This window comes from Ornithorhynchus anatinus, chromosome 8 (genome assembly GCF_004115215.2).
Source record: "Ornithorhynchus anatinus isolate Pmale09 chromosome 8, mOrnAna1.pri.v4, whole genome shotgun sequence".
Classification (NCBI taxonomy): Eukaryota; Metazoa; Chordata; class Mammalia; order Monotremata; family Ornithorhynchidae; genus Ornithorhynchus; species Ornithorhynchus anatinus.
The window spans coordinates 46,825,671-46,897,759 of NC_041735.1; the positions used below are offsets into that span (position 1 = coordinate 46,825,671).

A 72,089-nucleotide genomic window follows, 5' to 3' on the forward strand; every position below is an offset into this window, starting at 1 on the left:
TACAACAGTAAACAGTGATATTCACTATCCACAACGAGCTTACAGTCTAGAGTCGGGGGAGACAGACATGAATACAAGTAACATAAGTGTTGTGGGGCTGGGGGGAGGGGAAGAGCAACAGGAGCAAGTCAGGACTATGCAGAAGGGAGGAAGAGATGTGAAAAAATGGGGCTTAGTCTGGGAAGGCCTTTTGGAGGAGATATGCCTTCAATAAGGCTTTGAAGAGAGGGAAAGTGGTGGTCTGTCAGATTAGAAGGGGGAGGGCGTTCCAGGCCAGAGGCAGGGTGTGAGCTAGGGGTCGGTGGCAAGACAGGTGAGTCCGAGGCACAGTGAGAAGGTTAGCACAAGAGGAATGAAGTATGTGAGCTGGGTTGTAGGAGAGAAGCGAGGTGAGGTAGGAGTGGGCAAGGTGATGGAGTGCTTTAAAACCAATGGTGAGGAGTTTTTGTTTGATATGGAGTTGGATGGGCAACCACTGGAGTTTTTTGAGGAGTGGGGTGACGTGTCCTGGGTGTTGTTTGTAGAAAAATGATCCGGGCAGCAAAGAATGGGCTGGAGTTGGGAGAGACAGGAGGCTGGGAGATCAGCAAGGAGCCTGAGCCAGTAATCCAGGAGGGATAGGATAAGTGATTGTAGTAACGCCGTAGTAAATATGGATAGAGAGGAAAGGGTGGATTTTCGCAATGTTGTGAAGGTGGGACCGACGGGATTTGGTGATGGATTGAAAATGTGGGTGGAATGAGAGAGAGGAGAGAAGGAAAATGCCAACGATACGGGTTTGTGAGACAGGAAGGATGGTGGTGCCATCCACAGTGATGGGAAAGTCAGAAGGAGGACAATCCTTGCTCTTCCCATAAAGTCCTCCTGAAATCCCACCTCTTCCAAGTCCCCCAGTTGATTTTCCAGTACTCTATTCTGTATAAACCCATTCAACTATAGCACTTCTCTTGTATATTACATATGTTAATTCAATTGTATTTTACATTTAATTTCTTCAAATTGTAAATATTTTAAGCTCTCTCTCCCATTAGAGTGTAACCAGGGATTATGTTTCAACATCACCTTGTATCTACCCCAGTGCTTAGTACAGTGGTTGGCATAATGTAAATGCCACAATTATTATTTTTATTATTTTGTACTTCCCAAGTGCCTACTCTATTACCACCACCACCAAGTTGTGGGGGCTTCTCTCATGGCAACTTCCCCTCGAGGGCCTGTCCCCCATGTGATCCATCCAAGGGACACCAGAGAGGGTCATTTTCAACCGAGATCTCCCTTTCCCAAGTCTGCCCCTGGGCCGGGGAGGTGGGAGGGGAGGTGGAGAGAGGAGTGGGGTAGGAAGCCTCATAAGAAATTGCTTGCTACAGCTTCTATTCCCCTGCCAGGCTCTGGCCCTCTAGGAGACTCAGAGCCTTCTCCTCCCCAAAGGAAAGAGAGAATAGAGAAGAGGGAAGACATGAAATATGCACAGGCACTAGATGTGCACATGCCCCTATCCACACGTAACTGTCTTCACGGCTCCTTTGGGGAGAGTTGCCAAAATGGCCTTCATACTTACTGAATGCTTATTGTGTGCAGAGCGCTGTATTAAGAGCTTGGGAAAGTACAATATAACAGAGTTGGTAGACATGTTCCCTGTCCACAAGGAGCCAGAGTTTTTTTTTTAATGCTTATTAGTAATACTAGGAAGAATTGTGATATTGGTTAAGCATTTAAATGTGTCAAGTACTGTACTAAGCTGTCTCAATTTGTAGAATCCAGGAAAAAAAAGACATCTGCCTGAGGAACAGAGTGCCTCAGGTGGAAGACAAGGGAGACACGGCTCTTGCTAGAGGACACACTAGACAGATGGGAATCGGAGAGAAGGAGCACGCCCTCCCCAGGAGCTATCTGGGAACCTAAGTTTCCCACAAGTAGGCCCCCTTCTTTGGTTTTAAAAGAACAAGGAAGGGCCACCTCCTTCTAAGCCACTCTGATTATCATACTCAACTGTGGCTTGTGAAATGGGTAGGAGGAGCTCAGGGTGTGGTTTTAGTTGCGGTTTCAGAGCCAGGACTGCAAACTGCAACCATCTTCCCTCCCAACCATTTCTCAATGGACGCTATTAGGCACAGGAGAGGGTGAGTGAGCGTGGATGCCAGAGCAACAAACCATCATCATTACTGCAAAAGCAACTCATAGGCATGACTATTGCAAATAGGACTTACCTTCTCTTTCTGAACCACTGGAGTCAGAGCAATACTCCCACAGAAGAGCAAGGGGTCAGAAAAGGCACACCACTATGTTTTTATGGCCAGAACGTGCAAAGGATTCTCTCTCAGTGACACAATCAGCGATAAATCTCACCTTGGCAGTGTTGTCTTCAAATCAAAAGAGAGCTGTAAGATGATGCCTCAGAAGCTGCAGCTTCTTCCTGTAGCAAAGAGAACTCCTTTTTCCATCCAAATTCTGTCCTCCCCGTTTTTCTAAATACAGATAACACCATCATCTTCCCTGTCTCACAAGCCTGTAACCTTGGCATGATCCTAGACCCATCGCTCTCTTACTACCCACATATTCAGTCTGTCACCAAATTCTGTCCATTCACTACATCTGTGGAATCCATCCCTTTCTCTCCATCCAAAGTGCTACCATGCTGATCCAAACAGCTATCATATCCTGTCTCCTCTGTCGCTGCCTCCTCACTGACCTTCCTGTCCCCAGTCCACAACTCAATCTGCTCCCTGAATAATTTTTCTAAAAAAATTGTTCTGTACATATCTCCCCACTCTTCAGAAATCTTCAAGAGTTGACCATCCCTCTCCACATCAAACGGAAACTTTTTACTATTGGCTGTAACACTCAATCTGGTCTCCCTGAACTGATTTTGCCAATCTCCTGCTGCAACCCTGTCCAGCCCTCTTTGGTCATCTAATCCTACCTTCTTCCTCATTGTACCTCTTTATCTCACCGCCGGCCACTTTCCCATGTCCACCCTCAACCTGGAACTCCCTCTCCCTGAATATACACCAGATCACCACTCTACCCCCTTCAAAGCTTATCTTCTGTAAGAGGCCTTCCTAGATCAAGCCCTCTTTCCCCCGGCTTCTTGTCTCTTCTGGATCATCTATGCACTTGGATCTGTGACCTATGGGAATTTGATATTCACCCTACTCTCTGTTCCATAGTACTTATGTACATACCTATAAAATATATATTATAAACTATTTATATTAATGTCCACCTTGTAGACTGTCAGCTCGTTGTAAGCAGAGAACATACCTTCCAACTCTGTTGTACTGTACTCTCCCAAGAACTTAGTACAGTGTTCTGCATACAGTAAGTGCTTAAATATCTAAAATTCTATTTATATTGATGCTATTGATGCCTGTTTACTTGTTTTGATGTCTGTCTTCCCCCTTCTAGACTATAAGCCTGTTGTGGGCAGGGATTGTCTCTATTGCTGAATTGTACTCTCCAAGTGCTTATTAATATAGTGTTCTGCACACAGTAAGTGCTCAATAATGAATGAATTATTGATTGAATAATAATAATGATTGAATGAATGAAATTGATGATGAAAATCACATCTCCTCCAAGAGGCCTTCTTTACTTTACTCACCTTTGCCTCTCCATCACCTGTGTACTCAGGTCTGAGCCCCTTAAACATGCAGACCCATGGCACTTATGTACATCCTTACTGTCACTTCTCCTCTCTGTAATTTATTTTAATCTCTGTCTCCCTTCCTACATTGTAAATTCCTTGAGGAAAGGAATCATGCCTTCAAACCCTATTGTACTATACTCTCCAAAGTGCTTAGGGTAATGCTCTGTACAGAGTAAATGCTCAATAAATAACTAAAAACCAGGAAAAGCCCACCCATTCAGACAGGCCTACAGTCCTGGAGGCAATCAGACCTCAAGTAATACTGAGATGGCCTAATTGATGGGCTATACAGGCCCTACCACATCTGTATTATAATAATAGTAATAATAATTAGGACATTTGTTAAGCACTTACTATTTGCCAGGCACTGTACTAAGCCCTGGAGGTCTGTATTGTACCCCCGTGAATATATTCACATTTGTATGAACAGAGAGGGTCTCCTAGAGATTGCATGACATCTTACATACATTGGTGAAACACCAGGGCCTTCCAGAGCCATTTCTGGATTCAACCAGGCCTCTTGGGCTACTCCAAGTTTGATTCAAACTCCTGGCCGCTTGACATCTTTTTTTAGTGCTTAAAACCTTTAGACCCACAGTGAAAGCTGTGCTATCCGGGCCTTTATCGGCTGGAAAATATTCACTACTGGCATTTCTGGTAATTCCACTACATGAGTAATTCTGGCAGATTGCTCTGCAATTTACCGATACAAATTAAGGGCAGATAGTTAAAAAAATTTGCAGTTCTCCTGGCTTTAACAATGACTTTGGAGTTTTGATCACCTCATTAACCAACAGTCTCATCTGTAACAAGTTTCAGCATGTTGGGGAGGGATTTCCAAGGGACACTGCATCCTTGCCAAATATCTAGACTTAAGCATAGTGAGATTTCAACAAATTAGTCCTTGCACACAGTAATAGGTTTCTCATTAGCCTCTTCCCTCCAGACTGTAAGCTCCTTGTGATCAGGGAACATTCCTTTCGTCCCTCTTGTATTGTACTCTCCCAAGTGCTTAGTATAGTGCTCTGCACACAGTAAGCACTCACTAAATACCATGATTGATTGATTAGCCCTGTGCATGATGTGGGGAAGTGGTTTTCTGAAGTCAGCATTGACACCGAGTAACCAGAATTTTTTCCCTGATGAGCATCCCCCATTCATCCAGCATGCTGGACACAAAGTGTTTTTCTTGGATTTGATAGTCATAGACCCTAAATTATTATTTCAGTGTTTTAAATATATCCACATTTGGGTTCTTTCCTGAGGCACCAAACTTGGCCGACTCACTACGTGGCTTCCATGTGCAAATACTTTCTGTTGTTGCAATTTTGAATCCAATTTAAAATTTAGTTCTCGTTTCTAGGAATATGAATTTTGGAACCAAACCGCTTTGGGGAAAATGGTTCGCTTAGTTCCCCTTCTCCTTCCATGTCTCCAAAGCAGTTGTCTTTCAAGGTTAAATTTATAAGAAATGGAAGAGATTTAATTGCTTAACATTCCACCACTGTTCAGAGCTCCACAAAAAGCTAAGGAAATAGAAAAATCAAATCAACTAGAACATCCTTTAGGAGATTGTCAAGCAGCAATGTTGCAACAATCAATCAATTAATGCTGTCACTTATTGAGGGCATACTGTATATACACATCGCTGTAATACGCACTTGGGAGAGTACAATATGAGAATTGGTAGGCACGGTTCCTGCCCACAGGGAATTTTTAGAGTAGAAGCAACAGCCCAGTATGAAGGCTTCAAACCAAAGCAAAGATCTACAGAGCGGTAGTGCTGACCCATTCTATAGCTGTGAAACCTGGATCTTCCTCAGACACCAGGCCCAATTCCGTCAGAAAATCCATCGGCGTCACACAGGAGTTATACTCAACATCTAATGACAAGATCCTAAAAACAAAAGTTAGCTCCCTAGCTTTGAAACTCTGCTCATCTCTAAACACCTGTGAGGAAGGACATGTGAGAATGGCTCAATCAACAGTATTTATGTGCTCTTCTTGCAAAACGCTATACTAGGCACCAGGGAGAGTACAATATAGTAGGATAGACAAAAGTAGGCTGCCCAACCGGCTGCTATATGGAGAGCTAAAATAGGGAAATTAATAGCTTGGAGAGAAGAAATGTTTTGAGGACTAATTAAAAAACAAAGTCTTAGAAAATGCTGCCCCTCAGCTGAAAAGTAGGAATTAATTGCCATAGTCAGAGACCAGAATGGTGCATGGCAATCAAGAAGACAAAAATGAAAACAAGTCTAAGCACTTCAAACAGACACAGCAGCACAACAAAGGACAGTTTGTGTGCAGAGTAGTTGGGACTGTGGTTCTCTCTCTCTCTGTCACACACACACACACACACAAACACACAATCTCCCCCAACATACCCACAGGTTGAATTTCACCATCAGTAACATCTTCTTCAAGCAGGAAACACAGACACAAACCAGGAAGCAAGTTCTCTTCTCTGTCTCCTCTCCGGTAAAGATGTGATTTCAAAACATGAAAAATGTCACTGCCTATTCAAGAATCGTTAGCTCAATAATGGCAGAAATCTTGAATTGTTGGTCACACTTTTCCTCCCACCCAGAACACAAGCTAGAAGCATAGTTTATTTATCACCTCTGCCACTTTACAGGTAATAAGGCAAGGACACTAATTATGATTTTATATGCAATTTTACGAGCTTATTGTTTTCAAGTATCACTTGACACTGCCTTGCCCTATCAATCAATCCATAGCATTTACTGAGTGCTTATTGTGTGCAGAGCACTGTACTTTGCTTGGGAGGGTACAATACAAGAGAGTTGGTAGAAATGATCCCTACTTTTCTTTCAACTTTTCTCCACCTGTTTTTCATATTCTCTCTTAGAAAAACCAGCATCAATATTATATGAAAGAAGAAACTGTCAAACATTTCTCTGAGAGAAGATTCTTCTTCTTGGATGATTTCAGAGAAGAAGGATTATTTTAAGTAGCAAAATGAAACAGTCAAAACATTGCAATTTAAAAATCATTCCATGTTTGCAGCAGAAGAGAGCTATAATGAAAATTCATTCTTACATTTTCAGGGGCTAGCCAAATGAAAGTGCTCCTAAATCATATTCCTGGAATCATTTCCTTTAGGAGAATGAGCTTTTTGAGGCACACTTCTAAATTCTAACTATAGAGAGGCTACATTCTATGGTCTTCTGATTCTGAAAAAAGGTGTATGTGTATGTGTGTGTGAGTACAGAGCATTCTTCAAGCAAAGATTATTGTGACTGATTTCATTCAGCACACAGCGTATGAGCCTAGGGGTCAGAAGGTCATGGGTTCTAATCCTGGTTCCACCACTTGTCTGCTGTGTGACTTTGGGCAAGTCACTTCACTTCACTGTAACTCAAATTACCTCATCTGTAAAGTGGGGATTGAGACTGTGAGCCCCACATAAGGCAGGGACTGTGCCCAACCCAATTTGCTTGTATCCACCCCTGTGGGAGTACAGTGCCTGGCACATAGTAAGCGCTAAAAAATACCATAATAATCATTATTATTATTAAATATAGAAGTTATAATCAGAGGGGAATTAAAGAAGTAAAAGTTACAAACAGGCAAGCAACATTACTACACAAAGCATGTATTTTTCTGAAAAGGAGAGGATCCTATTAAATTTGAGATATGGGAATAGATTCTTTCCATACTCAGGGAGGAAACAAAAACATTTTAGATCTATTCCTTAATTTAAAATGACATTTCTAAACAAAATTTTGTAGGATACATAAAGCCTTTGACTCGTCTGTGGCCCTATGAAAACATCACAGCCTTTTGATAGGTATTTTTGTAATAGGCACTTTTTTAAGCAATCTGCTAATCCATTTGAGAGCAAGTGCATACAGTACTTACTGGCTAAGTGATTTAATATTCCAAGATGCACATGCAACAACCCAGAAAAAAAAAAAAGCAGCATGGCCTAGTGGATATGTCATGGCCTGGTAAATCAGGAGGACTTGGGTTCTAATCCTGGCTACACCACTTATGGTATTTGTTAAGGACTTATGTGCCAGGCACTGTATTTAGTGTTGGGGTAGGTACAAGATAATCAGATGTCCCTGTCCAATGGGGCTCATATTCTTAATTCCCATTTTACAGATTAGGTAATTTAGGCATAGAGAATTTAAGTGCCTTGCCCAAGGTCACACAGCAGACAAGTCGTGGAACTGGAATTACAACCCAGGTCCTCTGACTCCTGGGCCCATGCTCTTTACACTAGGCCATACTGTTTTTGCCTTATCAACTTGACTATAAGATGCTCCTATCTTTCTATTTTTGAAATTACATTATCTTCCCAGATAATTCTTCCAAATTGTTTGTTCCTCCAGTTTTTTAGGAATTAGTGCTGAATTTTTCTGAATAAGTCATTATGATCCTGACTAGGATGTTAAGTCCTTACCGAACATGGAAAAACACCAATGTCCCATCAGACTATCTGCCATTTATCTTACAGGTTGGGCTTTTCATTTTTGGTTTGTATTCTTTTTATCTCCTAGGAACTTTATATGTACAGTAAAAACAAGTTTACAATGGTAAAAAAAAAGGCTAACATTTCTAGGTAGATATCCAGATAATTTATTTTGGTTCATAAAAAGGTTGTACTGATTTTAAAAATAAATGTCATTCAGGTAATTTGCTCTTCAGCAACACTAAAACAATTGTGGTGTTGCTGAAAACAAAAGAAAAAATTTCACTTGTCAGTTAATTGTTTGAGACCTAGAATGATTAGTCCAAATGTACACAGAACTAAGAAACCAAATTTTAATTTACAGACTCACTGGCTTATGTCTGACCTTGTCAGACAACCTTGTCTGAGGTAACAAACCTGAAGTAGTCTTTTTAAATGTTTTCCATTTTCTTGCCATTTCATCCTTTATATTTTTAAAAGCTATATGCTCATCATAATGTTGACATGGCAGAAATAGGATTCAGCAGTAGATTTAGATGTGTTAGAACTCTAGGATGTTACTGTAAGTCTGTCTGTTTACCTTGAGGGCTGTTCCTCCACCAACCATTACAGACCTTTGCATATACACGGGTAACTTTGCATAAACCCAAATTAAATGCATCATTGTAATCTAATAATGTAGTCAATTTCCTTAATAGACCATTTGCAATATAAAGTAAAATGTCTGAACAAAAATCTGGAATGACTTTTTTTTAACAAAAAAACCCCAAAGCCCTCCATAAATCATAGAATGTCTCCCTTGGCCATTTGGAACACAAAATCATTTATGCCTTTGATTTTTGTATTTATATATATTTATATAAATCATGGTATTTGTTAAGTACTTACTATGTGCAGGGATACATACAAGAAAACCAGGTTGGACACAGTCCACGTCCCACCTGGGGCTCACAGTATTAGTCTCCACTTTACAGTTGAGGTAACTGAGGCACAGAGAAGTTAAGTAACTTGCCCATGGTCACACAGCAGGGATGAGCTGGGATTAGAATCCAGGTCCTTCTGACTCCCACGCTCGTGCTATATTAGGTCACGCTGCTTCTCTTCTCTATGTTATATGTCTATTGCATATATCATATACGATATATCTATCGTAAATATCTTTGTTTTCCTTAATTTCTTCTTTGGCACAACTGCTTGAAAATGCCATAACATGCCCCTCTGTCGCGGACAAAGCATAGCTTATAACCATAACCTTCTCTCCTTATTTTTTAGGTGGTGTCCCCCTGTAGGGCAAGGAGCCATGGCTAACTCACACCTGTGTATTTTTTTTGCCCAGTGCTTAGTATGGTGCCCTGCAATCAATAAGAACTTATTTAATACCACTACCGCTTGTTAAAGGATTGATCCTCTGGCCTTTAAAACTCAAACACACAGATAACCAGATGCCTCCGAGGAAGACAGCTGTAAAATGACTGATCTACTATCACTCTATATGCAATGAATATTTCAGACTTGGAAGATTAGACAAAAATGTATTTCAGACAACTTTTTATAGCGCCTTCATTTGAAAAATTAGTTTCTGCAAGGAAATGATCTTTAATGGTCAAGTAAAATTACCCATTCTTTATTAGATTGATGATAGGTTCTATCGTTCTATCTTGTCAACAAAGGGGGAAGATAGAAACTTGCCCCAAAACCTTTCTGTCCAGATCGGTCCCAGAAATGCTTACTAGAACAAGTATTTGGTGGATTAAAAAAACCCTCAGTGGTGACACATTTAGAATCCTTGTTGGAATCTTTTAATTCACATGTCCAATATTTTTATTTCAAAACATGGATTGACCAAAATGCTTTTCAAAATACGCTTAGAATTATGTGCTTTTGAAAATTCTACGTTTGTACTCAAGTAAACATTATGATGTATACTGGAAAATAACTCATTTTATTAATTTTTAAAATGCCTCCATATTTACATTCATTTAAAAAAGATATTTTGCACTGATGCAATCTCATAGATACTGTCCTAACAGATATTTTCAAGTTAAAACTTAAAAAAAAATTTCTACCTAATAGGAAATTAATAGCTAGCTAGAAAATGTCAAATTATTGTTAATGCTATTTTATAATTTTACTACATTAAATTTAACTTTAAGATGTCATGTTTACCCTAATCACTTTATCAGGATCTTTTAGTGTAAAATATCCTTTGTCTGAAGTAAAATAAAAATTGATGATTTAGGTTAAAAAGAGAAAGTTTTTAAAATTCTAGGATCTTACAATGGGCCACAGCATAAAGGCATATTATTTCCATGAAGGAGTGATGACTGAAACCCAGTAAAGGAAATATGTGCTGTCAGCATGGTGAAGAATGGTAAATTGCCTTTAAACTTTCTCATTGAATCAACAGAATATTTGAGACCATACTAAAGTGCCTCATTATTGCCAGTAGTTTCGTGATGTTCAGATTTTCAAAGATCACTGAATTTTATAATTATCTCCAAACACTTTTCTCCACGGTCATTTAAGCTTTGCCTAAATAGCTGAGTATGCTGCCAGGCAAGACCATCATCTCCGCCACTTAGTTCTGCTTCCAAAATAATTTCTGTTGCATCAGAAAAATCAGGATAGGAACGCAGGTTTTTATCTGTGGGAGAGAAAGAAATTTTAAAAATTAAAGCCCCTATGTGATTTAAATGATTGTAAAGCACTGCAGTTGTTTTACAATCCACCGTTCAACATCTGACATTTTCCTTACCAAAAAGTGAAAACAAATATCGACATTATTCAAAATGAAAAAATTCTACTCCAAGAACCTACGTACCTATTAACGTCAACTAAGCTATTATTCTTCTTGTTCTCCCCCTTTGAAACCAATAACTTTCCTAAGCACAGCAGAAAATTATTTTTTTATTACAATAACCAATGGCATTTTTTAAATCGTGAAAAACAACAAGCTGATTCAAGTAAGCACCTTCCACTGTTTTTTCCTTTAAAATACACCCTTATTTGCTTTTAAGGCAGTGGAATAACACATGTAACACAATTAAGTCTCCAGCCAGCACGCTTACCTCCTGTCAGCTCAACCTGAGCTTTATCAGACCACAGTTTCCAATGGATGGAACCACTATGAAATGTCTGACTGCTTGTTCTGACTGAAATGTTATCCACTTTCAGCCCCACGGACCCACACTCAAACTTCCAGGAGACATGGGCTGAAGATGACCCTTCCTTTCTTGCTAAATACACCTAGAGGGAACACAAATATTGAATTAGACATGGACATGGACTGTGTTCAACCTGATAAGTCTGTATAGACCCCAGCACTTTTTCATTCATTCAGTTAAATTTATTGAGCTCTTACTATGTGCCGGGCACTGTTCTAAGCGCTGGGGTAGGTACAAGATAATTGGGTTGATAGAGGATCATCAGATACCAAATGGTATTAAATGCCTTGTCTTTTTATGGACACCAACTGTTTCTTACTGTTACAAAATGATTAACTGTTAAAAATTTTGCTGAACAGCATCTTGAGTAACATTAAGCAAAGTCAATAAATATCTCAAATGTGGATTCAGTTCATTCTCTGTTAACTTACTATTCATGTACAGTACTATAGTATGCTTAAGTATCGAGCAGAATACAAAAGCACCGTCCTTGCCTCTACGAGTTTACCATCCTGACCTTCTTGCTCTTTTTCGGTAGACTGTAACTTGCATTAGTGCAGGGAGTACACAGCGTCACTCCCTTCCCTGTCTCTGAGGCCTGGACCCCTGGCATTATCCTGGATTCCGGCCTCTCGTTTAACCTCCATGTTAAACATTGCCAAATCTCGCTGGTTCTTCCTCCCTGGCATTTCTAAGGCTTTCTTCACCCATATGCCTCCTGTGACCACCACACTAGACAGGCATTTGTGGGAATTCCAGCCTGACCAACTGCATCAGCCTCCTCAAGGGTCTCTCTGATTCCTCTAGACTACTGAAAGCTCGTTGTGGGCAGGGAATGTGTCTACTAACTCTGTTATACTGTACTCTCCCGAGTGCTTAGTAAAGTGCTCTGCAGTTCGCTCAATAAATACCATTGACTGATGAATTCCAGTCCTTCCCCTTCCCAGACTGTACTTCACCCTGTTATCCAGACTGCTATTCCCAAGTGTCATTCTGCACACACCTCACTACTCCTCATAAACCTCAACATGGTTACCCACTTCTCACATCAGGCAGAAACTCCCGATCACTGACTGGCTTTAAGGAACCCCATCAGCTCGCTCTCTCCTATTTATCCACTCCTATTCCACCACACTCCAGCTCACAATCTTTGTTTCTCTTAAAATAGACTAATAATAATAATAATTATGGCATTTAAGCACTTACTAAGTGCCAAGCAATGTTCTAAGTGCTGGGGTACTTACAGGGTAATTAGGTTGGGCACAGTCCCCTTCCCATATGGGGTTCACAGTCTTAATGCCCACTTTGAAGATAACTGAGGCACAGAGAAATTAAGTAACCTACCCAGGATCATGCAGCAGACAAATGGCAGAGCTGGGATTAGAACTCACATCCTATGACTCCCAAGCCCACCTAACTTACTGTGCCTTCTTCTTGGCTGCCCTGTTGACGATTTCTTCCCCATACCCACTCCCATCCAATTAGAAAGACCAAAGTTCTCTCCATTTTCAAAGTTCTGAAATCATACCTCTTCCAGCAGGCCTTCCCTGATTAATTTCTAATCTCTCCTGTTTATATTCTCCCTACTGCCAGTTCAGCACTACTCTGCCACCGTTGCACTTAAGCATTCATAACCTCCAGTAGGACTTTTAGATATACCTTACATTATCCTATTACTTAAATACTAACATGTATATTTCCCATTTTCCTTCTTCCTATATGCACTTTATTTTAGTGCTTAATTCTACTGTATTCTCCCAAACATTTAGAACAGTGTTTTGAACACAGAACATTCTCAATCAATCCAGATCTCCTTCTTTCTCGCCATAACAGCTATTCCCTGGTTGTAACTCTCTACGTTGTTCTCTCTCACCATTCTAGGTTAAAATGATGCAATTCTTTTTACGCCCAGCACATTCTATTTTGGACTAGTTTCTGGGTAACCTACAGCCTCTCTCCATCTGTTGTAATTCCACTAGGAAAGAGGCACACAGATAGCAAAAGTCATCACTTACCAGACAATGAACCAAGGTCAGGTGTATATTTGTGAAATACCATTATTCAGTGCTCAGAACAGTGCTTGGCACACAATAAGTGCTTAACAAACACCATCATTATTATTAAAGGAGAAAAATATTCAGGGATCACATTACCATGTTCCAGTCTCTCTCGACTTTTCTGAATAGGGAGTCCATCTTCCACACACCCTTTTCCCATCCAATAATTTCTTCATTGTTATTTGAAATTCGGGTGTAAGAATCCTTCACTGCATTGTAACTGAGGTGTAGTAGCTTGGAGGTCTTCTCACACTCTGAGGGTGTGAAAACATTTTCCTTGCTCTAAAATAAATAAAAGCAAAGTGAGTTTGGGAACACAACTGAAGGAATAAAACAGAGTTTTAAGAAACCGGTGACTCTCTATAATGTTGGAGTCTCCTGTCAAAAAACGGATGAGCCTCGGTCCAATGTCGAGGACCTTCAGTGCCAAGAACTTGAATTAAAGAATTGACTCCTGTGCTAGGAGGCTACCCAGCGCCACTCACACGCCACTGGGGCTTTGGTTTTAATGTGCCAGCAAGTGGGCAGGGGTGTAGCTCATTGTGAAGTCCCCTCAAGGATTATAGAAACAAAGCCAATGTATGGTTTAAGTAACCATAGAAAAGTGCCAATGCTATGCCACAGACCAGCTGACCTTTGCCATCTTAGTCACCTTGTTAGCCACTGCGATTTCACCAGTCAATTGCTGCTGGGCCTGTAATCATATGAGACCTTCTGATTGGTTTTCTGGTCAGACATTTTCAGATTGTTCTTACTTTTGGCTGTTTCACCCCCACCATCGCGGAGAGGTATTGGTTGGACATAGTGGGGAGTAGGAGGAGAGGGGAACAGAAGGAGGTGAATGCATACACTATATACTATGCTCTCTCTTAAAGCACTATAGTATGGAACCAGAAATGCTAATTTCTTAATGGTAAATCCTCAAAAGAAGAAAATATGTCCCAAATTAAATGAGTGATATGACACAAGATTTGTTTTATAAATTGAGCTTATAGTGATTATGATGTGATGATATCTGTATTGGTTTGTACTTTCAAAGCAATTTGGAAATGCACAAGTGCCAAATAATATGGTTTAGTGTTTTTATCCGAAGAACTCAAAAGCACAAAATTGACCCTCTCTATATAATTGATCTAGTCATTAAGATACTCTGTGTCCCTACGAATGCTCTGCCTTTGCTTGAATTGCCATTTATCTAAAGAACAGAAAGTTCTTTCCTCTAAAATCCTGGATATTAGGGGTCATGAACTGCTAGATCATGCTCTCCAAAATTCACTGACATGATCAAAAATGTCAACTCCCTATGTGAGAGTGAGCAAAATTCACCATTTATTAGTAATTGAAATGTAACTGAATAAACCAATATTTTAGAATGCAAGCACTAGCACCAATTATAAATGCATAACCATTATAGACTATGCCCAGGTGAAGTCTGAGATTAATAACAGAATGCCATAGAGACATGAGGAGAGGTTTTATAAAGTTGAGCACATTCTATGTGATTCTTTTAAACTTTTAAATTTATATTTTAAACTTCTTTTAATATAACAATTATTGAAGAGTGATGTGTAATAGAACTATTGGTGTAGTTTTTTTTGTAATTAAGGAAAAATTGATGGAATGTTGTTAAGAGAAAACGAAAGTGGAACCAAAAAACCCCCCAAAAATCTGCAATAACAATTGGGCCAGCTGGGTTTTGAGTAAACATTTTCATTCAAAAAACTGGGTGGAAATTAAAATGGCAATCTTTTAAGGAATTCCATTATTTCATATCACCAAAGAATTATTTACCGCTCTTGCCACAAAGTGTAGGTCATTTAATTTCTGGCAACTAAAATTTTCACCTGCCTCTAACAGGTGAGTTTAATGGAGGAGTTACAAAGCTGATAAGCGGACTGCTACTCAGAAACCAAGGGACAGAATAAAGATCAGGGTGTTTGACCCGCTTCATATTGACCTTGAATTTTAGTTTTTTAAAGTGTATTCAACCATGGCACATGGGATATAAAAATGAGAAGAGAGAGGAAAAAAATACATCCTTTCCATATCCAAAAGCTAAGTACAGCTGTGAATTAAAATTGGGTAGTGTTAGTCTGATTTTAATTTCCAACATTCATTTAATCAGTAATGACTAGGTTACTGGGATTATTTAGTGCTGTAGTTACAAAACTGGCAAATTAAAGCCCGTCTCTGTTGTTGAATTGTACTCTCCAAGTGCTTAGTACAATGTTCTGCACAGAGTAAGCGCTCAATAAATATGATTAAATGAATGAATTACTTCCAATTTACTCAAGACAGATAATGGGTTCCCTTGTAGAGGTATACATGTTCTTCAGAGATCCCAGTAGAATAGGTAAGAGGGTGTGTGGTGGTGGCAGGGAGTAGGGGGAAGGGCAAGTCAGAGGACTTGGGTTTTAGTCTCAGCTTTACTGTCCACCTACTGTGTGACTCAGACAAGTCACTCTGCCCATTTGTTTCATAATTTCATCAAGCCCGATTTCTGTAAAGTGGATTTCCCTATTTCAAAGGATGTTGTGAGGTCAAGATTACATAGGTGATAACAAAAAGCTTTAGAAAAATGAAAGCATTCTAGGATAATTTATCATTTTTAGAGTCATATTTCTGGTTGGAAACACTGAGTGTGCAACAAAAAATGGTTCCAAAAAACAGGTTACAGATTCTGGTTTTACTTGAAAGGTAAAACACGGAATAGAAGATAGTCATAATTTTTTTAAAAGTTTAATGACATTTGCATTTTGGGACACATTTCTGTTGCTCTATATGCTTTTCTATAAACTACTTAGCCACCTAAATGGGCTTTTAATGTAGTCACTTAAGATTGTAATAGAAAATTTATCATTAAAATCACTTTTCAATCAAATCCTCCAAAAAGAAATCATGAGATTCAAATTTCTCCCTAGAAATTCTCTCATTTTTGGCACATTCCCCATTGCTCTTCAAAGTTCTTTCAAGGGAAAATAAAAATTCTAAAATTAATGAGTTCATTTTCAATCCTTATTTTTCAGTTTGATGGCATGTTTGATTAATTTACATTGGGTATTTACCAACACAAAATGTTTTTCTCCTTTAGCAGCTAATATGCTAAAGATCAACACAAGCAGATTCTAACAAATAATTAAATAAACAGGAAACCCCTTTTTACAAAAGAAAGAGGAAGTACAAAAAAAGAAGCACTCTAATGCAATCTTTCACATTAACAGTGACCTGTTGGAATTGGTTGTTTTCCACTAATGAGGAAATTTCTCTCAAAATCTACATGGCACTAATATATACATACATTATAGATGCAAATTAGAAACTCTTCATAATCACTGAAATAAATATCTTTATAACAAACAAAGAATCAGGTGGCTTGAAAATAAAACTGCCTCCAAATTCAGCTAATTTAAAATCTACTTAGAATTTTTTGATGTACAGTAATGTCAACTACTATTATTTCTGTTTATTCCCCCAAAGCAATTAACTTCTAAACTCCCTTCAAATTTTCATGCTATTTTCTTATTACTTTGCAATGTTAATTGAAAGGCTAAATGTCAAACCCATTACCCTCCAATCATGAAGCCCTGTAGAGAAACTGAAAGTACATCACTTGTTAATGAATTAAATACCTCCAAACCCATTTCACCTCGGGCTACTCTCCAAGCCACTGACCCAGATATTCTTCCACCAAGTTCTCCAGGTTTTGGAGTTTTGGGTGATATGAACTCAACCAGTTCGACAATGATTCGGTGGAGGAGTTCTTGCTTTCGGCTTTGTGGTAAAGACAGCTGTCTCTGGGGTAGAAAGTAGCAAAGAATAGAAATAGTTTCAGATTAGGAACGTGGAGAAAGCCGTCCTCAAACATAAAAAAAAAATCACAGTGTATTTTATAGAAATTTTTAAGGAATTCAGATTTCAGATAGTTAAATATTCCATTTTGAAAGCTAAAACAAAAACCAATGGGTGAATATTTACATGGCAGTTTTTCTCAATGATGCAAATGATTTGAAGTAAATGTCTAAACCCTGCTTCATTCACTTATTGTCCTCTGCAGTCTTCCTGATCTATCAGATTAAGCCTTGCTGAGGAAGATTAAAGTGTTTGTGTATATTAAAAGGTTCGATTTCCACCTTAAAGAAAAAAAATGATGGTACATGCTTAACTTTATCATCACTGGCACTCTGGGCCTAATAACCAGGTGTGTTCGCATCCGTTTCTTGGCTTTGGGAGTGGGACACTGAGAAATCATTTAAAAAGGGGTTTTAAAAGTAAGAGGGTAAAGCTTCCAAATTGTTACTCATTTGTTCCAGTTACTAGATTGTACTTTCAATTTATTAGAAAAAAGGTTACATTAAAACTCCCTAACTCAACTTCTCAGGGGATATTGGCCATCAGGCAACTCCCTTGGTTGAAAGGGCACACAAAATTGCTGTTCAGATCTTCTAATCAATCAGAAACCTTGTTTGAAAAAGGCTATTTTCCTCCACTGCACACAATTTCAGCTTTCTGCGAAAACCCATCACATTAATGTTTACTGATATTTATCAAAATAAACTAAATCCTGCAGCTTCTGAAATACCCTGACCCTAAGTGAGGCATGAGGTTATAACATTTCAGACCCTTAAATGGAATTTCAGGCCAAGATAAATGCCCTATGGAATGAAGATTACACTTTGTGTGTGAATATATTCATAAAATATCATTTGAGTGCAGGACAATTTGTAATGCTGAGGAGTAGAAATTTTCCCTCAAGGACTCTGAGAAGGCATAGGCTTAGAGGTTCTTGAATTTTTTCATTTTTGCATTGGTTTTGAAACTTTTGGATTGAAGTTTCCTTCCTGCCTGTCTCCCTCCTTGCCCACTGCTAATGCTGTAAACTGGGGGTTTTCAGATTACCCAGCATGGAAAGAACACAGGTTGAGTTATTCTGAATGGGTACTAGAGAGCAGAAGGTTAATGACTGGACCACATGACTTTCAGGAGGATCTACTCTCTTTATATCTGATTCCACTGCTTTTTTTATGGTATTTGTTAGCGCTTACTACCAAGCCCTTGGGTAGATAAAAGCTAATCAGGTGGGACAAAGTCCCTGTATGCCTGGAGTTAACAGTCTCAATCCCCATTTTACAGATGAGGTAACTGAGGCACAAAGAAGTTAGGTACCTTGTCCAAGGTCAAATAGTTCTTAATTGGCAGAGCAAGTACTAGCACCCAGGTCCTTCTATCCATGAGGCCACACTGCTTCTCTGCAGTTCTGTACTTAATGTAGTACTGCTCTTTTATTTGTGCTTCCCTATGAGAGTGTAAACGTCTTTTGGTGTTTTCCCAAGTGCTTAGGATAACGCCTTACGGGCGCTCAAGGAACAATATAAATACCATCATCATCATCAATGGTATTTAATGTTTACTGGGTGTAGAGCACTGTACTAAGGGCTTGGGAGAGTATAATAAAGAGTTGATAGACATATTCCTTAACCACAGAGAGAGAAGACCAACATTAATATAACAAATATATGATATATAATTTTTAGATATGTACCTAAGTGCTGTGGTGTTGAGGGTGGGGGGTGAATATCAAATGCCCAAAGGTCACAGATCCAAGTGCACAGATGATGTAGATTACTATAATGGCAATTAATAATAATTGAATTACTACTCTACTTAACCATTAAGCAGTTATTTTTGACTCCCATGTAAAAAGATGTTCTGCTATCATATGGTTTTGGAATACAGTCCTTTCAAATTAATAGTGTCAACTAAGATGCTTCCTCTGGAATAATTGTGGTATTTGTTAAACACTTAGTATGTGTCAGGCATTATACTAGGCGTTGGGGTAGATACAAGATAACCAAGTTCTATATAGGACTCACAGACTAAAAAGGAGGGAGAACAGGTACTAAATCCCCATTTTCCGGGTGAAGGAACTAAGGCTCAGAGAAGTGAAATGACTTGCCCCAAATCACATAGCAGTCAAGTGTCAGAGAAGCAGCATGGCTCAGTGGAAAGAGCATGGTCTTAGGAGTCAGAGGTCATGGGTTCTAATCCCGGCTCCGCCACCTGTCAGCTCTGTGACTTTGGGCAAGTCACTAAACTTCCCAGTGCCTCAGTTACCTCATCTGTAAAATGGGGATTAAGACTGTGCACCTCACGTGGGACAACCTGATTACCCTGTATCTACTCCAGTGCTTAGGACAGTGCTCAGCACATAGTAAGCGTTTAACAAATACCAACGTTATTATTATTATTATTTTTATTAATTAGAACTCTGTCCTCTGACTCCCAGACCCAAGCTCTTTCCACCTAGGCCACGCTGCTTCTCAGAAATGTTAAACCGGGGATTTCTTACCTCTTCCTAAGGCTACAAAAATGATATCACTCCACTCTTCCCCACTTCTATTCATTTGCTTAAATCAGCACTCTTGGAATCAGTTTACTCTTTTATGCATTTAGACAAAATTCTGTTTCTTTCAAAGCTATCTTTCTTGATTTTTTTCTTCTTCGCTGATCGTCATTTTCATTTTGCTTTGTTCCCCTAATCTTAGTCTCCTTTCCTCAACTCTTTCCATGGATCTTGGTGCCAGACCGTCCTGTTCCCCACAGTTGGCCTTGATTCTTCTGAAGTTACAGAGCACAGTATGCAACATAACTGCGCAACAAGTTGATTAAATACTGAATGAATCCCAACATCCTCAATGTACAGAATACAGTTTTTAAAATGGGCATTTCTCGTCGTGACCAGGTAACGTGTCTACCAATTCTGTTATATTGTACTCTCCCAAGGGCTTAGTTCAGTGCTGTGCACACAGTAAGTTCTCAATAAATGGCATTGATTGACTGATTTAAAAAAAATATTCCAAAGTTTTTCTTTTACAGTATCCCCATTACATTATCAGCCTGGTGTAGTCAAACACTGTATCTCTTGCTTCTTGTATTCTCTCCTAATCATTTAATACAGTGTTTGGCACACAATGATTGACTAATACTAGATATAATTTAACCCATAAATTTAATGACATCTTCAAATCAAAAATCTGCATTTGATATTTCAAGTGTCTTGACAAAATAACAGATTTTTAAAATCACATACCTGTGTATTAAGACTATTGATTGTTTCTCTAAGATAGTCTTCTTTAATCTGAGTTCTTCTGGAGATAACGTCTTTATGATTACATGAATATCGCCAAGTGACATCAACGACCTCAAATAACAGAATATTTCATGCTTTTATTAAAATAAAAAAAATGAACTGAGCACTACTGAATACTTACATTTACATTTACACTCCTAAGGCTGCAGGGGTTACTTAAACAAGATACTTCTTTTACTTGAAATTTAGTCAAGTAATGAGGGATTCTGATCTCATTCATTTTACTATCATTGTATCATTACAGTGATACAGTAGCAAAATTTTTATGCCTACTTACGAGCCTGATTTAAAAGACCATACTGATATTATCCATTACTCCTTTCTCTGGTTCACTTTCCTCTGGATCACCTTATCGCTATGGCATATGTTTAAACGGGTTACTCCGGAAAAGTTTTTCTTCCAATATTCGTACCTCATCCTTGGAGAATGCCATAATATATGAGACTTTTTTTCCCCATCCGATCTCATAGAGAAGCGGTTTATCACAAACATTTTCACAAGGGTCACAGTGCAGCCATCGCTGCTGAGAAGAAGAATATACTTCTGTCCACACATGATCTGCAAAAAAGGGTGGAAAAAAAGCAAATAGCTTGGATTATTTAAAATCCACAGTCTTAGAAAATATCTAAACTCATATTATAGAGGCAGAGATTTCTAATACTGTAGTGCAGTATTTAAAAACGATGAACAAATTGTGTAAGATACTATACTATGGAAAGCGTGTCTTATTGGGTTTTTTAAAACATCTTTGTAATGTAGGGTGGCACCTCAAATTAAGTTAGGACTGAAGCAGAGGCCTGTTAGATAATAGAGCTACACTGAGCTAATGAAAGTGACTGCTGTTTTCGGTTCATGTGCTTAAAAAAATCCCTCTTGCTGAATTTGATTTACATGACTAATCAGGAAGCGTCATATTAATTTCTGCTTTCTAAAATCAATGAAGAGACTATTTGGAGAAACTAGCCCCTAATTTTTGAAATATTCTATTCAAAATGACTTTTTTTTTGGTAGTCCCCTATGCTAATTTAACTCCAGATTCCTCTCCTTTACCTATATCCACTCCACTGTCCGGCCAAGACACAGAAGTGGGGCTCCTGCAACATGCATGTGTGGGATGTCTGCTCCAGGTTTAGGACTTAATCCCCATTAAGTAAGGTCATTTTGACTGGTCTTCCTTCATCTGGAGGAGAATCTCTGGGAGCCACAAAAGTATGGGTCCTTATAGGATCTGTACCTTTTAGACATTTGGTATTCTCCCCACCCTCAGCCCACAGCACTTATGTGCATATCGGTATATTGTTTATATTAATGTCTCTTCCCCTTTAGACTCTAAACTCATTGTGGACAGGGAACGTGTCTTCCAACTATTTTGTACTGTATTCTCCCAAGTATTTAGTACAGTGCTGTGCACACAGTAAGCGCTCCATAAATACCATTGATAACTCAATAGTTACTCAGTGATGGGGCACTGGATTCAAGAAAAGAGGAGCATGGCGTAATGGATAGATCATGAGTCAGAAAGTCCTAGGTTTTAATCCTGGCTCTGCCACTTGTCTGCTGTGTGATGTTAGGCAAGCCACTTAACTTCTTTGTGCCTCAGTTCCTTCATCTGTAAAATGGGGATTTAGACTGTGAGCCCTAACGTGGGACTGGGATTGTGTCCAGCCTGATTTAACTTTGTATCTACCCCAGCCCTTAGTACAGTGCCTGCCACATAGTAAGTGCTTAGCAAATGCCATTGGAAAAAAAAATAACCCTAGTGGTTGTGAAAACTCATCAATGCTTTCTATAAATTAAGACAACTGGGAATCTAATTTTTCTATTCATTAGAGAACCCTTAAGCATTTAGTACAGTACTCTGCACACAGTAAGTGCTCAATATATACCACTGATTGATTAGTTATTCAAAGTATGTACTGCCCAGGTTTCCTAATAGATTCTAAGTTCCTTGAGGGCAGGGATCGTGTCTCTGAACAATACTGTAAGGTCCTCTCCCAAGCACATAGTGATAATAATGAAAATAGTAATGATAATCATTGTGGATTTTGTTAATAATTGTGGGGTAGATAAAAGATAACTGGATACCCCAGGAGGGTCACAGTTTTAATAGGAGGGAGGGCAGGTATTGAATCCCCAGTTTTGCAGTTGAGAAAACTGAGGCAGAGAAGTGAAGCGACTTGCCCAAGGTTATACAGCAGACAAAGGGGCAGAATCAGGATTAGAACTCAGGTCCCCTGACTCCCAGGCCTGTGCTCTTTCCACAACTGCTCTGTTCATAGTAAGTTCTCAATAAATACCACTGATTATTCAGGTTTCCAAACCATCCATCCATAGAAAATATCAAATACATTTTTATTCTCATTAGACAAGTCACAAAAGGAGAACGGTACCTGTTGAGTCCCAAATAAAGCGGGCTTCAAAACCCAAAGCTCTGCACAGCAGTGTAAAACAGTTGGCCCATTCCCCACAGCGTCCACATCTTGTTTCCAAAAGTTTCTCAGGATTGTTATACCTGGTAAGATGAAAGCTTGAATTCACTCATCGAAAATCAAATACTTTAGGATAACAATACTTTATAGAATGTGAATTTTCCTCCATTTAAGTCCTCACATTATTTCTGAAATATCTATCTCCAGGCATATGATTTGCATAATTAATGCTACCTATTCCAAGTGGAAGAGGATGTAGAGGATAAAATGTATACAATTAGTATTTTTACAACCGTAAAAATTTTAACTCAAGATGTAATAAGAAATATCTTTTCCTCCATTTCTGTATTATTTAGTTGACTAATAAATCCTTCTTCCTTTGCCCCACCCTTCCACAGAGGGCTGAAATTTGGAAAGCTCTTGAAGAAATAATGCTCTCAAATCTTTTCTCATTTTAACATTACCCCGGATCTAGAACTTTTCATTACAGCTGGTGCTATAAAAGACGAGCACTCCAGATTTTTGTGACTCTAATGCAAAAATATAAATTAGAATGTAAAACATTATCCACAGCTGCAAATGCTTGAGAAATCCTCACTCATATTATTGGATGATGTAATTTAAGATTGACCGATCAAAACCCTATTAGAAGGTTGTCGCATACTCTTTATACAAAAGCATTCTATTTTAACCAGTCTAGAGAGGGTGCCAAAAATATGGGTTTCAGTGATCCTGAACCCTCTCTAGCCTATCAATAATTTACAGTAGAGCAATAAAAGTTCTGGCTTCGCATATTCAATATCCTAAATGTCCTGTACATACCTTGGGAACCGATTGCTGAATTGGCATAAATTACAGTAATGATCTTCTACGACATTTGCACCCCATCTCCTCTCATTATCAAAAGGAGAGAGCTTATTTCTTGATTCCGTCTGCCCACCACATTTGCTGCATGCAACGTTATTCACCCACTGAAAAAACTCTCCCTTATACCACTGCAATAGCTCCAGAAGAAGAAAGTCTTCCTCATTCATATTACTACCTGAAAAATTACAACAGAACAATGACATTAAGAATCAAGCAGACCCCAAAACATTTTTTAATTCTCCTACATGAATGTGCCTTGGCATAAGTCACATTTAGCAACAACTACCAGTGCACTGGAAGCATTGGTTTACGTGAGATTATCAGAAGTTTTGAGTGCTTGCCTGGAGAAGGAGAATTACAAAGAATCGGTGTCCTCCAAAAGTGATGTTGTAACATTTAAGCAATAAAATTAAGTAATAGATTGGTTTTGGATCATAAGCCAAAATGACAGTGGAAACATAAGCAATACTTTCTTTTAACGACTAAATCTTATGAGACAATTTGAGATAAACACACAATTAAAAGGAATGTGAAACATCAGTAACAGAACATTCCACAGAACTGTAAACATTTTTCTTTACTCGATTCCTCAGAGGCAAAGGCCTGAGTAAATACAATGTAATGTTTTGTCAGAAGATGTATATCTGCTGTATTAACCAAATCTATGTGAAGCAAGTCCTCAACACTCAAACAGAAAAAAAGAACAAATTTATTTCAAGCCACTTTGCACTGGAGCTGTAGTCTGAGAAAAAGAGGAAGGAAACCAAATTAATGTAATGCAAACTCAGTTTTAACCAAAGGTTGCATACCATTATGGACAATGAAAGTTATGTGGGGTTTTCTATGCCAAAGTAGATTCACTTCTTTCTCTCTCTCTTCCTCTCTCCCTCTTCCCCCTCCTCCCCCGATAGATCCCACCTTCAACCCCACTCAGCAACATGCCCAAGGCTTGCACAGATGAGCAGGAGTTCAGTTGGTTGGCATAAATGTGTGCTGGGAAGCCAAGCATTATTGCTGCTCGAGTCAGTTCGGGGTGCTGGACCCACCCCATCTGGATGGCTCTCTTGGAATGCTCTTATCTAGTGGGGAACTACTGGAAGTTTATAATCCCAGATCCCCGTGTTTGGAAGCAAGAGTCTTCACGGCAGGCAGAAACAGTCCACTGAAAATGGGAGTCCTTGGGCAACAGAGAAAGGAGGAAGAGAGGGAGGGAGGAAGGAAGGATTCTGCTATCAATCATTCATATTGAGCCTCTCCTGTAATGAATTATACTGCACACTGTACTAAACGCTTGGGAGAATGAAATAGTTGTGAGCAGAGACCATGTCTACCAAGTCTGTAATACTGTACTCTCCCAAGCGCTTGGAATAGTGCTCTGTACACAGTAAGCCCTCAATAAATACAATTGATTGATTCATTCATAGAATAATTGTGGTGATCAGCATTAACTATGTCCCAAGCACCGTACAAAGGTACAAGACAATCAAGTCAGACATAGTTCTTACCAATATAGGGCTCACAGCCCAAGGGTGAGGGAGAAGAGATGAAGCAGCATGGCCTAGTAATAGTAATCGTATTTATTAATTACTCACTGTGTGCAGAGCACTGAACTAAGCACTGAAGAGAATACACAGGTGGAAATTAGATATGGACCCCAATCCCTTGCCAAATTGGAATAATCTGGATGGAGAAGAGGCCAATCAACGGTAACACGACCAGCAGGACCACAGAATTGGAGGCAAGCAAAAGCTTAGACTTTTCGGGAGCCAGTTCTTGTGAACCCCATTGTGAAGACCAAAGTTTAGGGATCCCAGCCTCTAGCTCACATTTCCGGCAAGACACCCTGTTTGCTTTCAGCCACGTCCAGGAACATAATTTTGATTTAATGAAGCTTATGAATTTTTCCTCCCTGCAGTTTAAGATGTTTGAATATTAAATCCATTTTTTAGTTACACCGTTAATTTATCAGTAGTGGAAGGTTTGGTATGTTCCCTAGGGAGGCTGGCATAGCCTCCGACCTCATCTCCGTGAGCAGATTTGACAGCCGGAGAAGACACAACAGATCCTTCCCGGGAGGGATCAGTGATTGAGGAGCCGCCACTTGGCCACCGTGGGATGAGATCATCGGTTTTAAATGCCGTCAAGGCTTGAGCCTTGCTTAATTGAAAACTATTTATAAATCTAATTTCAAATCAAGACTTCAAATTGGCCTGTACCAATTTAGCAGCTACAGAAATACACCTTCATTATTAATAGAACACATGAGATAATCAGTGCAGAAATAAAATCGCCACCTCTATTACCAGCTATCCGACACATCTCAGGGCAGATCTGGACATTCAAAGGGGAATGGACAGCGGGCAGAGGACTGAAGGACAAGGGAATGGGGAGATAGGAGAGAAAATAAGAGAAGCAGGGGGAGATGTAGGGAAATCAGGCAGAGAGCAGGAGTGGCTAGAGGAATGAAGGAAGTGGCAGACTGATAGGGAGGAACAAGGAGCGATGGGGCATCCAGAAGGAAACAAATTTAAAGGAGGGAATTAAAGTGAAGGAGCACTTTATTTTATGAGGTGCCATCTAAGTCTTTCTTCCCCACTGTATATGGCTGACATTGGAGTGGGGTTCACTCCACCTCCTCTCCTTGTCTCCACGCAGGGCCTGGAAGTTACTCCCGACATCCGCCCCCTGCTCGGGGCGGTGCCTGGATCCAGGTTGCCAGGTGACATCCGGGAGAACTACCCAGCCCACAGTCAATCGAACGATGGTATTTATTGAGCGCTTGCTGTGTGCAGAGCACTGTACTAAGACTTGGGAGAGAACAATGCAACGGAGTTGGAAGACACGTTTCCAACCCACAATGAACTTGTCCCCGAGTGACCACTCGGGAGCTGCCTCTGAGGTATGAGGAACAAGAGCAGGAGATACGAGCACGCGGCCTCCGGCTCCACTTTCAGACATGGAAGGGCACAAGGAAGAGGCACAGGTAGATGGGGAGGAAAGGCGTTCCAGGCGAGAGTGAGGATGTGGGGCGATGGGTCAGCCGGCGACCTCCCCAGTTAGACTGGAAACTCCTTGAGGGCAGGGATTGTACTACTCACTCTCTTGTCCTCTCCCAAAGTGCTCAGTCCCATGATCCACATACAGTGAAGTGTCAGTTCCCTGAGGGCTGGGATCAGGCCTGCTAATTCTAATGGACTCCTCCAAGCACTCAGTACAGTGCTCTGCACATAGTAGACTGTCAGCTTCTAGAGGACAGGGATCATGTCTACTAGCTCTTTTGGACTCTCCCAAGGTCTCAGTACAGTTCTCTGCACAAGGTAGACTGCCAGCTCCTTAAGGGCAAAGATCATGTTTATTAGCTCTATTGGGCTCTCCCAAGCACTCAAAACAGTGTTCTGCACACAGTAGACTGCTAGCTCCAAGAGGGCAAAGATATTTATTTCTACTGATGCCTGTTTACTTGGTTTGATGTTTGTCTCCCTCCTTTTAGACTGTAAGCCCAGTGTGCGAAGGGATTGTCTCTTTATTGCTGAATTGTACTTTCCAAGCGCTTATCACAGTGTTCTGCACACAGTAAGCGCTCAGTAAATACGATTGAGTGAGTGGGGAATGGGCGCAAGGCCAGTAGCTGCGGCAGCCCGCAGACTGTTTCTGCTACCCACTTCCTGCAAACAATGGGGAGGAGAGGAAGTGAAGTGCTAAACATGAACTGCAAGAGATTAATGATACGTCCACTAATGATTTCTACTATATAGTATACACCTTTCAGTTCATCTAACATCAGGACTTTAGAAAATAAAGTGTTGCAAAATACCATAAGAGCTGATGGCAAAACTCAAAATTATATATGCCACGGGAGACAAACAACATTAAAAAAACAAAAAAATAGGATAATGCACCATTGTACACAACCTCTGTTCAAGTGCTGCCAAGGAGACACAATGTTTGAAAGAGAAAAAGATGAAGCAATTAGAGCATAATTGCTTAAGTGCAATCAGAATAGGCTGAGAAATGGTAAGCACTTAAACCCAAAGACAAAGACATTAACAGCTAAGGAGATAACTAGAAATTTATTCAGACAGGGAAAAAGTATTGACCAAAAAAGGCTTGACTGGTTAGAATTTGATTCATATTAGAAGCAAAGGCGGCTATTCAAAATTCACAATGCCTCACAGATTTATGGGACTTAGAGAGAATGGCCTGTTGTGGATAGCAAACTGACACAGACAGGAAACAAAGGATAGGGCTGATGGCTTCTTTTTGAGATGAAAAAATGTAAAACAAAGTCCAAGCTGGGGAATGCCGCTATCACTGGTTTTATTTCACCTTTTCATGAAATGATTGGAGAGAGGGGACAGTGAAAGCTCCAGTTTTGCAGATTAGACTTGGCTTCTGGGTAATGAGTAATAATAACTGTGGCATTTAAGGGCTTACTATGTGCTAAGCACTATACTAAGCGCTGGGATGGATATGAATTAATCAGGACAGAGTCCCTGACCCACATGGGTTTCACAGTTTAAGGGCGAAGGAGAACAGTTAATGAATCCCCATCTTATATTTGAGGAAACTGAGGCTCAGAAAAATTAAGTGATTTACCCAAGGTCAGGGAGTAGTCAAGTGGTGCAACTGGGATCAAAACCTGGGTCCCTTGATTCCTAGGCCTGTTCCCTTTCCACTAGGCCCAGGATAAACTCTGGGATGACTGCATAAAGTGGAAGGAATGGGCAAAAAAGTGTTATACAAACTTTACTGTAAGTCAGGGCAAAGTCACATCTAGAGAAAAAACACCCCAACTACCAGAGTAAAATGATAGGCTCTGAGCTACCAGCCACACCTCAGGAAAAAGAGGTCTTTATGTCATAAGTGATTGTTCTCTCAATGTACAGAGGCAGTAAAATGTCAACAAAATGTGGGCAATGCCAGGAATTACTGAAAAAACAAAAATTCTGCCAAAATGTAAAACCACAGTGCAAATAGACTACTATGTGCAGATCCGGTTGCCATATCTTAGGACAGACAAAATAGAACTGGAAAAGGTTCACTCTGTGGAAGGGCAGCCAGAGTGGAATAGATTTAGTGCGGTGACAGACTAGAAGATTAGGACTCTTCTGTCTGGAAAGATGAACAATAATTACAGTATTTATTTGGTAAGCACTTAGTATATGCCAGGTACTAAGTGCCAGCATAGATAAAAGATAATCAGGTTGGACACAATCCCTGTCCCACATAGGGCTCACAGTCTTAATCCCCATTTCACAGACGAGAAAACTGAGGCCCAGAGAAGTTAAGTGACTTGTCCAAGGTCACACAAGAGACAAGTGGTGGAGTCAAAATTAGAACACATGACCTTCTGACTCTCGGGCCCATGCTCTATCCACGAGTCCATGTTGTTTCTACACTAAGATGGTAGAAGCTGAAGCCTGAGGGGGCACAGGAGTGAAGCTTACAGATCATGAACAATGTCGACAGGATTTGTTCAATGAACTGTTCAGTGAATTTCACAACATCAGACCTAGGAGGCCCTACCCCACCAAAAAGTAGGAGGATTCAAATACTTAAGAAGAAAACACATTTTACATGTGGGTGGAGGGTATCAATCAAGCAATCATATTTATTAGGCACTTACTGCGTGCACAGCACTGTACTAAGCCCTTGGGAGAGTAAACTATACCAGAGTTCCCTGCCCACATGGAACTTAAGAGTCTAGAGAATAAATATGAAATTAACCCAGGAAGTTGGAGAGAATACATCAATAACTAGAAAAAAGGATTGGATAAATCCACAGATGAGAAGTCTATGAGTTCAAGCAAAAAAGACCTGGCTGCTGGAAAAAAGACTGGTAAAGGTCATCTTTTGATTTGCAAGGTAGTTGCTATTACTGGAACCTTCATAGTTAAAATCCCATTGAAGACCTCTTAGGTGCTACTGTAGGGCTAGGAAAATCTTGGAAACCGCATGGACAGCCAGGGGAACACAACCAGGGGTCACTGAGGTAACTGTCCCAGGACTCTATCCCTAAAGGCCTTCATTGGCAGGGGTCATTAACAAAGCAAGAAGTTCTTTAATCCCACCCATGGCAACAGAGGAATCTGAATCTGTGGGAGACCTCAGCGGTGGGAGAATTTGTGCTTCAGCAATAGGGAATGGGAGAAACATCTCACTTCTCCTTCTTTAATGATCACCACCACCTGAAAGGAAGGTGTGAGGGAGTCCTGTAGAAGTGGCAAGGAGAAGAGACCACTGCCGACCCACACCAAAGTGTTCCTCGAGCAAGCCAAGCGTAACTAGGAGTCACCATTCCACTGACCAAAACATTCAGAATATTGTGTCTTCTGTGTTAAGGCTTTTACCTTTAGAAAAAAACTAGAATCAGCATCCAGTGAACTAAGTACCAAGAGCTTAGAATAGTGCTTTTCATGCAGTACGTGCTCAATAAATATGATCGGCTGAACGAATGAATCCATCCTTCCACCTTGGTTACACAGAAAATGTAGGGCCTTTCAATCCTCCCTCCACCTGCCTTTCGCATAGCTTTTCTACTAGTGTTTCCTCCTCTTGGTCCTTCCTTCTACCTGTTGCTGGGTAAATGTCCCATGGTGCCTGAGTGCTTATGTACATTTCTGTTCACTTGTATGGCTCTGTGGGTGAATCTCACCCTGCAGTCTCTCTCATAGGGTCTCTGTCCAAGCATTACGTGAATGCTTGGTTTATGTACATATATATATGACTGGAGTAGGGTTGGGAAAAATACTGCCACAGGCCAGATTTGACCTGTTCAATCATTTAATCTGGCATGCATGCCAGATTTGGGTTGGCTGTGAAACAACTGCCTCCACCTAAGCCGTTCCTACTTGGCTCCAGTCCAACTGCAGACGTTGGTAGAATCTCTTTGACTCGGAGATCAGTAGGACGCGGGGGCTCCTGACTGCATCGGTGTCCAGCTACAAGTTAGTTCTAGGCAACACTTCCAGAGTTTGAATCCCTTCCTCAATCTTCATTATAGGCACCCTGAAAGTACTTATAAAATATCAACCAATGATATTCATTGAGCAAGAGCTTATTATGTGCAGAGCTCCGTACTAAGCTCTTGGGAGAGTACAAGCTTACAAATATAGTGATGGTCTGCCCATAAGCTAAAATAATTGCCCACTTCTGGAATAAAGACTCAAGATACATGCTGCTTTACCCACTCAGTCTGTTGATAGGAGGGATGTGGAGGGAAGATCTGAGGCAATTAACTGTATTTACTGAGCGCTTACCATGTGCAGAGCACTATACTGAGCACTTGGGAGAGTACAACACAACAACATATTCTCCATAATGAGCTAACAGTCTAGAGGAGCTTCAAACTCCTCTTCACAAAGACTATTTTTAGTTGCCCCTGCAAGTAGACCTGAATTTTTGTATTGAATCATTGATTTACCTCAGTTAACTGCTTCTCTAGAAACTAAAAGATAGTTGAGTCCTTTGATTCATTTTTTTCAGAAAGTAAAGCTCTTTTAAAGCAGTTAAATATTTGTTTAATATTCTGCCTAGAAATAGCAGGGACCAGCATATTAGACAAAATAACTGGCTGTTTTGAATTTTTGCAACAATTCATTTAAATCACCTTAACTCATTAATAGCTTTTTTTTTTTAACTCAAAGATGGTTACTTTTATTTTATTTCACAATAAAGAATATAAATTGTAAATAAAACTAACAAGATTTAATTACTACAGAATTCTTCAAAAACCTAGATTTGGGGGGAAATGTTGAGGGAACACATTATATTTCCAAATACACGGAGTCAGATATGCCCATGCCATCCTGGATTTAGGACAACTTCTCAAACTTATAAGGAGGATGAACACAAAGGGGAAAGAGACCCCCATACACCTGTAGAGAAGGAAAAGACCCAAAGGGTAAAAGAGAGTAAGAGAAACAAAAAGAATGATAATGAAATGGAAGGGGAGAGAATCAGTGAAGCAAATGGAAGCACATGTTCGGGGAAAATTCCAGCAAGCGAGGGAAAGGACAAGGAATTTATCTTTTATTTTGAGAGGGGGGAAACCTGTGGAACAGGGAAAAAAAATCCATGGAAACACATAGTTCTCAAAGCACATTTCATATTTTACTAACAGTAAATTCCACAATTGTGGTACACACATATTTCAAGCTATTGTTAAATTGTACATAGTGGAACGGAACAAAAAACTGCATCTACTAGTCTGGAAGCCCCCAGACAGGGAGACAGCTTGAATTGAGAAATGGTTTATTTGAGGGACTGTCACTCTCCTGTAACTTTTGCTTAGCTCTCCTGCCTTTCTCTGGGCTCATGTAGTTAGACCAATAATGAGGAGTACCTGCATCTGCTTGACTGGCTCTTGCTAGGTTTTCTCGACACTTCATTTTCAGCTCTTGGACTGGAATACAAGCCAGTGCTTTCTTCTGGAGAGAGAGATTCTCATAGACTAGTACATGCTGAAAATTGGAATGAAGGGTTTGTAATAAGTTCGAGTCAGCAGCCACCTAAGACAAAAGAAAATGCTATGTAAGTTTCATTAACATAAGGATAAAAACTTTCCTAAAACCTGAAAGGTCTATTCTATTTCATAAATAAAATAAAGTGAGCTGTATATTTTGTTTTACAAAACGTAGAAGACTGAATAAGAAAGCAGAAAGGAATATGCTTCATTAATGAAAATGACAACAAAATGGAAAATTGGAAGGCTTGTGTACACACACGTATACACACATACACTTTTCATTTTAAGTGTTTTCTCTTACACAAATTGAAGGTTTATTGTGCTATTTTTTTTTTGACAATTCTACACTCCATTCCAAGGAAAAACAAAAACAAAACCTTCCCAACTGTTTCCAGGATTAATTTTGTTCCCTTTTCAATCTGGAAACCAATGGGTTTTTTCCTTGTGATTTTAATGGTGCCTGAACAACAAGGGTTTTCTCTGCTTATTTCTCTCTCTCTCTCGGCATCACTCTTACAACTGCAGACATAAAAATAGTAGTTGCCAATTACACTGCTATTATGGCAGCTGGGTAACCATGTACTAGACAGACGTAGATTTTAAAACACCATTTCATCTTCATATGCAAAATCGGGTTGTTAAAAAAAGGGGTTTTTAAAAATTATTTCTTCACTGATTCTACCCCACCCCCCCATATATCTAAGGGTACAGAGTATCTATATGCACTTCTCCTTGGAAGTAGAGAGTTTAATTTGCCTAGAGTTTGACCATTCAGTTGGATGAAACAAAATCTGGTAGAGCATTCTAGTGTCACCTATATGCCAGAGTCACTTCTGTTCCATTCTAAAAGTAGCAGCAGGAATTAGAAGCTTCCATGGGTGGAAAATCTGGGACTGGAGCCAAGTCCTAGAAATGTGACGTGAGCCAGCTAGGAAGCAGTCACAGCACCCTGGCCCATCCTCAGACCACCTTCCGGTGGCCTGGCTTGGGTCCATTCAGGAATGTCATTCAATAAATGGTATTAACTGAGCACTTACTGTGAACAGAGCACTCTAATACTGTGGTAGGGACATAGGCTGTTCTAAAACAGGTTTCCACACACACACACAATCCAACACACTTGAACTGAATATATAATATTTACAGCCAAAATAGTTAAGGGGACACACAAGAACACTACGATCTTATAGGAACTCCAGGTCCAAGTAGTGAATGCTTAAATGCTTGGCATGGGAATGATGGGAATCTTTTAAATTGAGATTTCCAATATCAAAAGTTCTTATGTCATAATAGTTATGCCTATGGGGAAAAAAAGGTAAAAAGGAAAACACTGCTTTGTCATTCATTGCATGGAAGTGGCATAGGCCAAACATAAGAACTCCATGTTCTTATTCATCTCAGAAAAAGTTATACCCTACCAACGCAATTTAAATCAATCACAGATGACATATGTTTCTTATTAGAGAAATGCTTTGTGGGATAATGGAGTTTTCGGGAATACTAAAATTTGAAAAGGAAAAAAAAAGAAATGAGTAGCCAACACTCTATTGGGTCACAGAAAATTTGGGACAGGCCAGCCAAGTTTTCAGAGTATTCAGACAAAGGGCAAGATGTGCTCTTTTCCACTCTGCCGCCATGCACTCCTCCCATAATCATCCTCTATCTCTTACTCCCCTTTCCCTCTATCCTCCTCCTGTCTACTGAAACTGCTGTTTCACTGAAACAGCTTCCACTACTCGGTTTGGGATTCTGAGGTGGATGTTTGTGAGAAAATGTGAAAGCAGATAGGGCTGGGATTGGGTCTATATTCTGGCTTAAATACCCAGAAGATGGCATAAGATAGGGGCAGGTTTAGGATTTCAGTGACCTCAGCAACACATCACAAAGTCACAGCCAATCTGGTGCTGTCACTATTACTATGTTTCCTGCTCCTGTAACCACGATAAGAATAAAACACCATAGGCAAGTCATCCAAAACCAGCATTCAGCATCACTTGCTCTTTCTTCACTTTCTTTTCCCTTAGCCTTCGTCTCTGATGTGCTCTTTCATCCTTGATCTGTTCTTCCTTTACTGCAATTCTCCAAAATTTTTCTTTTTAATGGTATTTGTTAAACACGCCATACCAGATACTATACTGGGAGAGATAATCTGGTAGACGTGGTCCGTTCCCAAATGGGACTCACAGTCTTAATCCCCATTGTACAGATGAGGTAACTGAGACCCTGAAAACTGAAGTGACTTGTCCCAGGTCACACAGCAGCCGGGATTAGAACCCAGGTCCTTCTGATTCCCAGGCCCACCAGACTTAAACCATCAGGCAACGCTTCAGGTCCAAGCAAATACAACATGCAAAAAGCCAGTCCTTGCCATAGAGTAGACGCTTATGCATTTCAACACTGGACTGGCAAACCTGGATTTCTTGGGAAGAACAATGAGTTGGGAGTATCCTACTGTCATCTCTCCTCCAATCTCCTACTCCTGTTTCCCTCACCTCACTTGTCTCATTCCGGAACCAGTTCCCTGCCAGCACTGGCTGCTACTCCAGGGGTCACTTTTGCTGGAGGGTCTACATGCTAATAAGGCTGGGAAACTCACCAACCCATTTCTTAAAGTTCCAGCCAAAGAGTAGAGAGGAATACCCAACTCCACTCTTTCTGAGAAAGAGAAAGCAGGAGTGCTGTTAGAAGCACAAGCCAGTCAGGCTAAGAGCCCAGGGGGGAAGTCTAGATTACAGTCTGCAATTACAGCTCCCAAAATCGCTCAAATGCAGACAGCAGAGCCTTCAAACTCTGGCCGATGGCCATGCATAATCAGGAACAGCACAGAAAACCTCAACTAGGAGTGCTGGCCTACATTTCTAACATGCCAAGCACCAAACAGGCACACCAGTGCTGAAGAGGAAAAAAAAAAAAAAAGAAAGAAAGAAAAACCTGTTCCACTGGGCCTCTCTGAGAATACATTCAGGAATCAAGAGCACAATTCAAGCTTTCTGCCTGCCCTATCACACTACATTGAAGCAATTTCTTGGCAGAGTCTTAGATCACTTGGAATCACTCAAATTTGAGAAAATTTAATTTACACGTACTAATGAAACACTATTTTTATACTAACTCAAGAACATAAACAGGATCAAATATACACCACTGCCTACTGCAGTTATTTCAAGCTCTCAAATGCACTTCGTTTGCTAAGTGAAGAGCAAAAGAAGTTGGCCATCTGGCCTGTAATATTTCTGTCTGCCAACAGACTTACAAACTTAGCACAGCAGAAGATACTAATTGCAAGACAGATTGGTACCAGAACAAAAGTTAAATGAGCATGGAGGTTCACATACACATATCCCCACCCACAATGATCTCCCCAAGGAGAAGACAGCACCCTATTCTCGCTAACGTGCCACATTATGGTCAAAATCTCCAAAGAAAAATAGAAGACTACCAAGAGTTTCATTTTCCCAAGGCTTACATCTTGGGCTAGATCATCATTATAAGAAACACTCAGGATGAAGATAATCCTGAAGGCAGTTATTAAGCATTTTCTTGTGTTGAGCCTTATGCTAAATAATAATAAAATCAGACACAGTCTCTGCACCACACAGGGCTTAAGGTCTACGAGGGAAGGGGAACAGGTATCTTTTCCCCATTTTATAGATGAGGAAACTGAGGACCAGATATGTTAATACCGATGAGGAAACTGAGGACCAGATATGTTAAATAATGTACCTGATGCCACAGAGCAGGCAGGTGGCAGAGCTGGGACCATATCCCGGGTCCCCTGACCCTCAATCCTGTGCTCTTTCCACTAGGCTACCCTGCCTCCTCACACTCCCAGATTCTGACAGCCACCTTAGTTACCTACACAGGGGACATCCCTGCAGCACAACATAGAGGGGGAGGGGTTACAAAGTACCGAGCATCCTAACAGGAAGTGGGCAGGGATCATGCCTATTGACTGTTATACTGTACTCTCTGACATGCTTAGTACAGTGCTCTGCACACACAAAGTAAGCACTCAATAAAAGTCATTGATTAATTGAGGGCTGGAAGTGATCCTATCTATTGCTCTGAAGTTGCTGCTGCACTATTATTATTATTATTGATGTGGTATTTGTTAAGTGCTTACTATGTGTCAAGCACTGTTCTAAGCATTAGGGTGGATGCAAGTTAATCAAGTTGGACACAGTCCCTTGTCCCGTTTAGGGCTCACAGTCTAAATAGCAGGGAGAACTGGCATTAATCCCCATTAGCTAGCTGCAGGCAGGAAATGTGTCTACCAACTCTGTTACCCTGTAATAATAATAATTACGGTATTTGTTAAGTGCTTACTGTACTCTCCCAAGTGCTTAGTTCAATGCTCTACACACAGTAAGCACTCAATAAATGCAATTGATAGATTGATTTTACAGTTGAGGAAAATGAGGCACAGAGAAGTGAAGTGACTTGCCCAAAGTCACACAACAGACAAGTGGTGGAGCCAGGATTAGTCTCCAGATCCTTTGACTCCCAAGCCTGGGTTCTTTCCACTAAGCAGTGATGCTTCTCTATTCCGATTACACCATTTGTAAATATTTTTATGTCTACTTCCCCCACTAAACTCTAAGCTCCCTGTGGGCAAGGAACATCTCTCATGATTCTGGTGTACTTTCTCAAGCGTACTGCACCCAGTGGGCACTAATTAAAGAACGAGACTGCTACTACTGCAGAAGGCTGCAGAAATCGAAGTTTGCTGAGTTGATTGTGGAAGAGGTTTTTCAACCTTACTGCAGAACTGGTCTAGTTTAGACTCAGCGGCCTTCTTCTTTTCTTCCACAAAGCACCTTGCAGCAGGTTAAAAACCTTTCGAATACCTAATTACCTTTGATTTCTTCTCTTTACTGGGGTCTTTGTCTTGAATCATTTTTAAATGTTCATCTGCTTTTAAGAAAAAACACGATGCGAGACTTTCCAGTCCCCAAATCTTAGACGACAGTGGAGCTATGAGTCCAGCCTTAGCAGCAGCAGAGGCACCATCCTTTCCGTCTCACAAGCCCATGACCGTGGCATCACCCTTGACTCCGCTCTCTCATTCAACCCACGCATTCAATCCGTCACCAAATCCTGTCGGTCTCACCTTCACAACATCGCTAAAATCCGCCCTTTCCTCTCCATCCAAATTGTTACCACGTTACTACAATCACTCATCCTATCCTACCTAGATTACTGCATCAGCCTCCTTGCTGACCTCCCAACCTCCTGCCTCTCCCCACTCCAGTCCATACTTCACTCCACTGCCCGGATCATCTCTCTACAGAAACATTCAGGACATGTCATCCCCCTCTTCAAAAATTTTGAGTGGTTGTCTATCCACCTCCATATCAACCAAAGGCTCTTCACTCCTGGCTTTAAAGTACTCCATCACCTCACCCCTTCCTACCTCACCTCGCTTCTCTCCTTCTACAAACCAGACCACACACTTGGCTCCTCTGGTGCTAACCATCCCACTGTGCCTCGATCTTCCCTATCTTATCACCAACCCCTGGCCCATGTCCTACCTCTGGTCTGGAACACCCTCCCTTCTTAAATCTGCTAATTACTCTCCCCTCCTTAAAAGCTTTACTGAAGGTACATTTCTTCCAAGATGTCTTCTCAGAGTAAGCCCCATTTTTCCTCATCTCCCACTCACTTCTGCGTTGCCCTGACTTACTCCCTTTGCTCTTCTGCCCGTGCCAGCCCCACAGCACTTGTGCATATATCTGTAATTTTATTTATTTGTATTGATGTCTGTTTATTTGTATTGATGTCTGCCTCCCCCCCCACCCAGACTGCGAGCTCATTGTGGACAGGGATTGCCACTCTTTGTTGTCCCCAAGTGCTTAGTGCTCTACAGACAGTAAGCGCTCAATTCCTACAATTGAATGAATGAATGAAGAACACCCTCCTCAGCCAAAGCACGGGGCAGGGATTTCTCCACTGTGCCCACAAGCTGCCCAGAATTGGGGTGAGGTAGAAGGAACAAGGGTCCTATGTACATTTAAGTGGCCTCTTCTACTTTGCCCCAATTTTGCGTTGCTTTCAGATGAAGCGGAGAAGCTTAGCTTCTAGTTTGTGCTCAGGGGAAGCTGGTTAGGGGAGGAGCTGAGCAAGGGTTTCTCCATTTCAGCCAAAAGCAGAAGAAGGAGAGACGGTGTGGCCTAAATCCATCTGAGATCTCGTCTCCTGCCCAGCCTAACCTGTGCTATCTCAGCCCAAGATCCCCAGCCAAAATGGAGAAGCTGCCTTCAGGTCTGTGTCTTGGGAACGGAGATTAAACTCACAGGGGTGATTAGATGTAAAGTTACACTGGGCCTGCAGTTCCTGGGCTACATCAACAACTAGTGAGGGCATATTGCCAGACTTTAGGTACTGCAGTCGCTCGAAACCAGGACAACACCTGTACCATGACAAGATTGATCTCATCAAAAAGTTAAGAAAAATGAAGACTGCCTGGGAATTAACTGAGTGAATTCCCCCGCTCCCCCGCCCCACCCCGCCCACCAAATTCCTAACAGCAGCAGAATTACTTAGAACATTTCTCTTAACTGGACTAATTTTATAGTTTAAGAGTTTATGGAGGCTTTCTAACTCATATGGTGTTTACATGGCCCCGGCCAAAAGTATGACAGGAAGAAAGATTCATAGGAAGTTGAACTAAGGAAATCTGACATGGGAGACAGATTCTGAGTACAAACATAATTAGGAAGCTCATTACAGAGAGAGTTGAAACAATCCCTTGGAAAAGCAGATTTAATCCGTAATGTATTTTACAGCAGAGGTTTATTAAGCTCCATGGGACAGAGAAACCTGGGTTACTATTATTTGAAATTGAGAAGATGCCTGGTTAGGGGCAGCAGAATCAAATGAAGGTGACTAGGGAGTGATTTACTGCTGTGTAATTTCTTCGGTTGTTTAAACGGCATTTATCTGTAGAACTGGCAGGCCAAAATAATGAAGAAACTACACTACCTCACAATAATAAACAATTTGTCCTTTAAAAAAGCATGAGCACTGAGCAATTCCGTAGTGGCTAACAGTAGGTTCTCAGAAGCTGTAATAAGCACTCTCTGGGAGGTGATACAATGGAAAGGTAAACTTTTATAAACAAATTTAAAGGAGAAAAATGAGTTTCCTAACCGTCAAATGGCGAGAATCCACAGGAACACTGATAATAAAGGGCAACAACCAAACTTCCTCCAAACCTGCCTGGCTACCTTCCTCCACACTTCCTATGCCAGCTCAGGACCTTCCCTGGGTGGCAGGGTGGCCTAGTAGGAAGATCCAGCTTCTTTTCCCATGTTTCTGCTGTGTGATCTTCCTCGGCACATCACAACCTCTCTGGGCCTCAGTTTTCAACCCTGGGGATTAAAGTTACCTGTTCTTCCTCCCTCTCAGACGGCAAGCTTTATGTGGGACAGGGACCGTGTGCCATCTGAATGTCTTATATCTACTCCACCACTTACCACAGTGTGCTTAATAAATACCACTATCATCATCATTATGACTGTACTTTATAAGGCGTGACTCAAGCAACATTGAGAACTCTAAGGAAAAATTTAAAAATAAACGCTTCTGCCTGGAGAAGACGGAAGGGTGATTTAAGGAAAACTCTAATCTACTGAGGAAATGCTGCCATTAGTGATGTGACGGATCCAGACATACTGTAGAGGGGCATCAAGGAACTCTGAAAAAGGAAGTCACCCTTTGAATCTGCCCAGCAGCCTTCTCTGCCCACATCATCCCTCTGGGCCACAGGGCAGCAAGGGAGCAACAGGCAATACAGAATGGGAGAGATGAGAAATCAGGCCTTAACATGACACCACGTCATGTGAAAATTTTTAACAGCCTCTCCCTGAGGAATTTCAAAAGCCTTTTTCGTTTCACCACCACCACTTGCAAAAGCCCTAAGGGACAATTAAAGAAGTTTTAAATAAAGTATTACCGTTGGAGCGGACTGGGCACTGGCCTGCCTTAGATGGACCCCTGGGCCCTGGGCCAATATCGCAGGTTCGGCAGGCCGAAATAGGATGGGCTGATTGGGGCTCGTCAGTTGTTGAGAAGATTCCCCTCCTCTGGGGCCCGTGCTTGATCCATTCAGTCTACTACTTCTCTCTTCAGCGATAAGATCACGAATTTTTTTGAGCTGCTCAACTGAAGCCTTCTTTGGAAATATGAGGTGGGTCTCTCCCTGAAATTTGCAAAAAATAGGAGAGCGTGGCTTTCACTTTCAATTCTCAGAAAACTGGAGAGAATCACGGACACTCAGCTCTGCCACCAAGTGTGTTTTTATTAAGTGCTTTGGCCAGAATGGTGTTTGGAATTAGGGAACACAATCCATCTTGGCTGCTTGGATACATTGTTAATGGTGCCTGAAACAGCAGCCTGTGACTGAGGGCAGGGGGACGTGAGGAATCTGACCACATGAGTTTTCCAAGAGTGTGTCCTCCTTCCCCCCAACCCTCCCCTTCCCTGTTCCAGGTGGGCTAGTCGAATTTTGCAACCCTTTCCTCTGACTCTCTGTTAAAATAGGGTTCTACATTCTACGTTAAATCATGTCATTCAAGAAGATATTGCACTGCTCTGCTCACTGGCAGATCTCAGTAGGATATGGCCAATTTGTTGGCACACCACAGTTACTTATCTTCAAATTGCAAAAAGCAGATGTAAAGGGATTTTTCAGGGAGGAGATGAGATGGTCAAAAAGCTTTACGGAAAAAGCCTCAAATATGTACGAGGTCGCTGTACGCCACTTTGCAAAAGCAAAGAAGTGTCTTTCTTCCCACCATGTAAATTACCACTGACATTACTGATATAAACAAAGATGTCTGTCGGTGCCCTGCTGAGGTTCCCTGCAAATCCCAGAGCGAAATGCTTTCCAGATGGTAGTACACAAAACCAGTTCAAACTACACCAAGCTCAAGTTTCAATGGAATTTTAAGACTCGCAACAATTTCCTCTTCAGGAAAATGGACAACGGGTACCGAGATTTAATTAAAATGTTACAGCTGAAAAAGCATCTGTTCAATGGACTTCCTAATGACCAGAATAAAAAAACCCAGCAACCCTACATTTTTAACCGACAGAGAACAACGCCCAGATGGCTAGTTTAACCTTAGGTAGGAGAGAGAAAAGCTTAAGAAAAGTACTTACTTCTTCAAATCCCATTTCAAATAAACATTGAACTGCTCCTCTGACAGGCAGTAGTCTAGTGAAAAATGCTGTATTTTCAATCCGAATAGATCTATATTTTTCATCACTTGGATTTCTGTTAAGAGAAAAATGGTTCTTGATTTTCTGAAGCTGAGAAAATATTGAGAAATGCAGCCAGCAGAGAAATTTGTATTCTCCTAAAGAACTGTCAGTTAAGATCTAGATCTGGAAGGCACTCTGCATGAAAATGATTTAAAATGATAGCTCCTTGCAAGGAATCTAGCTGAATTTGGATTCTAATATTGTAATGTCTGTGACTCTGCATTTTATGCAAATGAACATAAAAATAGAAAGGGAAAATTACCAAGAGAGAAGGCTTTTTTTTCTCGTGAGAGTTCTGTTTTCAAACATTTAGTTAAGAAAAGCCACTGGCCAGCTCTATGACCCTGACCAAGTCACAGCTTCTCTATGCCTCATATTCCTCAGCTGTCATGATAATAATAATAATAATACAACATATTTTTTAAGAGCTAACTATGTGCCAGGCACTATTCTAAGCACCATGGTGGATACAAGCAAATCGGGTTGGATACAGTTCCTGACCCACATGGGGCTCACAATCTTAAATCCATCAATCAGTTGTATTTATCAAATACTGTATGCAGAGCACTACACTAAGCACTTGGGAGTGTACAATACAAAAGAGTTGGTAGACATGTTCCCTGCCCACAATGAGTTTGCAGTCTAGAGGGGAGATGGACAATAATATCATTTTGGATATGTGTTGTGGGGCTGAGAAAGGGGGAAATAAAGGGTACAAATCCAACTGAAAGGGTGTCGCAGAAGGGAGCGGGAGAAGAGGAAATGAAGGCCTAGTCAGGGAGGGCCCCTTGGAGAAGATGTGCCTTCAATATGGCTTTGAAGGTAAGGAGAGTGATCATCTGTTGGATATGAAGAGGGAGGGCGTTCCAGTCCAGAAACAGGATGTGGGCGAGAGGTCGGTGGCAAGACAGACGAGATCAAGATATAGTGGGTAGGTTGGCATTAGATGAACAAAGTGGACGGGCTGGGTTGTATTAGGAAAGCAGTGAAGTGAAGTAGGAGGGGGAAAAGGGATTGAGAGCTTTGAAGCCAATGGCAAGGAGTTTCTGTTTGATGTAGAGGTAGATGGGCAACCACTGGACATTCTTGAGTGGGGAAACATGAACTCGGTGATTTTGTAGAAAAATGACCCGGGCAGCCGAGTGAAGGATGAACTGGAGTGGGGAAGATACAGGAAGTAGGGAGGTCAGCAAGGAGGCTGATGTAGTAATCAAGGTGGGAGAGCGCTTAGAACAGTGCTCTGCACAAGTAAGCACTCAACAAATACGATTAAATGGATAGGACAACTGCTTGGATTAACATGCCATCAGTTTGGATGGAGAAGGAAGGGAGGATTTTAGCGATGTTGTGAAGGTTGAACTGAGAGGATTTAGTAATAGACTGAATATGTGGGTTGACAGAGATGAGTTGAGGATAATGCCAAGGTTATAGGCTTGTGAGGCAGGAAGGATGGTGGTGCTGTCTACAGCGACAGGAAAGTCAGGGAGCGGACAGGATTTGGTTGGGAAGACACAACGAGTTCTGTTTTGGCCATCTATAATAACCCTCTTCTCCCTTCCTCATAACTGTGAGCCCCAAGCAAAGCAGGGACGATATCTGATTATGTTGTATGCACACCAGAATTCTATACATGATGCTTGACTCACAGTGAATACTTCTAAAAAGTTTCAAAGGAAGGGAAATGAGGGCTGGCTTCACAAAGCAAGGGTTATTGTTATATTGTACTCTCCCAAGTGCTTAGTACAGTGCTCTGCACACAGTAAGCGCTCAATAAATACGGTTGAATGAATGATTGAGCTGACACCCTGGGAACCGTGCTGCTGGGGGTGGGGGATGCACATAGCATGACATGATGGCATCATGCAGGATGTCGGAGGCGGTAGAACATTTCAAATCGTTCTATGGACAATGCTTTATTGAAGATGATAAATGGCAAACAATCCTCAAAAATAGATTTGCCTGGCATTCCGAAATGATGAAACGGAAAGTGAGTTATAAAGGGCATTTGGGAAGCAGGTCGCTCTTGAAGGAGAGGATGAAAATTTAATATGATTTGGTAAATTGGTGACACGATCAGAAACAAACCAGAACGCAAATACAATAAGGAAAAGATCAAAGGTTATTATCCTTGCAGCCCCCTAGACTGCAGGAGATATATTCATTCAATAGTATTTATTGAACTTGCAGAGCACTGTACTAAACGCTTGGAATGTACAATTCGGCAACAGATAGAGACAATCCCTGCCCAGTGACGGACTCACAGTCTTAAGACTGAAGGGTGATCTTGATGAATATAAAGCGTTACCTGGGTACCTGGTTGCTCTCCAGCTCCACTGAGACTGGAGCTAAGAATTAACAAGCTTCCATTGCAGCATAAAGAATTTTAGTTAGGTATCAAGAAATTAGCAAAGGGAGAATTACTGAACGCTGCAATACGTTTCTGACAGAGTGGTCAAGTTTTCTCCCACCTTTGTCCTCTTGCTTAGGCCCTCACCCAGCCTGGAACTTCTTCAAACAATGAAACTGATTGAGTTCCTGCCCTCAAGGAGTTTACTCAAATCCACCAGACTACAACTGTCCCCATTTATAAATCCCTTTATTAAATCACATCTTCTCCAGGGAGCCTCTCTTGACCAATTCCTCTTCCTCTCAGGTTGTATCTCCTCAACAACCTCTCCAGCACCAACTCTGCCTCTGTGTAGCAACTGTGTCCATAATGACTCTGCCACTTAAATGCTCACCGTAACAGGTCCTGTGGAATGAGCACGGGCTTGGGAGTCAGAGTCCCTGGGTTCTAATCCCAGCTTTGCCACTTGCCTGCTGGGTGACCTTGGTCAAGTCACTTCATTTCTTCTGAGCCTCAGTTTCCTCATCTGTAAAACGGGAATTAAGACTGTGAGCCCTATGTAGGACAGGAACTTTGTTCAACCCAATTATCCTGTATCTACCCCAGCACTTAGAACAGTACCTAGCACATAGTAAGCACTTAAATACCACAATTATTATTATTATTATTATTATTGTTATATCCAGCCACTTCCTCCTCTCGCTATAAATGTTTGCCATATCCATCTCATGCTACACTTGAAGTTCCCTGAGGGCAGAGGTCATGTCCACTACATCTACTGAACTGTTCCAAGAGCTTAATACCATTCTCTGCCCACAACAGGAACCCAATAAATGCTATTGATTGATGGATTCTCTAGGAATTTGTGTAAATGGAAGAGCCCCATTTTTGGGGTTGATTAAAGTCTGCTCCTCCCTCTAGCCGCCAGGGTGGCTCCATTACTTATTGATGGCCGCGGATTTTTAAAATTAGCCTAACAATGAAAAGCTGCCAGAAACTCTGAGAACATGTATTTTAAAATCTACTTTCTATCCCCTAATGTCTGTCTCCCTGTGACTGCAAAGAAATCCTCTGGTGGCCACATCTGACAAACACGATTCAAAGTCAGTAGTTTCCAACATGGTTGGGAACCAGGAAAGGAGGTAGGGTGACTAAGAAAACCACCAATGATCCATGTAAGTCAGAGGGGCCTCTGTGACTAGGGAATTATGAGACGTAGAATGGCCTAGAGGAAAGAGCATGGGCTTGGGTGTCAGGGAACATGGGTTCTAATCCCAGCTCTGGCACTTGCCTGGATGACCTTAGGCAAGTCACTTAATTTCTCTGGGTTTCATTTATAAAATGGGAATTAAATATCTGTTCTTCCTTCCTGTTAGATTGTAATTGGCAGCAGGAGATGCTGTGGTGACTCTGGCCAAGGGGCAGGGGAGGACATTGAGCACACTCACTGGGGAGACCCAACCTCAAACCCTTGTCCTGGCAAAAGTCAAGACTGCCACACTCCCTGTCCCCCTCCTATCCGTCACCCCCTCCTCAGACTATTCTAGAATCTGAGATTGGGAGGGGAGGCAAAGCCCCTTACGTTTCATAGGCTCTGCATGCTGAGTCTGATCTAGATAACATGAAGCAATTTCAAAAAACGCTCAAGCCAGACAGTTTGGCGTCTAATGCAGCTCACCAGTCCAATATACTGCCACAACTGTCTGCCTCGAGGAAGTACATTTTCCTGGACTTAGGTTTTGTTTTGTTTTAATGATATTTATTAAGAACTTACTGTGTTCTGGACACGGTACTACGCGATGAGGTAGTACAAGATAATCAGGTTGGATACAGTCCATGTCCTGCATGAGGCTCAACTTGAATCCTCATTTTACAAATGAGGTATCAAACAAAGAGAAGTGAGTTGCCCAAGGTCACACAGCAGACAAGTGGCAGAGACAGGATTAGAACCCAGGTCCTCTGACTCCCAGGTCCATGCTCTTTCTACTGGGCCACGCTGCCTCTCAATTATTTAACAATTTAACAATTTTAACTTGCTGCATTGCTTTTGTTTTCTCTGCCTTGACTCTGGTTTCAAGCACTGACCTTCCCTGAAAGGGAGGCAGCAGTAGCTCAATACCCCTTCCCTGAATTCAAAGTGGAAAAGAAAGCTAGCCCCACTTGAGAACAGCAGAGGGTCATGGCTGGGCCTTTTGACCATAACAAACAGAAAGCACTGGCTTCCTGCCAAGAGGAGTGTGGAGCATGAATGGAATTCTAGTCCAAATTCCTATGCCTCCAACCAACCCCCTGAAAGGGTATATGTGACTTGGTAGGCAATTGAGTCAAATACTTTCCAAGTTTAAGTGGCTCCTCTGGGCCTTTCTGTTCCAAAATTCCTCCTCTTCTGTGGTCAAAAAGTCATTACTCTAGTACTTCTAGCTATGCGATAAGCAGAATGAGAAGAAAGGGAGGGCATAACAGACCTTTCCTGTGGTTTCTCCAATGTCCAGGTGTGTTATTTTTTAATGGCATTTTTTAAGAGCTTACTATGTGTCAAGCACATAAGTGCTGGAGTAGATACAAATTAATCAGGTGGGAACTAGTCTCTGTCCAAAATGGGACTCACAATCAAAATAGGAGGGAGAAGAGATATTGAATCCCCATTTTATAGCTGAGGAAATTGAGGCAAAGAGAAGCTGAATGACTTGCCCAAAGTCACATAGCGGGTAAGTGGTAAAACTGGGATTAGAACCCAGGTCTTCTGGCTCCTATGCCTGTGCTTTAATCTACTAGGCCACACTGATAGGGACACACAGGAGGACCGCTGAGATTTATCAATGCTTACTTTGCTACAGATTCCAGAGGGTACTTTGAGACTGGGGGAAGGTTATTTCATAGAAAACTACAAACAAATGTGGCTAGGATCAAGCCTCTAATATAGTTTCTCTTAGAGAAACTGTGGTCACTTTGTCCATAAAGCAGTAAATGTAAATTTACTGAATTACTAAATTTAAATGTAAATTTAGAGAAGGAGCGTGGCTCAGTGGAAAGAGCACGGGTTTAGGAGTCAGAGGTCATGGGTTCCAATCCCAGCTCCACCACCTGTCAGGTGTGTGACTTTGGGTAAGTCACTTAACTTCTCAGTGCCTCAGTTGCCTCATCTGTAAAATGGGGATTACAACTGTGAGCCTCATGTGGGACACCCTGATTACCCTGAATTTACCCCAGCACTTAGAACAGTGCTCAGCACAAAGTAAATGCTTAAATACCAACATTATTATTATTATTATTAAATGTGGGAAAAAATCAATTAACCTGTAGCCACAAGACTTAAAACTAGAATGATAATTAATTACTCAGCATTTCCTTTTAGTTTTAGGTTTTGAAATGCTTTGTACCTGTAATAATAGTCAGCATTTGACTAAGTGCATATCATTTGGCAAGCACTATACTAAGCCGTTAGAGGAAGTACACTAGTGTCAAAATATACCATTTTATGCCCCAAGGAGTTTACCATCTAAAAGAGATCACAGACACATACAAGCCATTTCCAAAGAGTTGGAAGGACGGAGAAATAATATTGCACCTGCTGAAAGCAGAAGTGGAAGCAATGTGAGAAGCAGGGGGGCCTCGTGGAAAGAACCTGGGCCTAGGAGTCAGAGGACCTGGGTTCTAATCCCAGCTCTGCCACTTGTCTGCCACTGGGCAAGTCACTTAACTTCTCTGTGTCTGTTAGGTCATCTGTAAAATGAGGATTAAGGCTGTGAGCCCTATGTGGGATAGCAGCTATGCCAATCAATGGCATTTATTGGGCGCTCTCTGTGTGCGGAGCACTGTACCAAGCACTTGGGAGAGTACAATATAATAGACTTAGAAGAAACGTTCCCTGCCCATAACAAGCTTGCAGTATTCAGGGACAGATCTTCCTCATGAATTTTAGCTAATGACCAAATGCCTCCCCCTTTTGTTGAGAAAGGAAGCAGTGCGGCCTAATGGAAAGAGCCCTAGCCAGGGAGTAAGAAGGCTTTGGTTTTAATCCCAGCTCCTTACTTGCCTGCTGTGTGACCTTGGACAAGTCAGTTAACTTCTCTGTACCTCAGTTTCCTCACCTGTAAAACGGGAATTTAATACCTGTTTTCCCTCTGATTTAGATCGTGAGTCTCATATGGGACAGGGACTGTGCCTGACCTGATAACTTGTATAATATGTTGGTATTTGTTAAGCGCTTACTATACGCAGAGCACTGTTCTAAGCGCTGGGGGAGATTCAGGGTAATCACGTTGTCCCACATGAGGCTCACAGTCTTAATCCCCATTTTACAGATGAGGGAATTGAGGCACAGAGAAGTAAGGTGACTTGCCCAAGGTCACACAGCTGACTAGCAGCGAAGCGGGGATTAGAACCCGTGACCTCTGACTCCCAAGCCCGCGCTCTTTCCGCTGAGCCACGCTGTTAATAAGTGGAGCAGCCGGGGGAAAGAAACCCGGGCCTGTGCTCTAATCTCTTTTAGAGTCTAAAAGGCACATTACCAAGAACAAAAATCCCTCATCTGGGAGACAATATGAATGATTCATTCAATCGTATTTATTGAGCGTTTACCGTGTGCAGAGCACCGTACTAAGCGCTTGGAAAGTACAATTCGGCCACAGACAGAGACAATCCCTACCTAACAACGGGCTCACAGTCTAGAAGGGGGGAGACAGATAACAAAACCAATAGATAGGCATCCTATTACTCCAGAAGGGCAATGGCAAATCTGACGTGTCCTAAGTGATGTGGTTTGTTCAGCAGGTGGTAAGATAAGCCTTTCGTCTCAACCGTTGGTGCCCGAGCAGCGCTTGCCCAAATGGCCAGGGTCCAATTAAAAGTGCATAACTGTATTTTCACGGACCAAGTGTGCAAGGGATTCTCTCTCAAAGACCCTCACACGTAGGGGGAGTCTCCCCCATGGCAATGCATCTGCAAATTGTACATTCCAAGCGCTTAGTACAGTGCTCAGCACATAATAAGCACTCAAATACTATTGAATGAATGAAATCAAAGGATACACAAACACCCCCAGTGAAGCATCATACTTACTAGGAAACCCAGCACCATGTGTCAATTCGCAATCAACTTGGGAGCAATAGAAACGTTATTCTCACGCCACTGGAGACATATTAGAACGGTGTTTGGCACATAGTAAGTGCTTAACAAATACCATCACCATCATCATATGAAAATAAACGGGAGGGGGAGAGAGAAGAGAAGCCAGAAAGAGATGTAAACATTTTTCTATGTCATTTTATAAAGGTCCCATAGACACGGCTGAGTAACAGGAGGAGTTTAAAGATATGGTTTATTTCAATGATTGAAACAGAAGGGAGTGGAACTTGTGACTTTTAATGTTAGACTCCCCAAACCTGAAAATGGCAAGCCATACTGTCCATCCCGGTTTGCTTACGCTTAGAACAATGCCTGGCATGTAGTAAGCACTTAATACTAATATTATCACTATATTTTCCAAATACCAATTTGTTGAGATGGCTTAAGTTAAAAAAGAGAGGAAGCATACTGAAGTCTTTGCCCCCCATGACACTAATCAAATCCCTATTTTTTTGTGGATCACCGTTTTCAGAAAAATAGCCCTTACCAGTACATTCAATTGTATTTATTGAGCGCTTACCGTATGAAGAGCACTGTACTGAGCACTTGGAAATTACAGTGTGGCAACAGAGACAATCCCTACCCAACCACGGGCTCACAGTCTAGAGGGGGGTAGACAGACAACACAACAAGTAGACAGGCATCAATGCCATGAAAATAGATCAACAGAATCATAGATGTATACAAACCAAACTCCCCTGAACTCAAACCCCTGATCCACTCCCTTCTTCCCACAAAAAGAAACCCTCCACAGGCAGGAGAAGGGGGTGGAAAAGGGGTTTGACGGCCAAATCCCGAGGGAAAAGCTACATCCAAATCACTGCTCTCCATTATCCTGGAAGCGCTTTAGAGTTTCCAGGGGCTTTTTCAGATTTCAAGATGCTGGGTTGGTTTCCCTTTCCCGAGAATGACACAGCAGCGGCAGGGAAACACTGGGGTGGATGCGAGACAAATCAGGTCCCACACAGGCCCTGCAGTCTATGTAGGAAGGAGAACAGGTATTGAATGCCCATTCTGCAGGTGGGGGAACTGAGGTGCAGAGGAGTTAAGTGACTCGGCCAAGGTCACCCCGCTACGAAGGGGGAGCAGCGTGGCTCCGTGGAAAGAACCTGGGTTTGGGAGTCCGAGGTCATGGGTTCTAATTCCGGCTCCGCCGCTTGTCAGCTGTGTGACTTTGGGCAACTCACTTAACTTCTCTGTGCCCCAGTAACCTCATCTGTAAAATGGGGATGAAGACTGTGAGCCCCACGTGGGACAACCTGATCACCTCGCATCTTCCCCAGCGCTTAGAACGGTGCTTGGCACATAGTAAGTGCTTAATAATAATAATAATAATGGAGTTATTTGTTAAGCGCTTACTATGTGCCAAGCACTGTTCTAAGCACTGGAGGGGGATACAAGGTTGTCCCACGTGGGGGTCACAGTTTATAATCCCCATTTTCCAGATGAGGTAACTGAGGCCCAGAGAAGTGAAGTGACTTGCCCAGCGTCACCCAGCTGACAAGTGGCAGAGCTGGGATTCAAACCCACGATCTCTGACTCCCAAGCTCGGGCTCTTTCCATGGAACCACGCTGCTTCTCTGCTGCTTAACAAATGCCATCATTATTATTATTATTGTTTTAGGGGCTAAAAAGCACACAAAAAAATGTTGGTATTTGTTAAGGGCTTACTATGTGCAGAGCGCTATTCTAAGCGCTGGGGTAGATAGAGGGTCATCAGGTTGTCCCACATGAGGCTCACAGTCTTCACCCCCATTTTACAGATGAAGTCAGTGAGGCCCAGAGAAGTGAAGTGACTTGCCCACAGACACACAGCTGACAAGTGGTATTTGGTGGTATTTGTGAAGTGTTTACTGTGTGCAAAGCACTGTTCTAAGCGCTGGGGGATACAAGGTGTTCAGGTTGTCCCAAGTGGGCCTCACAGTTTTAATCCCCATTTTCCAGATGAGGTCACTGAGGCCCAGAGAAGTGAAGTGACTTGCCTAAAGTCACCCAGCTGAGCAGTGGCAGAGCCGGGATTCGAACCCATGACCTCTGACTCCCCAGCCCGGGCTCCTTTCCCGGAGCCACGCTGCCTCTCTGCTGCTTAACAAATGAGCGGCATGGCTCTGTGGAAAGAGCCCGGGCTGAGAAGTCGGAGATCATGGGTTCGAATCTCCGTTCTGCCACCTGTCAATAAGCCCGTCAAAGGGCAGGGACTGTCTCTGTTACCGATTTGTACATTCCAAGCGCTTAGTACAGTGCTCTGCACATAGTAATAATAATAATGTTGGTATATGTTAAGCGCTTACTATGTGCAAAGCACTGTTCTGAGTGCTGGGGTAGCCACAGGGGAATCAGGTTGTCCCACGTGGGGGTTACAGTCTTAATCCCCATTTTACAGATGAGGTAACTGAGGCACAGAGAAGTTAAGTGACTTGCCCACAGTCACACAGCTAAGTGGCAAGCACTTATAGTAAACGCTCAATAAATACTATTGAATGAATGTCAGCCGGCAGCGTGGCTCAGTGGAAAGAGCCTGGGCTTGGGAGTCAGAGGTCATGGGTTCGACTCCCGGCTCTGCCACTTGTCAGCTGTGTGACTGTGGGCAAGTCACTTCACTTCTCTGGGCCTCAGTTCCCTCATCTGTCAAATGGGGATTAACTGTGAGCCTCACGTGGGACAACCTGATTACCCTGTATCTCCCCCAGTGCTTAGAACAGTGCTCTGCACATAGTAAGCACTTAAATACCAACATTATTATTATTATTAGCCGGGTGACTGTGGGCAAGTCACTTCTCTGGGCCTCAGTTCCTTCCTCTGCAAAATGGGGATTAACTGTGAGCCTCAGGGGGGCCATCCTGATGACCCTGCATCTACCTAGCGCTTAGAACAGCGCTCTGCACCTAGTAAGCGCTTAACAAATAGCAACACCATTATTATTTTAGGAGCTAAAAGGCACATAACGGAGCAAGTCAGAGAGGGTAACAATCTGTCAGGCCAGGGTGGAGGAGCCTCCTCGCCCGCACCTAGTAAAGCGCTTAACAAATACCAAACACCATTATTATTTTAGGAGCTAAAAGGCACATAACGGAGCAAGTCAGAGAGGGTAACAAAAATCTGTCAGGCCAGGGTGGAGGATCCTCGCCCGCCCGCGTCGGTGCCCCCCCCCCCCCCCAAGGCCCGGCCTGAGAACCAAGAGTTTTACGCGCAGCCTGGAGCCGGTCCTGGCCAGGCCGCAGCCGCCCGCGCCCTTGCTCTTACCGGATGATATTGTCCGCGTAGGTCAGCAGCAGCTTGGAGGCCTCCAGGAAGGTTTCCGGGCTGTTCTGGCAGAGCTCGGCTACGGCCTGGGACAGGGGAGGCGAGCGGGAGGGCAGGGCGGTCGCCATCGTGGCCGGCCTCTCGTCGTTTGACGGCCGCCGCCGGCTCCGATTTTCCTCGCGCATGCGCGCCCCGGACCCCGCAGGGACCGCCCGGAAAAAGAGGAGGGAGGGGGGAGAAAGGAGGGAGGAGGAGGAGGAGAGCCTTCCTTCCTTCCTTCCTTCCTTCCTTCCTTCCTTCCTTCCTTCCTTCCTTCCTTCCTTCCTTCCTTCCTTCCTTCCTTCCTTCCTTCCTTCCTTCCCTTCCTTCCTTCCTTCCTTCCTTCCTTCCTTCCTTCCTTCCTTCCTTCCTTCCTTCCTTCCTTCCTTCCTTCCTTCCCTCCCTCCTCCCTTCCCTCCCTCCCTTCCCTCCCTTCCCTTCCTTCCCTTCCTTCCTTCCCTTCCTTCCTTCCCTTCCTTCCTTCCCTTCCTTCCTTCCCTTCCTTCCTTCCCTTCCTTCCTTCCCTCCCTCCTTCCTTCCTATTTCTTGAGCACTTACTAGGTGTAGAGCACTGGACTAAGCACTTGGAATAGACAATTCAGCCACAGAGAGAGGCCATCCCTGCCCAGTGATGAGCATAGGCTCAGTGGAAAAGAGCCTGGGCTTCGGAGTCAGAGGTCACGAGTTCGACTCCCAGCTCTGCCACTTGTCAGCTGTGTGACTGTGGGCAAGTCACTTCACTTCTCTGGGCCTCATTTACCTCATCTGGAAAATGGGGATTAATGTGGGACAACCTGATGACCCTGTATCTACCCCAGCGCTTAGAACAGTGCTCTGCACCTAGTAAGCGCTTAACAAATACCAACATTATTATTATTATTATCCCTGCCCATTGATGGGCTTACAGACTAAACAGGGGAATGATGGTGTTTGTTAAGCACTTACTATGTGCCAAGTATTTCATTCATTCATTCAATAGTATTTGAGCGCTTACTATGTGCAGAGCCCTGTACTAAGCACTTGGAATGTACAATTCGGCAACAGATAGAGACCACCCCTGCCCATTGATGGGCTTACAGTCTAATCGAGGGAGAGAGATGGACAAAAACAAGACAACTTAATCACGATAAATAGAATCAAGGGGATGTACATCTCATTAACAAAATAAATAGGGTAATAAAAATACGTACAATAATGATAATGTTGGTATTTGTTATTCATTCATTCAATAGTATTTATTGAGCGCTTACTATGTGCAGAGCACTGTACTAAGCGCTTGGGATGAACAAGTCGGCAACAGATAGAGACGGTCCCTGCCGTTTGACGGGCTTACGGTCTAATCGGGGGAGATGGACAGACGAGAACGATGGCAATAAATAGAGTCGAGGGGAAGAACATCTCGTAAAAACAATGGCGACTAAATAGAATCGAGGCGATGTACAATTCATTAACAAAATAAATAGGGTAATGAAATATATACAGTTGAGCAGACGAGTACAGTGCAGTGGGGATGGGAAGGGAGAGGTGGAGGAGCAGAGGGAAAAGGGGAAAAAGAGGGTTTAGCTGCGGAGAGGTAAAGGGGGGTGGCAGAGGGAGTAGAGGGAGAAGAGGAGCTCAGTCTGGGAAGGCCTCTTGGAGGAGGTGAGTTTTAAGTAGGGTTTTGAAGAGGGAAAGAGAATCAGTTTGGCGGAGGTGAGGAGGGAGGGCGTTCCGGGACCGCGGGAGGACGTGGCCCGGGGGTCGACGGCGGGATGGGCGAGACCGAGGGACGGTGAGGAGGTGGGCGGCAGAGGAGCGGAGCGTGCAGGGTGGGCGGTAGAAAGAGAGAAGGGAGGAGAGGTAGGAAGGGGCAAGGTGATGGAGAGCCTCGAAGCCTAGAGTGAGGAGTTTTTGTTTGGAGCGAAGGTCGATAGGCAACCACTGGAGTTGTTTAAGAAGGGGAGTGACGTGCCCAGATCGTTTCTGCAGGAAGATGAGCCGGGCAGCAGAGTGAAGAATAGACCGGAGCGGGGCGAGAGAGGAGGAAGGGAGGTCAGAGAGGAGGCTGACACGGTAGTCTAGCCGGGATATAACGAGAGCTTGTAACAGTAAGGTAGCCGTCCGGGTGGAGAGGAAAGGGCGGATCTTGGCGATATCGTAGAGGTGAAACCGGCAGGTCTCGGTAACGGATAGGATGCGTGGGGTGAACGAGAGAGACGAGTCAAGGATGACACCGAGATCGCGGGCCCGAGAGACGGGAAGGACGGTCGTGCCATCGACGGTGATAGAGAAGTCTGGGAGAGGACCGGGTTTGGGAGGGAAGATGAGGAGCTCAGTCTCGCTCATGTTGAGTTTTAGGTGGCGGGCCGACATCCAGGTGGAGACGTCCCGGAGGCGGGAGGAGATGTGAGCCCGAAGGGAGGGGGAGAGGACAGGGGCGGAGATGTAGATCTGCGTGTCATCTGCGTAGAGATGGTAGTCGAAGCCGTGAGAGCGAATGAGTTCACCGAGGGAGTGAGTGTAAATGGAGAACAGAAGAGGGCCAAGAACTGACCCTTGAGGAACTCCAACAGTTAAAGGATGGGAGGGGGAGGAGGCGCCAGCGAAGGAGACCGAGAATGACCGGCCAGAGCAGAGCACTGTTCTAAGCGCTGGGGTAGATACAGTGACTTGCCCACAGTCACACAACTGACAAGTGGCAGAGTCAGAATTCGAACCCATGACCTCTGCTTCAGAAGCCCAGGCTCTTTCCACTGAGCCACGCTGCTTCTCTTTCAGGTTGTCCCACCATGAGGCTCACAGACTTCATCCCCATTTTACGGATGAGGGAACTGAGGCCCAGAGAAGTTAAGTGATTTGCTCACAGTCACACAGCTGACAAGTAATGAGGCTGACCCGCGTGGGGCTCAGACTCTTAAGCCCCATTTGCGGGGACTGAGGCCCAGGGGAAGGGAAAAATAATAATAATAATAATGATGGTATTTGTTAAGGGCTCACTATGTGCAAAGCAACGCCCAGTGTTGTCTCCTCCTCCTCCCTCCTTTCTTCCTCCTCCCTCCCTCCCTCTTCCCTCAATGGGGAATACAACTGTGAGCCCCACGTGGGACAACTTGATCACCTTGTATCCCCCAGCGCTTAGAACAGTGCTTTGCACATAGTAAGCGCTTAATAAATGCCATTATTATTATTAAAGAACAACGCTTTGCACAAAGTGCTTAACAAATGCCATCATCATTATTATTATTATTAAAGAACAGTGCTTTGCACATAGTAAGTGCTTAACAAATGCCATTATTATTATTAGTATTAATATTAAAGAACAGTGCTTTGCACATAGTAAGCGCTTAACAAATGTCATTATTATTATTATTATTGTTATCAATAAAGAAGAGTGCTTTGCACATAGTAAGTGCTTAACAAATGCCATTATTATTATTATGATTAAAGAACAGTGCTTTGCACATAGTAAGTGCTTAACAAATGTCATCATTATTATTATTATCAATAAAGAAGAGTGCTTTGCACATAGTAAGTGCTTAACAAATGCCATTATTATTATTATGATTAAAGAACAGTGCTTTGCACATAGTAAGCGCTTAACAAATGTCATTATTATTATCAATAAAGAAGAGTGCTTTGCAAATAGTAAGTGCTTAACAAATGCCATTATTATTATTATTAATAAAGAACAGTGCTGTGCACATAGTAAGTGCTTAACAAATGTCATTATTATTATTATCAATAAAGAAGAGTGCTTTGCACATAGAAAGTTCTTAACAAATGCCATTATTATTATTAATAAAGAACAGTGCTGTGCACATAGTAATTGCTTAACAGATGTCATTATTATTATTATTATTATTAAAGAACAGTGCTTTGCACATATTAAGCGATTAACACATACCATCATTATTATTATTATTAAAGCACTGTTCTAAGCGTCTGGGGGATACAAGGTGATCAGGTTGTCCCACGTGGGGCTCACAGTCTTAATCCCCATTTTACACATGAAGCCACTGAGGCCCAGGGAAGTGACTTGCCCAAAGTCACACAGCTGACAAGTGGCAGAGGCAGGATTAGCACCCACGTCCTCCGATTCCAAACTCATTTCCACTCAGACGCGCTGCTTCGGGTGGGGAAGGAGGATGTAGAAGGGAGGGAGGAGGAGGAGGAGTCAACACTGGGCGTTGCGATCTCCTGTCGCGTCTGACGAGGAGCCAGAAGACAGGTCCTGCTTGACTTTCAGGCCTTTAAGGAAGAAGCCATATTAAACCCTTGAAAACTCAGCTAGAAACAGAAGCCCTCGCTCTAGATTATAAACCCCCCACCAGACTAAGCTTGCTTGTGGGTGGGGAATCTGTTTATTGTTATATTGTACTCTGCCAAGCGCTTAGTACAGCGCTCTGCACACAGTAAGTGTTATATAAATATGATCGAATGAATAAAACCTCTTTAATAATGATGGTATTTGTTATTTAATCCCATTTTAAAGATGAGGGAACTGAGGCTCAGAGAAGTGAAGTGACCTGCCCAAAGTCACGCAGCTGCGGCAGAGACTGGATTAGAACCCATGACCTCTGACTCCCAAGCGCATGCTCTTTCCACTGAGCCACGCTGCTTCTCTAGTGCACTGCGCAAAGTGCAACAACACTCTCTGCCAGGCCTTGGCTTGTCTTAAGCAGCGTGGCTCAGTGGAAAAAGCACGGGTTTAGGAGTCAGAGGTCGTGAGTTCTAATCCCGGCTCTGCCACCTATCAGCTCTGTGACTTTGGGCAGGTCACTTCACTTCTCTGAGCCTCAGTTCCCTCATCTGTAAAATGGGGTTGAAGACTGTGATCCTCACATGGGACAACCTGATTCCCTGTATCTACCCCAGTGCTTAGAACAGTGCTTGGCACATAGTAAGTGCTTAACAAATACCAACATCATTATTATTATTAAGCTGTTGAGTCGTCTCTGACCCATAGCGACTCCATGGACACATCTCTCCATCTGCCATCATTCTGGTAGTGGATCCATAGTTTTCTTGGTAAAAAAAATACAGAAGTGATAGCTGCAATATTTTCTATTGGTTTGGAGATATGCTTTTCTCTGTTGGTGGGGTTCCCTACAACGTAACTCCAACAGGAATCCCTTATTTTTTCTAGCATGAGTTCTAGGCATTCTGTACTTTGACTGGAGTAATTTTTTCCTTTCAAGGACACACAGCTCTAGCTTTACCCAATGGTGCAATCCCCCTTCTTATTGGGGCTAGGTTGGCATATCTCAAATGGGAGAAACCCAAATTCTCTCATTCATTCATTCAATCAAATTTATTGAGAGCTTACTGTATGCAGAGCACTGTACTAAGCACTTGGGAGAGCACAGTACAACAAAAAACAGATACGTTCCCTGTCTACAACGAGCTTACAGTTTAGAAGGGGCCAGACGGATGTCAATACAAATAAATAAATTACAGATATGCACATCACTTCTCTGTGCCTCTGTGACCTCATCTGTAAAATAGGGATGAAGCCTGTGAGCCTCACGTGGGACCATCTGATGACCCTGTATCTACCCCAGCGCTTAGAACAGTGCTCTGCACATAGTAAGCACTTAACAAATACCAACATTATTATTATTATTATTATTGAGTGTGTGGAGCTGGGAGGGAGGAAGAACAAAGGAGTAAGGGTGACACAGAAGGGAATGAAAGATGAGGACAAGTGGGGCTTAATCTGGGAAGGCCTCTTGGAGGAGATGTGCCTTCAGTAAGGTTTGAAAGGTGGCGGGGAGTAATAGTCTGGAGGATTTGAGGAAGGAGAGCTTTCCAGGCCAGAGGCAGGATGTCGGCTTGGAGTCAGCAGCAAGATGGAGGCAGAGGGAAATGGTTAGCACTAGAGAAGTGAAGTGTGCGGGCTGGGTTGTATGAGAGAAGCGAGGTGAGCTAGGAGGGGGCGAGGTGGTGGATTGCTTTAAAGTTGATGGTGAGGAGTTTTTGTTTGATGCAGAGGTGGATGGACAACCACTGGAGTTTTTTGAGGACTGGGGTGACATGTCCCGAACGTTTTTGTAGAAAAATTCTCTGTGATTCCCTTTCAAGCCATCCCCTCTTCTTAGCTTCCAGATCACCGTGAGTAGTTCTACCATCTGACCTACACCCCTCGCTATCATTAATTAGTTTCATGTTTCCTTTGCTCCCTATATCAGCATCAAAATTAACACTATTGATTAGTCGTGCTTGCAGATTTCCGGAACATTCGAAAGAAGTAAAAGATATGATTGCTGCCTTAAAGAAATTTACAATCTAATGGGGGAAGACAGGAGATACAAATCGACCAATATGCCATTACCCAGAGTAAGAGAATAGGGGTAATGGACAAAAACGAATAAATAACAAAGGCATGAATGCTGAAGTGGCTGATAGAATGGTGTAGTCGGGAAGGTGGGGAAATTTCATCCAGTCTGTCACCAGTTTTGGCCACTTTTTCCCCTCACAAAATTGCTCTCTGAACCTCTCTTTACTTAGTGCCCATCTGGGTTTGTCCCCCATGATTTACCGTAACCTCACCTCCAAGCATCTAGTGCAATTCTGTGCTTCTCATGGACATTAATAAGTGCTTGCTGCTGAACAGCTGTCTTCATCTCTGCCCTTCCCTCTGTGTCAACTATGCATTTGATTGGATAATTATGTAAACATTCTTATACTTTACTATTTTCCCTATACGTAATCTATTTTAATATCCGTGTCCCCCTGTAGACAGTAAGCTCCTTGTGGGCTGGGATTGTGTTACCTTTCTAACCTTCTCTGAACACACTTTACCTTACCTTAGAACTCCCTGATGTGTTTCCTTTGTTCTCCGGATTGAGACAAAACTCCTTGCCAGGGTTCTTCACCAGCTTGCCAAACTACCTACTCAGGAAACATGTCTGTCCCAAGACCCTCACATAGTCTATACTGTTTCAGGGATAATGGGCTTCCAAAACCACATGGTTTCTCTCCTTCATTGAACCAAGGGAAAATAAAAATGACACTCGGAAGGTGGCAGATGATGAGTAACTTCAATTCTTTTAACAGACTCTGGTTCCCAATAAATATATATATATAAACATTCAGGCATATATATATATAATAATAATAATAATGTTGGTCTTTGTTAAGTGCTTACTATGTGCAGAGCACTGTTCTAAGCACTGGGGTAGGTACAGGGTAATCAAATTGTCCCATGTGAGGCTCACAGTCTTAATCCCCATTTTACAGATGAGTCACTGAGGCAAGGAGAAGTTAAGTGACTTGCCCACAGTCACACAGCTGACAAGTGGCAGAGCTGAGATTCAAACTCTTGACCGCTGACACCCAAGCCCGGGCTCTTTCCACTGAGCTACGCTGCTTCTCTCTCTCTCTCTCTCTATATATATATATATACAGATAGATATATATTCTAATGGCACTTAAGTGCTTACTATGTGTCAAGGACTGTTCTGAGTCTGGGGGTAGATACAAGGTAATCAGATTGGACACAGTACCTGTCCCACCTTGGATTCACAGTTTAAATCAGAGGGAGGAAGATTTAATCCCCATTTTACAGGTGAAGTAACTGAGATACAGAGAAGTTAAGTGACTTACCCAAGGTCACTGAACTTGCTGGAACTTCCTGTCACCCTGACCCAAAGTTGTTTTCTCCACATCTTTGGGAGCAGCTGGGAAAACCCTGCCCTCTGTAACCCGGTCTTTCCCTCTAGATGCTTCCCGTGACACCCTGCTAAGAGCAGAGCCTGATACTGCTACAAGAGAAGCAACATGGCTCAGTGGAAAGAGCATGGGCTTGGCTCCAGAGGTCATGGGTTTGAATCCCAGCTCTGCCACTTGTCACCTGTGTGACTGTGGGCAAGTCACTTAACTTCTCTGTGCCTCAGTTACCTCATCTGTAAAATGGGGATTAAGACTGTGAGACTCATGTGGGACAACCTGATTACCCTGTATCTACCCCAGCGCTTAGATCAGTGCTCTGCACATAGTAAGTGCTTAACAAATACCAACATTATTATTATTACTAGACACCACTCCTGTCTGTCCTTCCCTGAAGGTTCCTTCCTCCTGGACCTCCATATCCCTCCCTGGGCCATCGTCTAGGGCCCACCCCCTCCAGAGGGGCTTCCCCTCTTTGGTCGACTAAGCCCATAACACCAATCCCCCAGGTAGGGTCATGTCACTTTCACCTTTCATCCCTTATATATGGCCTTCATAATAATCCTTCAAAAACCAGAAGATATTGGATTTATCATACCTTCTTTTCAGCTTTTCATGAGAAGCAGCGTGACCTAGTGGAAAGAGCACAGGCCTGGGAGTCAGAAGACCTGGGTTCTAATCCCAGTCCTTCCACTTAACTGCTTTGTGACCTGGGGCAAGGCACTTAACTTCTCTGTGGTGGTATTTGTTAATAATAATTGTGGTATTTTTAAGTGCTTACTATGTGCCAGGTACTGTACTAAGAGCTGAGGTGAGTACAATCAAATCAGGTGAGGCACAGCCCCTGTCTCGCATGGGGGTTCACAATCTTAATCCCCATTTTACAGATGAGGTAACTGAGGTACCAGAGAACTAAGGCCACAAGCAGATAAATGGCGGAGCCATGATTAGAACCCAGGATCTTCTGATTCCCAGGCCATGCTCTATCCACTCTGCCATGCTGCTTCCTTCATGCCTCAGTTACCTCATCTGTAAAATGGGGATTCAATCCCTCTTCTCCCTCGTACTTAGACTGTGAGCTCCATGTGGTACCTGATTATCTTGTATCTATCCCAGATCTCAGTACAGTGCTTGGCAAATAGTAAGTGCTTAATGAATATTATTATTGTTATTACTCTCATCATCATTATTATTAGCTACTATTGATGCTTTGAACCTTAGAGGAATATTCTAATCCTGTATCAGCTTCAATTTGCTTGTAGTACACTTAGGTTGGGTTTTTTTTGTTTTAATTAATTTTCTTCAGATTTCGCTTCTGCAAATAAACATCCACCACTGAATTTTTTGTCACTTGGTGGCACTATTGTTAAATAGAATTCCAAAAGAGAAGAAACCTAATGACTTTTAATCATTCCACCCAAGGCTATTTTGGCATATTTTTTGTGTTTTTTTGTGTTAAGCCTGACAGTGGAAATCACAACATTAGACAAATCCTTCAGAAAGATGTACTGTTGGTCTTTTTCTTGCAATAAGGCAATCATTCCATATGTGATTATTTGTTGATCGAAGCCAGTCTGCTGTACAGAACTACTCTCTTGGCCTGCCCAGGACTTCATCTTTGCCTGTTTAGACTGTGAGCCCGTCACTTGGCAGGGATTGTCTCTATCTGTTGCCGAATTGTACGTTCCAAGCGCTTAGTACAGTGCTCTGCACATAGTAGCGTTCAATAAATACTATTGAATGAATGAATGGTTGCACAGACATCAGGAGATGCCCCCAGCTGCAGTGGAGTTGTTTGAGCTGGGGAAACCTCCTCCTGGGTGGTTCCTGGACAAGGGTATTTATTTAGACTGTGAGCTCGTGGGCAGGATTGTCACTCTTTATTGCTGTATTGTAATAATACTAATAATGATGGTGATATTTGTTAAGCGCTTACTATGTGCAAAGCACTGTTCTAAGCGCTGGGGGTGATACAAGGTGATCAGGTTGTCCCATGTGAGGCTCACAGTCTTTATCCCTAGTTTACAGAGGAAATAACAGGCCCAGAGAAGTTAAGTGATTTGCCCAAAGTCACACAGCTGACAAGTGGGAGATCCGGGATTAGAACCCATGACTTCTGACTCCAAAGCCCGCACTCTTTCCACTGAGCCATGCTGCTTCTCATAATATACTTTCCCAAGCACTTACTACAGTGCTCTGCACACAGTAAGCATTCAATAAATACATTTGAATGAATGTTTATTGGCTGAGCGCTCTACTGGGAGCTCGGAAACAAAGCACACCCTCTCTGCCTGCTAGGGTCTTACAGTCTAATGGGGGAGGCAGGCAGGCAGACATACCATTCAATCGTATCTATTGAGCGCTTACTGTGTGCAGAGCACTGTACTAAGCACTTGGAAAGTACAATTCGGGAATAGAGACAATCTCTACCCAACAATGGGCTCACAGTCTGGACAGGACAGACGAGTAATATCAGGTTCAAGTGTGTCAGGATGAAATGCTGCAGCAATGTTTGCATGAGAAATTGAATGAGGGTGTGGGTTCTAATCCCTGCTCTGCCACTTTTCTGCTGGGTGACCTTGGGCAAGCCACTTAACTTCTCTGTGCCTCAGTTACCTCATCTGTAAAATGGAGATCAAGACTGTGAGCCCCATGTAGGACAACCTGATTCCCTTGTATCTACCCCTTTGCTTAGAACAGTGCTTGGCACATAATAATAATAATAATGTTGGTATTTGTTAAAGCGCTTACTATGTTCAGGGCACTGTTCTAAGCACTGAGGTAGATACAAGGTCATCAGGTTGTCCCACGAGAGGCTCACAGTCTTCATCCCCATTTTACAGATGAGGTAACTGAGGCCCCAGAGAAGTGAAGTGACTTGCCCACAGTCACACAAGCTGACAAGTGACAGAGCCAGGATTCGAACCCATGACCTCTGACTCCCAAGCCCGGGCTCTTTCCACTGAGCCACGCTGCTTCTCTATTAGTAAATGAGCACTTAACAAATACCATAATTATTATTATACATACAAAATAAACATATACAAAGTTGCTGAGGATGGGTATAAATACATCAGTGCTAAGGCAGGGGACTGGATTTTTTTTTTATAGTATTTGTTAAGTGCTTGCTATTGCCAGGCAGTGTGGCAAGCCCAGGGGTAGATCCAAGCTGATCAGGTTGGACACAGTTCATATCTCACATGGGGCTCACAGTCTTAACCTCCATTTTATAGATGAGGTAACCGAGGACATAAAGCTCAAACTGATCGTTTCATTCATTCAATTGTATTTATTGAGTGCTTACTCTGTGCAGAACACTGCACTAAGCGCTTGGAAAGTACAATTTGGCAATAGATAGAGACAATCCCTACCCAACAATGGGCTCACAGTCCAGAAGGGGGGACAGGCAACAAAACAAAACAAGCAGACAGGCATCAATAACATCAAAATAGAGAAATAGAATTATATGTACACATCATGAATAAAATAATTAGAATAATAAATATGTACAAGTATACACAAGTGCTGTGGGGCTGGGAAGGGGATAGAGCAGAGGGAGGGAGTCAGGGCGATGGAGATGGGAGGAAGAGCGGAGAGCTCACCTCCTCCAGGATGCCTTCCCAAATTGAGCCCCCCTTTCCCTCTGCTCCTCCTCCCCTCCCCATTCCTCCTTCTGCCCTCTGTTCTTCTCCCTTCCCCTCCCCAAAGCACTGTGTATATTTGTATATATTATTTATTACTCTATTTTGTTAATGACGTATATATCTCTATGATTCTATTTATCTTGATGATATTTATGCCAGATTACTTGTTTTGTTTTGCTGTCTCCCCAGTTTAGTAATAATAATAATAATGTTGGTATTTGTTAAATGGTTACTAAGTGTCAAGCACTGTTCTAAGTGCTGGGATAGATACAAGGGAATTAGGTTGTCCCATGTGGGGCTCACAGTCTTCATCCCCATTTTACAGATGAGGTAACTGAGACCCAGAGAAGTGAAGTGACTTGCCCAAGGTCACACAGCTGACAAGTGGCGGATCCAGGATTAGAACCCATGACCTCTGACTCCCAAGCCCGGCCTCTTTCCACTTGTCAGCTGTGTGACTGTGGGCAAGTCACTTAACTTCTCTGGGCCTCAGTTCCCTCATCTGTAAAATGGGGATTAAGACTGTGAGCCCCACGTGGGACAACCTGATTCCCCTGTGTTTACCCCAGCGCTTAGAACAGTGCTCTGCACATAGTAAGCGCTTAACAAATACCAACATTATTATTATTAGGCTATGCTGCTTCAGACTGTGAGCCCGTCGTTGGGCAGGGATTGTCTCTCTGTTGCCGAATTGTAGATTGCAAGTGCTTAGTACAGTGCTCTGCACACAGTAAGCGCTCAATACATACGATTGAATGAATGAATGAATGAATGAATGGGATTGTCTCTATCTGTTCCCGAATTGTACATTCCAAGCGCTTAGAACAGTGCTCTGCACATAGTAAGCGCTCAATAAATACGATTATTGAATGAATGAAATGAATGAAAAGGGGGGCTCTGTCTGGGAAGGCCTCCTGGGGGAGGTGAGCTCTCAGTAGGGCTTTGAAGAGGGGGGAATTGAGCTAGTTTGGTGGAGGTGAGGAGGGAGGCTATTTCATTCATTTGGAGCCATGCCATTATCTTTTTCTTTAGGGGAGCTTCCCCCCTCTTCTTAGCTCAGTAAGGGCTCAATCAATACGATTGAATGAAGGACAAGGGGGGCTCATTGTGGGAAGGCCTCCTGGAGGAGGTGAGCTCTCAACAGGGCTTTGAAGAGGGGAAGAGAGTGGGGCGGAGGTGAGGAGGGAGGCTATTTCAGTCATTTGGAGCCATGCTATTATCTTTTTCTTTAGGGGCGCTATCCCCTTCGTCTTAGCTCAGTGCGCGCTCAATCAATACGATTGAATGAATGAATGACAAGGTGGGGGCTCAGTCTGGGAAGGCCTCCTGGAGGAGGCGAGCTCTCAGCAGGGCTTGGAAGAGGAGGGCCAGAGAGTGAGTGGGGCGGAGGTGAGGAGGGAGGCTATCTTCTTCATTTGGAGCCATGCCATTATCTTTTTCTTTAGGGGAGGGGGCTACCCTCCTTCTTCTTAGCTCAGTGAGCGTTCAATCAATACGAATGAATGAATGAATGAATGAATGAATGAATGAATGAATGAATGAATGAATGAATGAATGAATGGAGGAAGGCAGGAAGGCACCGCCCCTTCCCCGCGCATGCGCGACTCTTCGGGCCTCAGTCTCCGGAAGGCGTCCGGCGGTTGGAGGACGCGGCGCGCGACCGCTGCGGCGCTGACGTCACCACGTCGGGGCGTCATCGACGCGACGCGGGGGGGAAAGAGCAGGTACGGGGGGGCCGCCCCCTCCCCCCCTCCCCCCTCCCCCCTCCTCCCTCCTCGTCCCCCCTCCCCCCTCCTCCCTCCTCGTCCCCCCTCCCCCCCCTCAGGCCTTCCCCTGGCCCTCGCTTGGGCCCAGGCCGGGCCTGAGGCCTGAGGCCTCGCAGTAAATGGTTCATCCCGCTTGGGAAACCCCGACCTTTTCATTTTGGATTCATTCCGTCCTATTGACTGAGCGCTGCCTACGTGCAGAGCACTGTACTAAGCGCTTGGAAGCTCCAGCTCAGCCCCAGATAGAGCCCCTCCCTGCCCAATTTCAGGCTCGCAGTTTAAAGGGGGGGCGGGGGGCGGCAGGCCGACGGCAGAGCCAAACAGAACAAAACAAAGCAATAGTATTGATTGAGCGCTGACTGTGTACTGAACATTGTATCCCAGCTCTGCCACTTGTCAGCTGGGTGACTGTGGGCAGGTCACTTCACTTCTCTGGGCCTCAGTGACCTCATCTGTAAAATGGGGGTGAAGACTGTGAGCCCCACGTGGGACAACCTGATTCCCCTGTGTCTACCCCAGTGCTTAGAACAGTGCTCTGCACATAGTAAGCGCTTGACAAATACCAACATTATTATTATTAACAAATACCAACATTATTATTATTATTACTAAGCGCTTGGAATGTCCAATTGGGCAACAGATAGAGCCCCTCCCTGCCCAGTGACGGGCTCGCAGTCTAAAGGGGGGAGACTGATAGCAGAGCCAAACAGAACAAAACGAAAACAAGACAATATCATCAAGATAAATAGAATCAAGGGATGTACACCTCATTAACAAAATAAATAGGATAATGAATAATATATACAAATGAGCACAGGGCTGAGGGGAGAGGGAGGAGCAGAGGGTGGGAGGGAGCATGGTTCAGTGGAAAGAGCCTGGGCTTGGGAGTCAGAGGTCATGGGTTCGAATCCCAGCTCTGCCACTTGGCAGTTGGGTGACTGTGGGCTAGTCGCTTCACTTCTCTGGGCCTCAGTGACCTCATCTGTAAAATGGGGGTGAAGACTGTGAGCCCCACGTGGGACAACCTGATTCCCCTGTGTCTACCCCAGTGCTTAGAACAGTGCTCTGCACATAGTAAGCGCTTGACAAATACCAACATTATTATTATTAACAAATACCAACATTATTATTATTATTATTATTACTAAGCGCTTGGAATGTCCAATTGGGCAACAGATAGAGCCCCTCCCTGCCCAGTTACGGGCTCACAGTCTAGAGGGGGGAGACTGACAGCAGAGCCAAACAACAAAACGAAAACAAGACAATATCATCAAGATAAATAGAATCAAGGGATGTACACCTCATTAACAAAATAAATAGGATAATGAATAATATATACAAATGAGCACAGGGCTGAGGGGAGAGGGAGGAGCAGAGGGTGGGAGGGAGCATGGCTCAGTGGAAAGAGCCTGGGCTTGGGAGTCAGAGGTCATGGGTTCGAATCCCAGCTCTGCCACTTGGCAGTTGGGTGACTGTGGGCTAGTCGCTTCACTTCTCTGGGCCTCAGTGACCTCATCTGTAAAATGGGGATTAACTGTGAGCCTCACGTGGGACAACCTGATGACCCTGTATCTGCCCCAGCGCTCAAAACAGTGCTCTGCATGTAATAGGTGCTTAACAAATACCAACATTATTATTATTCAATAGTATTGATTGAGTGCTGACTATGTGCAGAGCACTGTACTAAGCGCCTGGAATGTCCAATTGGGCAACAGAGACCATCCCTGCCCAATGACAGGCTCGCAGTCTAAAGGGAGGAGGCCGACAGCAGAGCCAAACAAAACAGAACAAAGCAATAGTAATTATTGAGCGCTGATTATGTGCAGAGCACTGTACTAAGCGCTTGGAATGGACAATTGGGCAACAGAGATCCTCCCTGCCCAATGACGGGCTCGCAGTCTAAAGTGGGGAGCCCGACAGCAGAGCCAAAAGAGAACAAAACAAAAACAAGACAACATCATCAAGATAAATAACGTTGGTATTTGTTCAGCGCTTACTATGTGCGGAGCACTGTTCTAAGCGCTGGGGTAGATACAGGGTAATCAGGTTGTCCCACGTGAGGCTCACAGTCTTCATCCCCATTTTACAGATGAGGGAACTGAGAAATGAAGTGACTTCTTGCCCACGGTCACACAGCTAAGTGGCAGGGCTGGGATTCGAACCCATGACCTCTGACTCCCAAGCCCGGGCTCTTTCCACCGAGCCACGCTGCTAACCTAAAACAAAAGGTGCTCCAGGTGAGGCGCAAACTCACAAGGGGATGTACACTTCATTAACAAAATAAATAGGGCAATAAATAATATATACAAGTGGGTAGAGTCCTGAGGGGAAGGGGGAAGAGCAGAGGGTGGAGAAGAGGAGGAGCAGAGGGAAAGGGAGGGCTCAGTCTGGGAAGGCCTCCTGGAGGAGGTGAGCTGTCAGTAGAAGAGGGGAAGAGAGTGAGTTTGGCAGAGGTGAGGAGGGAGGGCGTTCCAGGTCAGCAGTCGGACATGGACCAGAGGTCGACGTCGGGACAGGCGTGAACGGGGGACGGTGAGGAGGTGGGCGGCAGAGGAGCGGAGCGTGCGGGGTGGGCAGGAGAAAGAGAGAAGGGAGGTGAGGTAGGAGGGGACAAGGTGATGGAGAGCTTTGAAGCCAAGAGTGAGGACTTTTTGTTTCATGCGAAGGTTGAGAGGCAACCACTGGGATTGCCAAAAACCGAAGGATTTTGGATCCTTTGCTGCAGCTCCTTTGGTCGTAGGAATTATTACCCCTTGGAACTGACTGGGAGCGGGGGGAAGGAGGAGGAGAGGCAGCAATACGGTCTACGAGGTCCCCTCCTTTGATCTTGCCTTTTAATAATAATAATGAAATAATAATAATAGCATTTGGTTGAAGACTTGGTAGCGTGGCTTAGTGGAAAGAGCATGGGCTTGGGAGTCAGAGGTCATGGGTTCGAATCCCAGCTCTGCCCCTTGTCAGCTGTGTGACTTGGGGCAAGTCATTTCACTCTCTGGGCCTCAGTTACCTCATCTGTAAGAAGGGGACTAAGACTGTGAGCCCCACGTGGGACAACTTGATAACCTTGTATCTGCCCCAGCGCTTAGAACAGTGCTTGGCACGTAGTAAGCCCTTAACAAACACCATCATTCCCCCATTTAGACTGTGAGCCCGTTATTGGGCAGGGATGGTCTCTATCTGTTGCCAAATTGTACATTCCAAGCACTTAATTCAGTGCTCTGCACATACTAAGCCCTCAATAAATACTATTGAATGAATGAATAAGCTACGCTAGTCTCCCCGGAGACGTGGGTTTGAATCCCACCGCTGCCAACCTAGTATTTTTCCCCCTTCTAGACTGTGAGCCTGTTGTTGGGCGGCGATGGTCGCTATCTGTTGCCGAATTGTACTTTTCAAGCGCTTAGTCCAGTGCTCTGCACACAGTAAGCTCTCAATAAATACCATTGACTGTTAAGCGCTTACTATGGGCCGAGCATTGCTGTAGGTGCTGGGATAGATGCAAGGTGAGCACAGGCTTGGGAGTCAGAGGTTGTGGGTTCTAATCCCAGCTCTGCCACTTATCAGCTGTGTGACTTTGGGCAAGCCATTTAACTTCTCTGTGCCTCAGTTACCTCATCTGTAAAATGGGGATTAAGACTGTGAGCCCCACGTGTGACAACCTGATGATGAGGATGATGATGGTATTTGTGTGACTCTGGGGAAGTCACACAGTTGACAAGTGGCGGAGCAGGGATTAGAACCCACGACCTCTGACTCCCGAGGCCGTGGTCTTCCACTTCTTTTACCTGCAACACGGAAAGATTTTAGCCAATACCTCTGACGGCTGTCTTCATTTGTATGTCTTTTGGTTGAACAAATCAGTAAAAAACCCCATTTGTCTTTGAAGATGTTTATAGTTAAAGGAAAACCAAACCATTTTCAGAAAGCCTGAATTAAGTGCCAAGCCTTCCTGAAACCCCAGCTGCATCGGGGGTAGTTGGTGTTTCAGAACCACGAAAAGCACCTTCCAAAGATTACACTTACAATAGCAATTTATTAAATCAGTGATCTACTTCATTTTTTTGTTGTTTTTTTTTATCTTTTACAGGAGTTCTGATAATCTAACTTGCCATCATGCTGCCTCAGTGTTTGCCAGGTGTATGGAAAATTCTAAGCCCTTCTCATAAACTCTTCAAACGACGTCAATGTTTAAAACTCAACCCAAGGTCTTTCAGCGTCGTACCTGTGTCCAGGCTCCGAAAGCGGGTGGTAATTACGGGCATTGGTTTAGTGACTCCTCTTGGTGTTGGGACCCAGTTAGTGTGGCACCACCTTATCCAGGGAGAAAGTGGTATTGCTTCCTTAGAGGGAGAGGAGTATAAAAATATTCCCTGCAAAGTTGCTGCTTTCGTGCCAAGAGGAAATGGTGAAGGCCAGTTCAGTGAAGAAAGCTTTTTGTCCAAGGCAGAAATCAAGGCCATGTCTTCTCCCACCAGCATGGCTATTGGAGCTGCCGAGATAGCGCTTAAAGACGCCGGCTGGTCTCCTCAGTCGGAAGCCGACCAAGTGACTACAGGGGTAGCAATTGGTATGGGAATGATTCCCCTTGAAGTTGTCTCTGAAACAGCCCGAATGTTTGAAGCAAAAGGCTACAACAGAGTCAGCCCATTCTTTGTTCCGAGGATTCTGGTTAATATGGCGGCCGGTCAGGTGAGCATTCGGTATAAACTCAAAGGACCCAATCATGCGGTATCAACTGCGTGTACCACAGGAGCCCATGCCGTGGGAGATTCATTTAGATTTATAGCCTACGGCGATGCTAAGATGATGGTGGCTGGGGGAACAGATGCCTGCATTAGTGCCTTGTCACTAGCCGGATTTGCCAGGGCTCGAGCGCTCAGCACTAACCCAGACCCGAAGGTGGCCTGTCGGCCATTCCATCCAAAGAGAGATGGATTTGTGATGGGAGAGGGTGCGGCTGTGCTGGTCCTAGAAGAATACGAGCACGCCGTACAAAGAGGGGCCAGGATTTACGCTGAAATCTTGGGGTATGGACTCTCTGGAGATGCCTGTCACATAACAGCTCCGGATCCTGAGGGAGATGGTGCTCTGAGGTAAATGTTGTCCAAATCCTGTCCGTCTCTTCCATGCTTTTTCTCTGATGGGCAAGGTGCTTCTCATTTGGGTTATTTTATGAGACCCTCTACCAGAATAAGTGAAACGGTTCCATAGTTGAGAAAACCTTTTAACTTTTATAGAAAGAGCGCTGAGGGAGGATGCGGTACATTGTTACTTAGATTTCTTTTACAAGGATGTGAAGAAAATGTGAAGAGTGGCTCATTTAAAATAGACCTCTCCCACCCGTGCAATGCAGTTTACAAAGGCCGTTCAGAACATTTGTTTGCACCCATAAGGTTTCCCTTGCCACTGTAAGTGTAGTTTTTAAGTTAGAACTATTCAGCAGATTTGTGAAAGACTAAGTCCCAGGGAATTGGGAAGTGGTTTTCAATTTAGAAAGACTAGAAACTGATACACTTTAGGGAAAACTAGGTAGTGGCCAAGCAGGTGAGTGGGTGAGGTGGGGTGGAAAAGGAGTTGAGTGAGATGACGTGGTCAGCGGAAGGGTTGTCGGCAACATCCACGTGAATATTAAAGATCTCAAACATCAATGTAGGGTTAAAGAAACAGAAGGAATGTGAGAAAAGTATGGAAAATGGTTCAGAAAGTTGGAGGAGGGGCTTGGGGGGTGTGTGTGGTAGATGTCTGTGACTAGTAACAGGAATGGTGGTTGAGGCAGGGATATCAAAAATTAAACGGCTTAAATCCATGAAGTCTATCCAGTTTTATAAGGTGGGGGCTGCATTCTCTCAAAACCCTGAATTGAAATAAACTTGGTTTATAATGCTCACCCACTATCTGATGGCTCATGCATTCATTCAGTCGTACTTATTGAGCGCTTACTGTGTGGAGAGCACTGTACTAAGCGCTTGGGAGAGTACAATATAGCAGTAAACAGACACATTCCTTGCCCACAACAGGCTTATAGTCTAGAGGGGGAGACAGACATTAGTATAAATTAATGAATTACAGATGTGCATAAGTGCTGTTGGGCTGGGAGGGAGGAATGAATAAAGGGAGCAAGTCAGGGTGACACAGAAGGGAGTGGGAGAAGAGGAAAGTGGGACTTAGTCAGGGAAGGCTTCTTAGAGGAGATGTACATTCAGTAAGACTTTGAAGGGCGGGGACAGTAATTGTCGGGGTTGGCAGTGAGAGATGAGATTGAGTTACAGTGAGAAGGTTAGCATTAGAGGAGAGAAGTATACAGGCTGGGTTGTAGTAGGAGAGAAGCAAGGTGAGGTAGGAGACGGGAAGGTGCACACCTGTTTTTCCCGACACCACTTTGTACTTTTAGCTAAATGGACATGCTTTGTCAAAGGACTTCCCACACTAAGCCCCCCCTTTTCCTCTGCTCCCTCTCCCCTCCCCATTGCCCCAAAATATTCCCTTTGCTCTACCATCCCTCCCTGCCCCACAACATTTGTGTATATATGTAAATATTTATAATTCCATTTATTTTCATTAATGATGTATATATATCTATTTCTTTATAATGATGCTACTGATGCCTGTATACTTGTTTTGATGCCTGTCTTCCCCCTTCTAGACTGTGAGCCCATTGTGGGCAGGGATTGTCTCTATTTGTTGCTGAATTGTACTTCCCAAGTGCTTAGTACAGTGCTCCGCACACAGTAAGCACTCAATAAATGCGATTGAATGAATGAATGAAAGAACATTTCCTAATCCTGCCATCAGTT

At 43.1% G+C, this 72,089-nt stretch overlaps 2 protein-coding genes across 2 annotated transcripts in view; one reads left to right on the forward strand and one right to left on the reverse strand.

Annotated features, from left to right (window-relative positions):
- Positions 1-9,863: 9,863 nt before the first annotated feature.
- On the reverse strand, positions 9,864-52,359 carry NGLY1 (N-glycanase 1). The gene is made up of 12 exons (XM_029071017.2): positions 52,200-52,359; positions 41,381-41,495; positions 40,173-40,418; positions 32,096-32,261; positions 23,707-23,926; positions 22,846-22,967; positions 20,868-21,013; positions 20,396-20,506; positions 16,938-17,102; positions 13,405-13,590; positions 11,156-11,333; positions 9,864-10,731 (listed from the first exon to the last, which is right to left on the reverse strand). Exons 1-12 carry the CDS (start codon positions 52,325-52,327, stop codon positions 10,556-10,558), a joined length of 1,959 nt encoding a protein of 652 aa, XP_028926850.1. The 5' UTR covers positions 52,328-52,359; the 3' UTR covers positions 9,864-10,555.
- A 12,803-nt stretch (positions 52,360-65,162) lies between these two features.
- OXSM (3-oxoacyl-ACP synthase, mitochondrial) overlaps positions 65,163-72,089 on the forward strand; it is an 8,607-nt gene continuing 1,680 nt past the window's right edge. The window contains exons 1-2 of the mRNA XM_029070011.2: positions 65,163-65,253; positions 69,383-70,388. Of these exons, the coding sequence (XP_028925844.1) occupies positions 69,409-70,388 (980 nt within the window). The 5' untranslated portion in view covers positions 65,163-65,253; positions 69,383-69,408. The remainder of the gene's footprint in view (positions 65,254-69,382; positions 70,389-72,089) is intronic.

Excerpts from the sequence above, each read along its gene's own strand:
- NGLY1 (XM_029071017.2), bottom strand. The coding sequence starts at position 52,327 with ATGGCGACCGCCCTGCCCTCCCGCTCGCCTCCCCTGTCCCAGGCCGTA. Across the intron at positions 13,591-16,937 it reads GAGGTGAAATGGGTTTGGAG|AGCAAGGAAAATGTTTTCAC; the intron begins GTATTTAATTCA and ends TATTTATTTTAG. Across the intron at positions 11,334-13,404 it reads TCGAGAGAGACTGGAACATG|GTGTATTTAGCAAGAAAGGA; the intron begins GTAATGTGATCC and ends TGTTCCCTCTAG.